Source organism: Harpegnathos saltator, unplaced genomic scaffold, assembly GCF_003227715.2.
Source record: "Harpegnathos saltator strain DR-91 unplaced genomic scaffold, Hsal_v8.6 scaffold54, whole genome shotgun sequence".
Taxonomy (NCBI): Eukaryota; Metazoa; Arthropoda; class Insecta; order Hymenoptera; family Formicidae; genus Harpegnathos; species Harpegnathos saltator.
The window spans coordinates 1,234,792-1,306,880 of NW_020230360.1; the positions used below are offsets into that span (position 1 = coordinate 1,234,792).

General features: G+C 32.7%; 9 protein-coding genes across 11 annotated transcripts in view; all 9 read left to right on the plus strand.

The window, feature by feature from the left end:
- Positions 1-4,370: 4,370 nt before the first annotated feature.
- On the plus strand, positions 4,371-11,605 carry LOC109504543 (aminopeptidase Ey-like). The gene is made up of 12 exons (XM_025303404.1): positions 4,371-4,447; positions 4,605-5,151; positions 6,639-7,079; positions 7,866-8,049; positions 8,579-8,741; positions 8,880-8,961; positions 9,257-9,606; positions 9,765-10,039; positions 10,338-10,531; positions 10,651-10,956; positions 11,043-11,121; positions 11,286-11,605. The coding sequence occupies exons 2-12, from the start codon at positions 4,613-4,615 to the stop codon at positions 11,406-11,408; spliced, it is 2,736 nt and encodes a 911-aa protein (XP_025159189.1). The 5' UTR covers positions 4,371-4,447; positions 4,605-4,612; the 3' UTR covers positions 11,409-11,605.
- Positions 11,606-14,804: 3,199 nt separating this feature from the next.
- LOC112589570 (aminopeptidase Ey-like) lies at positions 14,805-21,506 on the plus strand. Of its 2 annotated transcripts, none has more exons than XM_025303410.1 (12): positions 14,805-14,849; positions 15,007-15,553; positions 16,463-16,906; positions 17,693-17,876; positions 18,406-18,568; positions 18,707-18,788; positions 19,089-19,438; positions 19,597-19,871; positions 20,167-20,360; positions 20,480-20,785; positions 20,879-20,957; positions 21,122-21,506. In XM_025303410.1, the coding sequence occupies exons 2-12, from the start codon at positions 15,015-15,017 to the stop codon at positions 21,242-21,244; spliced, it is 2,739 nt and encodes a 912-aa protein (XP_025159195.1). In that variant the 5' UTR covers positions 14,805-14,849; positions 15,007-15,014; the 3' UTR covers positions 21,245-21,506. The 2 variants fall into 2 exon arrangements, with proteins under 2 accessions (XP_025159195.1, XP_025159196.1); XM_025303411.1 differs by having other exon boundaries at positions 14,824-14,849; positions 15,414-15,553; positions 21,122-21,499.
- A 2,405-nt stretch (positions 21,507-23,911) lies between these two features.
- Positions 23,912-26,117, plus strand: LOC112589538 (aminopeptidase M1-like). The gene is made up of 4 exons (XM_025303315.1): positions 23,912-23,961; positions 24,161-24,661; positions 25,957-26,023; positions 26,097-26,117. Exons 2-4 carry the CDS (start codon positions 24,171-24,173, stop codon positions 26,115-26,117), a joined length of 579 nt encoding a protein of 192 aa, XP_025159100.1. The 5' UTR covers positions 23,912-23,961; positions 24,161-24,170.
- LOC112589559 (glutamyl aminopeptidase-like) lies at positions 26,050-31,083 on the plus strand. Its single transcript, XM_025303389.1, has 7 exons — positions 26,050-26,403; positions 27,494-27,677; positions 29,238-29,400; positions 29,532-29,613; positions 29,930-30,142; positions 30,455-30,645; positions 30,787-31,083. The coding sequence occupies exons 1-5, from the start codon at positions 26,237-26,239 to the stop codon at positions 30,051-30,053; spliced, it is 720 nt and encodes a 239-aa protein (XP_025159174.1). The 5' UTR covers positions 26,050-26,236; the 3' UTR covers positions 30,054-30,142; positions 30,455-30,645; positions 30,787-31,083.
- Positions 31,084-34,482: 3,399 nt separating this feature from the next.
- LOC112589539 (glutamyl aminopeptidase-like) lies at positions 34,483-40,577 on the plus strand. Its single transcript, XM_025303316.1, has 6 exons — positions 34,483-34,551; positions 34,707-35,262; positions 36,546-36,992; positions 38,460-38,643; positions 40,198-40,360; positions 40,492-40,577. Exons 2-6 carry the CDS (start codon positions 34,715-34,717, stop codon positions 40,575-40,577), a joined length of 1,428 nt encoding a protein of 475 aa, XP_025159101.1. The 5' UTR covers positions 34,483-34,551; positions 34,707-34,714.
- Positions 40,578-41,500: 923 nt separating this feature from the next.
- LOC112589560 (glutamyl aminopeptidase-like) lies at positions 41,501-42,031 on the plus strand. Its single transcript, XM_025303390.1, has 2 exons — positions 41,501-41,572; positions 41,888-42,031. The coding sequence occupies exons 1-2, from the start codon at positions 41,508-41,510 to the stop codon at positions 42,009-42,011; spliced, it is 189 nt and encodes a 62-aa protein (XP_025159175.1). The 5' UTR covers positions 41,501-41,507; the 3' UTR covers positions 42,012-42,031.
- A 21-nt stretch (positions 42,032-42,052) lies between these two features.
- LOC112589561 (uncharacterized) lies at positions 42,053-43,826 on the plus strand. The gene is made up of 5 exons (XM_025303391.1): positions 42,053-42,099; positions 42,411-42,601; positions 42,743-43,042; positions 43,130-43,211; positions 43,410-43,826. Exons 1-5 carry the CDS (start codon positions 42,085-42,087, stop codon positions 43,527-43,529), a joined length of 708 nt encoding a protein of 235 aa, XP_025159176.1. The 5' UTR covers positions 42,053-42,084; the 3' UTR covers positions 43,530-43,826.
- An 11,459-nt stretch (positions 43,827-55,285) lies between these two features.
- On the plus strand, positions 55,286-64,636 carry LOC105187087 (glutamyl aminopeptidase). 2 transcript variants are annotated; one of them, XM_025303375.1, is made up of 12 exons: positions 55,286-55,347; positions 55,503-56,058; positions 57,346-57,792; positions 59,260-59,443; positions 60,998-61,160; positions 61,292-61,373; positions 61,686-62,029; positions 62,773-63,053; positions 63,366-63,556; positions 63,698-63,997; positions 64,085-64,166; positions 64,365-64,636. In XM_025303375.1, the coding sequence occupies exons 2-12, from the start codon at positions 55,511-55,513 to the stop codon at positions 64,482-64,484; spliced, it is 2,742 nt and encodes a 913-aa protein (XP_025159160.1). In that variant the 5' UTR covers positions 55,286-55,347; positions 55,503-55,510; the 3' UTR covers positions 64,485-64,636. The 2 variants fall into 2 exon arrangements, with proteins under 2 accessions (XP_025159160.1, XP_025159161.1); XM_025303376.1 differs by having other exon boundaries at positions 61,737-62,029.
- A 6,872-nt stretch (positions 64,637-71,508) lies between these two features.
- LOC112589552 (thyrotropin-releasing hormone-degrading ectoenzyme-like) overlaps positions 71,509-72,089 on the plus strand; it is a 4,542-nt gene continuing 3,961 nt past the window's right edge. The window contains exon 1 of the mRNA XM_025303377.1: positions 71,509-71,556. The gene's annotated coding sequence lies outside the window, so the exon portion shown is untranslated. The remainder of the gene's footprint in view (positions 71,557-72,089) is intronic.

Below are 72,089 nucleotides of genomic sequence, written 5' to 3' on the forward strand. Positions count from 1 at the left end.
AAATAAAATATCCATAGTCATGAGGTTCTCCTGTGTATCTGATGGAACATGCAAGGTGCTGTATTAAAAACTGTTAAAACAATCTCAGACTATCATCGCGGAATTATATAATCGACAATTGAGACAGTTGAATGAGCAATTGATTGGGAAATAGCCAGTTTCGACAAACAGTTGCGACAATGCAAAACAAAGTGATTTTTCTTCACGACAATGCCGGGCCCTATGTTGCATTGACGATCCGGGAAACTTTAATGGAATTGCAATGGGAAGTGAGTCCTACCACATTCGGCATATTCTCCAGATCTTGCCTCATCGAATTTTCACTCATTTCGTTCCATGCAACACAGTCTTTCCGGTATACGATTTCGCAATGTTGAGGTGCAACAATTTATCAATAACTCCATTCATTTAAAGATTTCTCTTATCGTGGTATCCATCTTTTGTCTAAAAGATGGCAAAAAGTAATAGATAATGCAGGAAAATATTTTGATTAAAAATACTATGTGATTTATAATAATATTAATAAAAAACATTGCCTTAAAAACGATGATAACTTTTGCATACCTCTAACATCTATTTAAATTATTTATTTTTTATTTATTTGAGCAAATAGGTGAATACTAATAGATCTATGTGTATTTTTTCGCGGTAGTAATTCCTTTTTGAAAACATTGTACATTTCGTGGTATTGTTTCGGTTATATTATGATATTATGATTTCTCAGGAATTTATTCTACGTTTTGAATTTCGACACTTTGATTTCTCAAAATAATCCATCTCGTGCATCTATCACAAATTTTCCAAATTATTTTGACTATTTTGTCATAAAAATACAACCATGTTTGTAATTTATAATAATACTCAAGGTACATATATATGTACACATTTTTAAATATAAGATATTTATCCGGAGTTAAATACAGCAACACTCATGCGTAGGTAGAGTTCATAAAGTTAAACAGTCCTTTATCGTTTTACAAACACAATTTTCCAGATTTTAATTAAAGAAGCTTGCCGTGTGATGCGGTGAGATGAGCTTTGCAGAACATCTCTGAAGAGACATATCTTGGGCTTTTTGACAATAACTTTTGCAGGTACCGATGGATATTGAGTGTCATTGAAAGGAGCGGTACGTTATCAACGATGAATAATGAGATCGCACGCATCCAATTGCAGGTTTATGTCCACTTATGTTGCCGAAGATCAGGAAATAGACTCAATACGCGCGCGTACGTCTATGGATCGCCCAACCGAATTAAACTCACATCGTATAAATTCGCATTAATTCATCAATTTTTTTAATCAATATCTAAAACATTGTCGGTTATTTGCAAAATATATATTTGCAAAATATATGATGGAAGGCTTTTCTATATAGTTTGATATATTCAAGTTCAAAGACGCTGTCTATCTCTTTCTATCATTTGTGCATCTCTATTGATGCATAAATAAAACATTAACAAGAAACGTAAAAAACAGTAATTCAGTATCTGTTGTACATTTGCTACAAAGTACATACATTTGTTCTGCTTTATTTCAAATTAATATTTATCATAAATGGTACAATATATTTGTAGAAAAGTTACTTGTCTCTATATGAGAGAGATAAATTTTAAATTTATAAAGAATCCAAGGAGAACAGAAAGTCATGATGACGTTTAAATTATGTCAAGATGATGAGGAAAACTCATTTTTTTATCATGTTTTGATAATTTTCCTGTCATTTTGATGTCATCGAGTAATTTTCTACACTACTTGGGTTTCCTTGGCATCCCAGCTAAAAATCTGTTACCGCACAAACGAACTATTTTAATGTTTTATCCAAAGCTCTTTGTATCAAGCGTGTATAGTTGCACTATCTCAGATAGTGCAAATCATCATATTTGAAATGTTTATGTTATATGAAATGTGGTCCCTCATTCTTCTAGTTCTACTGAATATATTTAAGAATATTTTAAACTTATTTTCAGAGGCTTCAGATAACCAATAAAACAACTCGTACAGCATCTGAAAACACTTTTAAGAACCATAGTGTACAGGGGGTAATATCATGAATTACCAACTCTCACTCGGACGATAATATAAAAGCTGCCGAAAAAGTCACTCGTTAATCTTATCGATATTTGCAGTGTTCCCAGTTACGATGAGAGCAACTAATTTTGTACCATAATCGTTTATAATAGCAGCCAAACTTTGCTAAATTAAAAAAAAAAAAATTTAAAAACGTAAAACTGAGAAATAAATATTACGGATTTAAGCAGAGTAAATAAGAGTAATAGTTAAAAGGAGATACGTATTTTTTTGTCCCGCATAATTTCTTAATTCCTTTCTTGCATTGGACGTTCATTAGGAATTGGAGATTAGGAAAAATGGTGCAGAAATATTTAGAAACTTTATATGTTGCCTTCCATCGTTTCTGGAATAGATTGCTTCTGCAAAAATATGAATCGATCGGAAACGCAGCATAAATTATTGATCGCAACTTAATCGATGATATCTATTAAGCGACATATTTTCGATAGATAGTCTTGTATTTTGTTGTATCTTTTATGAAAAGTAGAACTTGTTTTTAGAAATTTTAACAGTTTATAAGTAAACCAGAAGATTCATAGGCCATTTTTTTCGATAAAAAGAGTTCAGAATACGAGCATTTTACATTCTAATAAAGGATTTTCAATGAGACTTGGCTCTTATCATAAATGATTTCAGTGCAAAATTAATTGCTTTTATCGTAACTGGGAGAACTACTAATATCATTATCGACAAGAGTGCGAGTGACTTTATCGACAAACTCTGTATTATCGTCCGAGTGAGGGTAAGCAACCCATCGTACGTGACCTGTATGTGATGTTACATTCTGTACACTCAATTATCTACATGTTACACTATTCGTTAGATTGATTATCATCAGAAAGCCGCGTATGTTTTTATAGCTATTTGTTTTTCATGACTGTTGACCTATCCACCAAACGCAAATGTGTTTAAAGCAGAAGACATTTTGATATTTTGCTTGATATATACAGAGGAAGGCTTGAGAGTAGCCATCCCGACGTATTAGCCGATACCGATTTTCATTGTTTGATACACGTCCATTTTTGAGCTAAAACTATGTTCGCTACATCCATTTTCAAGCACTATCGATAAAGTCTCCGGTTAACATATGTGCGCGCTACGCCCATAATCTGACGGTTTATACCCGTACAGCATCTGTAACTGCGTGTTGAAAAACACGGTATTCCATACGAATTTATGTTATGTTTAATGACATGTATATGATTTATTTTCTACTATTATTATGAATCTATTTATATGTATATATGCATATCGAATATCATTATCCTTAGCAATATAAGGTAAATTTTTTATGATAATAATAGATTCGCACATACACAGAGTGTCCATTGTAAATAGTCGATCCAAATATCTGGAAAATTGAGCCCGATAAACCAAAATGTTTCAGACAAAAGTTGTATGGTTTCGAAGAGGACATAAGACAACTACATCGGTTTGTTTACAGATGGCGCCACTTTCGAGATATTCACTGATCATTACTTTTTTTAAATAGAAACCCCAATTTTTACTGTATCATCTTATTTACAAATTAATTTCAACAACTTTTGTCTCAAACATTTTTTTTATTTGCCTAATATGTTTTGAGATATTTAAGGAGAACTTAGTAACTTTTTCAATATTTAACTTATGATATCTCGCTATTTATAAAAAAAATAATACTAGACTTTTTTATTCTACTTGGTCTCAAGAATACATTGTTATAATAATGCCCTTTTGGTAACTTTCGTTAACTTATCGACTTTTGGAAATTTCAAAATCATTAAATTAGTATCGGTAATGATATAGAATTTCAAAATTTGCTGAGAGCACAATAAATTTAGATTTCACGTATTACATACACATAAATATATATATTTATTAAATTCTATTTATTTTCTCATAAAATATCAATTTTAATATTATTATATCAAATTAATATATCAAATTTTGTCATAACAAGTTTTATTCATTTTTCAATATAATAACTGACATATTTATAATAAATAAGTAAAAAGTTTGTACTTTGAAAACTTTCAAAATAATTCTTTTTGTCAACCTTCGCGATATGTTTCATCGTAATTTATAAATTTGTTACATTCAATGAAATTTGCGAAATAGTATATAAAATATGATATTTTCCATATCAATTATTCGATATACCAACAACAACTTATATGTTATTATCTTGCAAAGTAATACCTTCTTTGTATGTAGTCAATTTAAGTGTTGTCAAAGTGTTTTTCAATACGCGACTTATTATTGTTTAGTTTGTATTTATATTTCTTTTGTTTAGCTAACGGACCCCTATATCAGAAATTGTACTTGTGCTGTGTACAGTAGTCGGCAACGAGCACTAGGAATGGAAATATCAAGTACAGAACATATATCTATTTAGGTAAGAAACATGGAACTTCTTATATTATATTATTCTTGTATTATTCTTCTTACATTAATATCAACATTAAGTAAGAATATTATATAACAATGATCTCATATTAAAACTTATTATTAACTAATAGTTGTCTCTACCAACAAATAAATGCTCCACATAGGTACAAATATGTCTTTGAGAAATATTTACATGGAATCTCTAATATTTTTATTAACCTACATTTCGCTGTGCGCCGCTTTTCTGGAGCCCGAAAATTTTGATACGGATAATGAACAATGTTTAAACATGAACATGCCAGATTGCTTGGATGATTCTTCTTATAATGATTTACTGGTTCATAAATCACGGCCAACTAGATATAACATATATTTGCAAATATTATTTCCGTATTGGAATAGAGTCTACGGTATAGAGAGTATTATAATCATTGTTGAAAATCCAATTAGAGAGATAAGTCTGCACACTTATGGATTGTGTATCAACAGTCAGATAAGTCTAAAAGCTATAAATATTTCCTCATTTAAAAACTATGTGTTTACTGGTTACCGTTATTGCAAACAATCGCAGATTTTGGATTTGCAGTTTGATAAAATAATAGTTCCTGGAATTTATAACTTGACAATCTACTTCCACGTTGATTCTTTCCCTTGGAAAGGTATAATTAAATACGAATACGAGAAAAGTGGAACAAATTTTGTGGAAGGAAGGTAAGAATTCGTGAACCATTAAATATACTGCTAACCATTGCAGGTAAATATTTTCTTCTATTGCTTCAAATGTCTGCTAGTTATATTGGTTTATGTTGTTATCATGAGAAGAAATCAAAGGTAAAAACGATTAATTCGACAGTTTTTTATTAAATATATTCAATAAATATATAATATATTTAATAAATATATTTATCGACAGAATATTTGCCAATAATCCCTATGTCGATATGTAAGCCAATTAAAAATGATCAATTAAAAATGAACTACGAAAACAAGCATTTACATAATTTGCATTTGTGTAGCAATCTTTTAGCATCTTAAGTATTAATATATGTATAAATAAATTTTTGTATAATTTTACGCGAACCTACGCAGACAATATTAATATTGAGTTATGTAGAGAATATCTCATAAATCGATAACCGGAATTCATAACATGGAAACATAGAGCGGATTAAGACAAATGTAGAAGTCCTACTCCGATATTCGTGATAATTATTGAGTTATTAATCATAAAAATCTAATAAGTGAGTGTATGCCGAGATGATATTACAGGAGTCTCTCGAGCTTAGTGCGGTTCAGTCGATCGAGCTGGCATACAATGAGACGTAGGAGCGGCGAGATATGACATGAACAGCTGCACGTTGTCCTTCGTCTCATCACATATCGATCACAGTTGCTGGATCGACTTGCCCGCGCAATACCACGATATGTATTGTATTCTCCTCCAATCATACATCTCTGTGCGCGCTTATTCGTCAGATTTTTATAATTAATAATTCAATAATTATTGAGAATATCGCAAAATGGTGTGGGACTATATGTTTGTCTTAATTCGTTCTATATCTCCACGAATTCCTAGTAGCAAGTTATGGAATATCCTATATAATTCAGGCATGTGCATTATGCTTGATAACTGAGGTAGCTCTAGCCAATAGGGGCATAGAGCTGATTGAGATAAAGAAAAGAGTCAAGTAATATTTTGCAAAAATCGTAAAAATGGACGAGTTATGCGTGGAAAAAATTGGATGATTAGTGTACGTTGCGGCTGTAGTAGGTGGCATGTTCGCTCGCTCGAGCTTGTAGCGAACCACTTTGCCTAGCAATAGCTGTTGTCGCGCAACTAAGGGAAAAAAAAGTTGCACGACGGCAACTGTTGTTAGACGAACGCCGGCAACTGTTATTAAGCTCCGCTACAATTTCGAGTCTCAGCGAGAAATGATTCGCCGATCGATGTCGAAACGACATTGAATCAATGTCAAAAGATTGAAATCGATAACTATTTGACACCGTTTCGACATAGATCGACGAGTCATTTCTTACTGAGAGCGGCCGAGCGCGCTACCCACTACCATCGCGACGTACGCTAATTCATCCAACTTTTTCCATAATGTTCATATATAAAATTCTTTTCGCGGCATTCTCGCGGCACATTATAGAACGATTAGAAATTTTATGTTTATGATAATATGCTCTTACGATAGGTTAATCATCTTCCAAAGTAACATGGCTCGGAGAATATTTCCATGTTGGGACGAGCCCGGATTAAAGGCAATTTTCAATATATCTGTTAAATATTTCAACAAATTTAGAGCCTTCTCGAATATGCCCACAACATTAGGAGGACACTGTGATTCACGTGCATGCTGGACATATTTTAATGATACGCCTTTGATGTCTCCTTCCAACGTGTTTATTGCTCTGCTTGAAGACGTCAGACTTAAAATTATTAAAGTGGAGACTGATTTTTTTTGGCACACGTCGCAAATAGAGATTCTAAAAGATGCAATAGGAGCAATCGTACTTGTCAATTCGTACTTGATGTCCTTTACGAATTTATCCATTCTATTGCCGAGGAGGGATCATATATTCTTCCCAGATAATAGAATAAACTCAATGGGATGTTTTGGTCTTATGATATATAGGTACATAATACATACAATTCAAGTACTGTAGCATATACAACCCAGTAAATATAACGTACCATGTAATATATCTATTAGTTGTAATAATAATGTAACTGTTATATAACGTTTTATATAACAGTTATATCATTGAGTCAGAAATTACAACTAAAAGTTACATGTAATATTTTGTTTGCTGGGAAGTTTTTAAAGATCCTAGATCAATCCAGTGATACCGATAATGACGCCAACGATATCATAGCAAAAAATTTACTTTGAAAAACTCACACGGCATTAGTAACAATGTACACAAATTATTTTTCAGACTGTGCATCTGTTAATTCTCTCTCTTGCGGCGCGATTTAAAGTCAAAAGAGAAGAAATGACGGAGCAAAGTATCGCGCGAGTAATACTAACATTACATAAATATTATATTGTTTTGCTCAATAATGTAACTGCGCTTTAACATCCCAGTCGGAATTATAACGTTGATTCGACGTTGATTTTCCACCAACAAATGCGGAATTATAATGTTGATTCAACGATCCTTGTTGATTCATGGATCTTCCCAACGTTAATTCAACCATCATCGACATCGAATCAATGCTCTGACTGGGATATATTGTACATGACTCTTATAATATATTGTATCACGTTATTATCATCATTCTGTGCTTAATGCGTTTCGCTGTTAGAACTTTTAACGTCAACTTTACGTTTATATGTTTATATGATTTATAAAGGAGTTAAATTATATGCGCACTGTAATATCTACATTATCTGATCATATTAATTCACAATTTACAGCGAAATGGGTGTTCTATATCATGAAAATTTCGATTTCCCTGGTCGCATGGTTTATACCCGCAAGGTAATTTCACACCAAATGGCACGTCACCCGTTTACAGCAGTGGTTACTCAGTCTCGGTGGGCTGACCTGTGGATAGGCGAATCACTATCGAAGCTTTACAGTCATTATATCATAGACAAGGTTAATATATACCTGTCAACATTACTAGAGAGCGACATACTTTTAAATTTAAAGTAAAATTTGATTTTGTATGCATGACGGATAAGTCTTATCGTTACATATCACATATAAAAGTAATTAATGGGAAATATTTAATTTATATTTCAGTTGTATAAGATTTCCCCAAAACCTCCTAACTGTTATAGAGCTTCAAAGTATCCAATATAGTGTAACAGTCCTGTAACATTTTAATAACATGTTACATTTTTGTCACATAACTGCAATTCTACATGAAAAGAAAATTACATTTAATATGTATTGCAACTTATATTTATTAATATATTAAACTTATATTTATTAATATATATAACTTATATTTTTATAACTTGCTTACAATTTACTTGTTAAATCATATAACGTGTTAAATTTCGTTATATTACAATAACATAGTCAGTATATATTTATGTTTATTAGAGCAAGGAGTACATTTGCGTAATATTAATTCGTGCACTAGCCTACATTTAAGTTGTATCAGAATAATTTATTTTAGATTTACAGCGGTTCGCAATTAATGGACCTCTATGCAATCGAAATTCTTCAGTCAACATTTCAGTATGAAACTATCTGTCAGATGAGAGCTCTTTCCAAATATAATGTACGAGTCGCGGATGAGATTGATGTTGTTCTCTGTTCTCGTTGGTATTATAATAAAGGTTAGTGTTTAACTGGAGATTTAAAAAAAATATTCATTTATCGTTGGAAGAAAATGCCACATAAATTATGAGACTTTGTCCTTACTTCATTTAAACCAAATAAACTTGTTACGCGTCATCGTACTGTTTTGTTTATAGGTTTCGCTCTCTTACGTATGATAGAATATATGATGACACGGGATAAATTTCAACTAGCTGTCAAAAAATATTTGGACGAATTGTAAGTAACACTTTGTAGCATCATTATATAATACTTCGCTGTTAGGTGTTGCTTTTAAAGATAACTATATGTACGATAAAACTGACATTATCAAAATTTATATCTGTACGTATTCATTAATTAATCGGGCTTAAAAGGGACATATTATTTATTACACAGAAATTTTTTATATTTGTGCATTTACGGTAAAAGATTCAATTGAACATATAGTTAAGCAAAAATGAGTTTAGTATCTGTATTGTAAAATTCATAAATTGCGTACACGCTCGCAAACGTTGCACTTTTCTCTTTATAGTAAGTTTCGCTCAGCTACACCTTACGATTTCTGGATCATTCTACAACGTATTCTTAATAACACAGACAATCAAGAGTTTAGAATTAAGGAAATCATGGATACGTGGTTAGATCAAAGATACTATCCTGTCATGCACGTCTTTTACGATCCTAAAAATAATACAGTGAGATTAAATATCACTGGTAGTGACGACATGAGAAAACCCATATGGATAATACCAATAACTTATATTTTATATCACTCCGCGGGTTACCACTTGACCAGTGATACTTGGATAACTAGTTCCGAGATTGCAATGACTAAAATAGCGCCGAATATTGACTTTGTTTTATTTAATGTAGAACAAAATGGTGAGTGTATATATATCAGATAAGTCCGCGACGCTATCCGTGACTTCAGAGCGTAAAACAACTTTGACATAATATATTTTTTTATTTTATTTACAATAGTTTCCGGTGAATACAAATGTAAATTAGTAACAATATAATGATCATTTAATTTACAACAGGATACTTTCGCGTGAATTATGATGAAGAAAGTTGGAATCGAATCGAAATTTTCTTGCATTCTAACAATTATAATAAAATAAATGTCCTCAATCGCGCGCAATTGATTGATGATGCATATTACTTTATGATGCAAGGCTGCGTATCTCCGTTCAGATTCTGGAAAATTGTAAGCTACCTAAAGCGCGATGTAAATTACGTAGCCTGGTATCCGATGTTTAATATTCTATCCTTCATGTGGCCTATTTGGAATTGTCCGGAAGTGGAACATATCAAGGTAGACCAAATTTCGTCAAATAAGTTAATTAAGGAACGCGTAGTCTACAACGATTATGAAAAAAGCTTTATAATATTGAAGATGAATTATTTTGACAAAAATATAGAAAGGAAACTGTTTTTGATCATAAAAATATGCATGTGTTATCATATATATGTGTTTTATGTATATATTTGTAGTTGTACATTTATATAAATAATACTTTCCGATGAACAACACGAGATACAGTACTAGAATTAAATTATAATGTCCTCAATTCAATATTCATGTGTTATCAATATTCTTTGATGTCATCTAGGAAAATCTACGTCAAATGTTGGACGGCTTATTTGAAAATTTGGGATATGAAGAAGAAAAAGTTGATGAAGACAATATGTACAAGACATTGAGATTATTAGCAACAAGATGGGCTTGCAAGTTAGGACATAAAAATTGTCAAGCAGTTGCTACGAGAAAATTATCTGGGCATCTCTTCGATCCTGATAATAACAAGTAAACCTTTATATTCTATAAAAATCCTTTTAAACATATTTCTTTATTACTTATTACGCCATATGTTTGATTGATTACATGATTCAACTTCGCTAATGGTTGTTATTTTTTGCACACAGAATTTCACCATGGTGGAAGGATTGGGTATATTGCGCCGGCATGATTTCGGCCAACAAACTTATATCGCAGACGCTGTTTAAAAAATACAAAAATATCACGGATATAGATATTTTGAAGTACTTGTTTTGCTCAGAAGATGCACAAATTATCGTAAAGTATATGAATGAAATGTTGCTTCTCGATTTGGCAAATATATTATTATATAACGATATGAATGAACTTTATCGCATTGTCATAAAGAAACACATACGGAAAGATGATGTTCTGGAACATATCATAAAAAATTATTTGAAGTTAGTGACATGGTAATTGTTTCTCCTATAAGCATTTGCAGTGACTGATCGCGAGAGAGCTGAACGCTTCTGTTCATTTAATTATTTTTACTTTTCAGGTGGCTAGACTCTTTTTTAAACATAAAACTATTGGGTGAAATGATAATGAATGTATATTTAAATGAACATTTCAATATAGTATGTATCTTCTGTTTACTTTGAGTTCAATATTTTTAATTAATTCAAATTTCATTTTCAAACACGTAATACACGTATAACAATTTATTTCTTGTTAAAGTTAGAAATGGATAAAAATGAATATTTAAACTCTGTTATGAACTTATCAAAATGACCTATTTCAGATTACAAAATTTGCAGAAGATAATGCTTATTTACTAAAAATAAACACGAGTGACATATATATAATAAAATCAGCGCAAATACAAAGAATTTTAAAAATACGAAAAATAATTTATCCGGTTTGAATGAGATACAGGAAGACATATAATTTCTGGACGAGCGAGTTTACAACATGTAACAGAGTTCAAATGAACATAGTGGCCAACCTGAAGGTTATTGCAAATAGGGCAGTGAATTGAGATGTCTGTTTTTAAAATTGTGAAGTTTGTTTTTTATAATTGCATTTTTATTGTATTTTATTATCACGTTATTCTCACATATTCATGTTTTTATTGTTCTTACATTTTTTGTTTTTATTATTATTACATTTTCATATTATTTATTTACACGTACATTGCATATTTGTATACACACATTGTATATTACATGATATATTACTATATAATTATCCATATTTGATATAAGAAATCACTTTCCTAAACCTTGACAATAAAGATAAGATTGTATGTGCGTAACGTCCATTTTTGTTATTGATACTGAGAAGGTGGAGAAACTACTTGTCTCTTTTTTGAACCTTTTCCAAACTCAGACAGCACAAGATGTCCTCAAGATGATCCTGAATATGTCCAGGATATCATGGGATATTTTCAAAGTAAGAAAATATTCTGAAAATATCCCAGGATAACCTGGAAGTATCCAAAATAATACTGCGATATTTAATTCCTGAAGTTTCCTGGATATTTAATTATTGTGAATATTTTAAGTGAAAACTTTATGTATATATTTGACCTCATTAATTGTAATGCAACATTAGAAGCAATTTCAGAATGCTAAATATTGTAATACAATATAAATCTTTCATAAGTGTCCACTATATACAGGGTGGTTGATTATAAGTTGCCAACCAGAAATGTGAAGGTAGATTGGGTTAAGATAAACATAAAAGTCCTATACCGTTTTGCGAGACTCGCAATAATTATCGAGTTATTAATGACAGAAATCTGAGGAATGGGAGCGCGCCGACATAGATGATTGGAGAAGTGTTGCAGCTACTTAGGCCACAGCGCGGCCTACTCGACCCAACAACTGTTGGCGGCGTGCGGCGGGACGTAGGTCCGGCGAGATAAAATAACGAATAGCAGCGCATTTTCTTTCCCCTCGCTGCGCACCGGCATTAGTTTCTGGATCAACTGGGCCGCTCTGCGGCCTAAGCAACTGCAACGCTTCTACAGTTATCTATGTCGGCGCGCTCCCATTCCTCAGATTTCTGTCATTAATAACTCAATAACACAGGTCTACAATGTTTTGTTGTTAGGCAGCTGAGGATCGTTTCCCAAGTAATTTTCTACGTAGAATCCGAATCCGAGGTCAGAATTGGCCCATCACGTCAGGATTTTGAGATATTTGAGGTTATATACTCGAAAAATGGCTTTCTGGGCTGCTTTTGAGGTTATGTATAGGACGCACAAAATTTTTTAGCTCTTTTCTTCTAATTGCATCATTTAGTACTACTCTTTCCCTTCAACATGAGCTGTGAGCTGTCGAATGGTCATCTACGATTTTTCCTTGCAAAGTTACGGCCATTTTAAGATAACATAATGAATTCCAAACCATGCGCAGTTAGAGCCCAACAACCTCATGAGCATTAAACCTGTAAACTTTAAACTATAAACCGGAAAACCTGGACTGAAAACTATATATATGGGTTTTTGGGGTTGCTGATTATGAATCTGATCTCAGACATATACAGTTATATATACAGGGTGTTTGATAGCTGATCATGCAGACGAAAGTTGGAGATAGATTGGGTGTAGCTGAAAAGAAAAGTCATGTATCATAATGTCAAATTGGCAATAGTTATCGAGTTATTAATTAAAACATGTGAGCCAACGAGCGCGTAGGGAGCGGAGGGCGACCGCAATAAGCACATAGACATTTGATACAGGCGGAATAAGCGAGTGTCGATAGGCGAGCGCGCGCGGCGAGGGGCAACGTAAACAACAAGAAGCGAACGCGCGCGACGAGGGGCGAGTGAGCGTGAACGACGAGGAGCGAGCGAGCGTAAGCGACAAGAGGCGAGCGAGCGCGACGAAGAGCGAGCGAGCGCGAACAACGAGGAGCGAGCAAGCTATAAGGAAAAAGCTATAAAGAAAAAGCTCGCTCGCTCCTCGTCGCGCGCGATCGCCTCTTGTCGCTTACGTTGCCCCTCGCCGCGCGCGCTTGCCTATCGATACTCGCTGACTCCGCCTGTATCAAATGTCTACGTGCTTACTGCGGTCGCTCTCCGCTCTCTACGCGCTCGTTGGCTCACATGTTTTAATTAATAACTGGATAATTATTGCCAATTTGACATTATGGTACATGACTTTTCTTCTCGGCTACACCCAATCGATCTCTAACTTTCGTCTGCATGATCAGCTATCAAACACCCTGTATATGCATATCGAATATCATTATCTTTAGCAATATAAGGTAAATTTTCTATGATAATAATAGATTCGCATATACACAGGATGTCCATTGTAAATAGTCGATCCAAATATCTGGAAAATTGAGCCCGATAAACCAAAATGTTTCAGACAAAAGTTGTATGGTTTCGAAGAGGACATAAGACAACTACATCGGTTTGTTTACAGATGGCGCCACTTTCGAGATATTCACTGATCACTACTTTTTTTAAATAGAAACCCCAATTTTTATTGTATCATCTTATTTACAAATTAATTTCAACAACTTTTGTCTCAAACATTTTTTTTATTTGCCTAATATGTTTTGAGATATTTAAGGAGAACTTAGCAACTTTTTCAATATTTAACTTACGATATCTCGCTATTTATAAAGAAAATAATATTAGACTTTTTTATTCTACTTGCTATCAAGAATACATTGTTATAATAATGCCCTTTTGGTAACTTTCGTTAACTTATCGACTTTTGGAAATTTCAAAATCATTAAATTAGTATCGGTAATGATATAGAATTTCAAAATTTGCTGAGAGCACAATAAATTTAGATTTCACGTATTACATACACATAAATATATATATTTATTAAATTCTATTTATTTTCTCATAAAATATCAATTTTAATATTATTATATCAAATTAATATATCAAATTTTGTCATAACAAGTTTTATTCATTTTTCAATATAATAACTGACATATTTATAATAAATAAATAAAATGTTTGTACTTTGAAAACTTTCAAAATAATTCTTTTTGTCAACCTTCGCGATATGTTTCATCGTAATTTATAAATTTGTTACATTCAATGAAATTTGCGAAATAGTATATAAAATATGATATTTTCCATATCAATTATTCGATATATCAACAACAACTTATATGTTATTATCTTGCAAAGCAATACCTTCTTTGTATGTAGTCAATCTAAGTGTTGTCAAAGTGTTTTTCAATATGCAACTTATTATTGTTTAGTTTGTATTTATACTTCTTTTGTTTAGCTAACGGACCCCTATATCAGAAACTGTACTTGTGTTGTGTACGGTAGTCGGCAACGAGCACTAGGAATGGAAATATCAAATATAGAATATATATCTATTTAGGTAAGAAACATGGAACTTCTTATATTATATTATTCTTGTATTATTCTTCTTACATTAATATCAACATTAAGTAAGAATATTATATAACAATGATCTCATATTAAAACTTATTATTAACTAATAGTTGTCTCTACCAACAAATAAATGCTCCATATAGGTATAAATATGTTTTTGAGAAATATTTACATGGAATCTCTAATATTTTTATTAACCTACATTTCGCTCTGCGCTGCTATTCTGCCGCCCGAAAATTTTGATACGGATAATGATCAATGTTTAAATATGGACATAACAAATTGCTTGGATGATTCTTCTTATAATGATTTACTATTTCATAACTCGCGGCCAACTAGATATAACATAAATTTACAAATATTATATCCATATTGGAATAGAGTCTACGGTATAGAGAGTATTATAATCATTGTTGAAAATCCAATTAGAGAGATAAGTTTCCACACTTATGGATTGTGTATTAACAGTCAGATAAGTCTAAAAGCTATAAATATTTCCTTATTTAAAAACTATGCGCTTATTGGCTACCGTTATTGCAAACAATCGCAGATTTTGGATTTGCGGTTTGATAAAATAATAGTTCCTGGAATTTATAACTTGACAATCTACTTCCACGTTGATTCTTTTCCTTGGAAAGGTGTAATTAAATACGAACACGAGAAAAGTGGAACAAATTTTGTGGAAGGAAGGTAAGAATTCGTGAATCATTAAATATACTGCTAACCATTGCAGGTAAATATTTTCTTCTATTGCTTCAAATGTCTGCTGGTTATATTGGTTTATGTTGTTATCATGAGAAGAAATCAAAGATAAAAACGATTAATTCGACAGTTTTTTATTAAATATATTCAATAAATATATAATATATTTAATAAATATATTTATCGACAGAATATTTGCCAATAATCCCTATGTCGATATGTAAGCCAATTAAAAATGAACTACGAAAACAAACATTTACATAATTTGCATTTGTGTAGCAATCTTTTAGCATCTTAAGTATTAATATATGTATAAATAAATTTTTGTATAATTTTACGCGAACCTACGCAGACAATATTAATATTGAGTTATGTAGAGAATATCTCATAAATCGATAACCGGAATTCATAACATGGAAACATAGAGCGGATTAAGACAAATGTAGAAGTCCTACTCCGATATTCGTGATAATTATTGAGTTATTAATCATAAAAATCTAATAAGTGAGTGTATGCCGAGATGATATTACAGGAGTCTCTCGGCTTAGTGCGGTGCACGACGGCAACTGTTGTTAGACGAACGCCGGCAACTGTTATTAGGCCCCGCTACAATCTCGCGTCTCAGCGAGAAATGATTCGCCGATCGATGTCGAAACGACATTGAATCAATGTCAAAAGATTGAAATCGATAACTATTTGACACCGTTTCGACATAGGTCGACGAGTCATTTCTTACTGAGAGCGGCCGAGCGCGTTACCCACTACCATCGCGACGCACACTAATTCATCCAACTTTTTCCATAATGTTCATATATAAAATTCTTTTCGCGGCATTCTCGCGGCACATTATAGAACGATTAGAAATTTTATGTTTATGATGATATGCTCTTACGATAGGTTAATCATCTTCCAAAGTAACATGGCTCGGAGAATATTTCCATGTTGGGACGAGCCCGGATTAAAGGCAATTTTCAATATATCTGTTAAATATTTCAACAAATTTAGAGCCTTCTCGAATATGCCCACATCATTCGGAGGACACTGTGATTCACGTGCATGCTGGAGATATTTTAATGATACGCCTTTGATGTCTCCTTCCAACGTGTTTATTGCTCTGCTTGAAGACAACGTCAGACTTAAAATTATTAAAGTGGAGACTGATTTCTTTTGGTACACGTCGCAAAAGAAGATTCTAAAAGATGCAATAGGAGCAATCGTACTTGTCAATTCGTATTTGATGTCCTTTACGAATTTATCCATTCTATTGCCGAGGAGGGATCATATATTCTTCCCAGATAATAGAATAAACTCAATGGGATGTTTTGGTCTTATGATATATAGGTACATAATACATACAATTCAAGTACTGTAGCATATACAACCCAGTAAATATAACGTACCATGTAATATATCTATTAGTTGTAATAATAATGTAACTGTTATATAACGTTTTATATAACAGTTATATCATTGAGTCAGAAATTACAACTAAAAGTTACATGTAATATTTTGTTTGCTGGGAAGTTTTTAAAGATCCTAGATCAATCCAGTGATACCGATAATGACGCCAACGATATCATAGCATAAAATTTACTTTGAATAACTCACACGGCATTGGTAACATTGCACACAAATTATCTTTTAGACTGTGCATCTGTTAATTCTCTCTCTTGCGGCGCGATTTAAAGTCAAAAGAGAAGAAATGACGGAGTAAAGTATCGCACGAGTAATACTAACATTACATAAATATTATATTGTTTTGCTCAATAATGTAACTGCGCTTTAACATCCCAGTCGGAATTATAACGTTGATTCGACGTTGATTTTCCACCGACAAATACGGAATTATAATGTTGATTCAACGATCCTTATTGATTCATGGATCTTCCCAACATTAATTCAACCATCATCAACATCGAATCAATGTTCTGACTGGGATATATTGTACATGACTCTTATAATATATTGTATCATGTTATTATCATCATTCTGTGCTTAATGCGTTTCGCTGTTAGAAATTTTAACGTCAACTTTACGTTTAAATGTTCATATGACTTATAAAGGAGTCCAATTATATGCGCACTGTAATATTTACATTACCTGGTCATATTAATTCACAATTTACAGCGAAAAGGATGTTCTATATCATGAAAATTTCGATTTCCCTGGTCGCAAGGTTTATATCCGCAAGGTAATTTCACACCAAATGGCACGTCACCCGTTTACAGCAGTGGTTACTCAGTCTCGGTGGGCTGACCTGTGGATAGGCGAATCACTATCGGAGCTTTACAGTCATTATATCATAGATAAGGTTAATATATACCTGTCAACATTACTAGAGAGCGACATACTTTTAAATTTAAAGTAAAATTTGATTTTGTATGCATGATGGATAAGTCTTATCGTTACATATCACATATAAAAGTAATTAATGGGAAATATTTAATTTATATTTCAGTTGTATAAGATTTCCCCAAAACTTCCTAACTGTTATAGAGCTTCAAAGTATCCAATATAGTGTAACAGTCCTGTAACATTTTAATAACATGTTACATTTTTGTCACATAACTGCAATTCTACATGAAAAGAAAATTACATTTAATATGTATTGCAACTTATATTTATTAATATATTAAACTTATATTTATTAATATATATAACTTATATTTTTATAACTTGCTTGCAATTTATTTGTTAAATCATATAACGTGTTAAATTTCGTTATATTACAATAACATAGTCAGTATATATTTATGTTTATTAGAGCAAGGAGTACATTTGCGTAATATTAATTCGTGCACTAGCCTACATTTTAGTTGTATCAGAATAATTTATTTTAGATTTACAGCGGTTCGCAATTAATGGACCTCTATGCAATCGAAATTCTTCAGTCAACATTTCAGTATGAAACTAACTGTCAGATGAGAGCTCTTTCCAAATATAATGTACGAGTCGCGGATGAGATTGATGTTGTTCTCTGTTCTCGTTGGTATTATAATAAAGGTTAGTGTTTAACTGGAGATTTAAAAAAAATATTCATTTATCGTTGGAAGAAAATGCCACATAAATTATGAGACTTTGTCCTTACTTCATTTAAACCAAATAAACTTGTTACGCGTCATCGTACTGTTTTGTTTATAGGTTTCGCTCTCTTACGTATGATAGAATATATGATGACACGGGATAAATTTCAACTAGCTGTCAAAAAATATTTGGACGAATTGTAAGTAACACTTTGTAGCATCATTATATAATACTTCGCTGTTAGGTGTTGCTTTTAAAGATAACTATATGTACGACAAAACTGACATTATCAAAATTTATATCTGTACATATTCATTAATTAATCGGGCTTAAAAGGGACATATTATTTATTACACAGAAATTTTTTATATGATATTTGTGCATTTACGGTAAAAGGTTCAATTGAACATATAGTTAAGTAAAAATGAGTTTAGTGTCTGTATTGTAAAATTCATAAATTGCGTACACGCTCTCAAACGTGGCATTTTTCTCTTTATAGTAAGTTTCGTTCAGCCACACCTTACGATTTGTGGATCATTCTACAACATATTCTTAATAACACAGACAATCAAGAGTTTAGAATTAAGGAAATTATGGATACGTGGTTAGATCAAAGATACTATCCTGTCATGCACGTCTTTTACGATCCTAAAAATAATACAGTGAGATTAAATATCACTGGTAGTGCCGACATGACAAAATCCACATGGATAATACCAATAACTTATATTTTATATCACTCCGCGGGTTACCACTTGACTAGTGATATTTGGATAACTAGTTCCGAAATTGCAATGACTAAAATAGCGCCGAATATTGACTTTGTTTTATTTAATGTAGAACAAAATGGTGAGTGTATATATACCAGATAAGTCCGCGACGCTATCCGTGACTTTAGAGCGTAAAACAACTTTGACATAATATATTTTTTTATTTTATTTACAATAGTTTCCGGTGAATACAAATGTAAATTAGTAACAATATAATGATTATTTAATTTACAACAGGATACTTTCGCGTGAATTATGATGAAGAAAGTTGGAATCGAATCGAAATTTTCTTGCACTCTAATAATTATAATGAAATAAATGTCCTCAATCGCGCGCAATTGATTGATGATGCATATTACTTTATGACACAAGGCTGCGTATCTTCATCCAGGTTCTGGAAAATTGTAAGCTACCTAAAGCGCGATGTAAATTACGTAGCCTGGTATCCGATGTTTAATATTATATCCTTCATGTGGCCTATTTGGAATTATCGGGAAGTGGAACATATCAAGGTAGACCAAATTTCGTCAAATAAGTTAATTAAGGAACGCGTAGTCTACGATTATAAAAAAAGCTTTATAATATTGAAGATGAATTATTTTGACAAAAATATAGAAAGGAAACTGTTTTTGATCATAAAAATATGCATGTGTTATCATATATATGTGTTTTATGTATATATTTGTAGTTGTACATTTATATAAATAATACTTTCCGATGAACAACACGAGATACAGTACTAGAATTAAATTATAATGTCCTCAATTCAATATTCATGTGTTATCAATATTCTTTGATGTCATCTAGGAAAATCTACGTCAAATGTTGGACGGCTTATTTGAAAATTTGGGATATGAAGAAGAAAAAGTTGATGAAGACAATATGTACAAGACATTGAGATTATTAGCAACAAGATGGGCTTGCAAGTTAGGACATAAAAATTGTCAAGCAGTTGCTACGAGAAAATTATCTGGGCATCTCTTCGATCCTGATAATAACAAGTAAACCTTTATATTCTATAAAAATCCTTTTAAACATATTTCTTTATTACTTATTACGCCATATGTTTGATTGATTACATGATTCAACTTCGCTAATGGTTGTTATTTTTTGCACACAGAATTTCACCATGGTGGAAGGATTGGGTATATTGCGCCGGCATGATTTCGGCCAACAAACTTATATCGCAGACGCTGTTTAAAAAATACAAAAATATCACGGATATAGATATTTTGAAGTACTTGTTTTGCTCAGAAGATGCACAAATTATCGTAAAGTATATGAATGAAATGTTGCTTCTCGAATTTGCAAATATATTATTATATAACGATATGAATGAACTTTATCGCATTGTCATAAAGAAACACATACGGAAAGATGATGTTCTGGAACATATCATAAAAAATTATTTGAAGTTAGTGACATGGTAATTGTTTCTCCTATAAGCATTTGCAGTGACTGATCGCGAGAGAGCATAACGCTTCTGTTACTGATTCATTTAATTATTTTTACTTTTTAGGTGGCTAGACACTTCTTTAAACATAAAACTATTGGGTGAAATGATAATGAATGTATATTTAGATGAACATTTCAATATAGTATGTATCTTCTGTTTACTTTGAGTTCAATATTTTTAATTAATTCAAATTTCATTTTCAAACACGTAATACACGTATAACAATTTATTTCTTGTTAAAGTTAGAAATGGATAAAAATGAATATTTAAACTCTGTTATGAACTTATCAAAATGACCTATTTCAGATTACAAAATTTGCAGAAGATAATGCTTATTTACTAAAAATAAACACGAGTGACATATATATAATAAAATCAGCGCAAATACAAAGAATTTTAAAAATACGAAAAATAATTTATCCGGTTTGAATGAGATACAGGAAGACATATAATTTCTGGACGAGCGAGTTTACAACATGTAACAAAGTTCAAATGAACATAGTGGCCAACCTGAAGGTTATTGCAAATAGGGCAGTGAATTGAGATGTCTGTTTTTAAAATTGTGAAGTTTGTTTTTTATAATTGCATTTTTATTGTATTTTATTATCACGTTATTCTCACATATTCATGTTTTTATTGTTCTTACATTTTTTGTTTTTATTATTATTACATTTTCATATTTTTTATTTACACGTACATTGCATATTTGTATACACACATTGTATATTACATGATAATAACATATATTACTATATAATTATCCATATTTGATATAAGAAATCACTTTCCTAAAACTTGACAATGAAGATAAGGTTGTATGTGCGTAACGTCCGTTTTTGTTATTGATATTGAGAAGGTGGAGAAACTGTCTCTTTGTTGAACTTTTTCCAAACACAGACATTACAAGATGTCCTGAAGATGATCCTGAATATGTCCAGGATATCATGGGATATTTTCAAAATAAAAAAATGTTCTGAAAATATACCAGGATAATCTGGAAGTATCCAAAATAATACTGCGATATTTAATTCCTGAAGTTTCCTGGATATTTAATTATTGTGAATATTTTAAGTGAAAACTTTATGTATATATTTGACTTCATTAATTTTAATGCAACATTAGAAGTAATTCCAAATGCTAAATATTGTAATACAATATATAATAAATCTTTCATAAGTGTCCACTATATATATCCGTTAATCTCAAATAGCTTAAGAATCTAGGCAGCGCAATCTTTTTTAAGTTGTCTCAAAGATAAATAAATAAAGTATAGCCTACTGAATTAGACAATAAAAGTATACTTTATTGAATTTGCTTATCTCGATAAATTCTATTCATTTTCCTATAAAATACTAATTTTAATATTAATATATCAAATTTTATCGTATCAAGTTTTTTTTATTTCTCAATATAATAAGTAACATATTTATAGTAAATAAGTAATAAGTTTATTCTATTTTGTAAGTTTCCAAAGCAATTCTTCTTGTTAATCTCCGCGATATGTTTCATTATAATTTATAAATTTGTTACATTCCATAAAATTTGCGAAGTGGTATATGAAACATGATATTTTCCATATATAAATTGTTCGATACCAACAGAACTTATATCAGAAAAAGTTTATTACATTACAAACGTTTATAACAATTATTATACTATTATAGTTAATTACTAATATCGGCTATAAATATGATATTATCTTTTTTTTCAAAACCTCATTGTGATTTAAATATAATAATAATTTCTTTAAGTCTAATTCAGCTTGTCATTTCGGATATAATACTCAAATTAACTCTGGTTTTATTTTTCAGTTAATTTGCTTTGGAGGACAGTTCTTTCCGTGGTAGAAATACAAAATATTATGGCGTAAGTCGAGCGCAAAGCAATTAATTGCTTTATTGTTAGGGGGCATGCGTCTTGTCAGCAGCCGTCAGGAACACAATCGATTTTTGAGATCATATTGATCTCAAAAATGTAAATGAGTCACATAGCATTTTAAATATAAATAACGTCCTTTCAAAACTATATTATGGCGGTAAAAAGTCTTTAAATTCAAAATATTATTTAAGAACAAGTAAATGTAAAAGCACTGATTTAATTAAGTACATATTAGATATGCAAATGAGATCGATGAGTGTATTAGATATACAAAAGAGATCGATCTTTACATTCAATCAGTTATAATTCTGTTATAAATTAAAATTTTTTCCTACTATTTTGGGATTTTGAAGTATCAGTTTTACCCTTTCAAACGTCCCATAACTTTTCTCTACTTGCGAAATAAACTCAAAGAACAGTAATTTGCACCAAGTCTTCTCAGAAGAAGTATATTAAGCACTGTATTTTTGTGCTCTGGTTAAAGAAAATTGCTATTGAAGCCACCAAAATGATTTGTTTCGATTTAGGTGAAGATGCTGTGATCCATACAATTTATAAAATGGTTTCAAAGTGGGTTTCGAAGTGACCATTTTGATGTTATTGATGCAGAACGTAGTGGAATGCCGAAAACTGTGAGACATTCTGATACGATAATGTCCTAGTTGTTACAATTCAAACAAAATGACTTTCTCCACAAAATTATAATTAGGGATGAAAAAACCTTTTATTGATATTATTAAGTGAAATCACAATCTTTTTATCGAAATAGAATTTGCCAGCTGCCCGAAAGATGAAAGAAGTTTGTTGAAAATAATATGGATTATTTCAAAAGTTAACATGTTTGTCGCTTTTTTCTTATAAATAGACATTAAAATTATGCTGAACAAATATCGTAAAAAGTTTATTCTTTTTAAAGTTTTTAAAACAATTTTTCTTGTCAATCTTTGCGATGTTTTGTCAAAGTTTATAAAATTGTTAAATTCAGTAAAATTTCCGAAGTAATATATGAAATATGATATTTTCCATATTGTTTAGTATCAGTTCAGGTTATCATTAATAACTAAATATGCTATTACCTGGCAAAATTCTTTGTATGTAATCAATCTAGCGTCAAGGTGTTTTTCAAAACGTAACTTATTGTTGCGTGATTTGTGTTTATATTTTAATAAACGGACCTCTATATCAGAAGCTGTATTTATGCTACATACGGTAGTAGGCAACGAACACTAGAAGTGGAAATATCAAATACAGAACATATATCTACTTAGGTAAGAGATATTGAATTCCTTATATCCGTTGTATTAATTTTTTTACATTGATATCATTATGTAACAATATTATGGAACAATAATTTTATTAAAACATATCATTAATTAATATTTCGTTCTGCTAACAAATAGTTCCTCATATAGGTACATATATGTCTTTGAGATATATTTACATGGAATTCCTAATATTATTGTTAAGTTACATTTCGATGTGCGCCGCTGTTCTGCCAGACTACATTGCTACCGATCATGATCAATCTTTAGATATGGACCTGCAACATTGCTCGGATGTTTCCTCTTATAATGATTTACTGGTTTCTAACTCTCGGCCAATTCGATATAACATAAATATCCTAATATATGCGCTAATAAATCCGATTTGGAACGTAGTTGTTTGTTTAAGTGATATTACTATCATTATTGAAAATTCTATAAGAATCATAAGTTTGCACGCCTATGAAATGGATATCAACAGTCGGATAAAGGTTGTAAATACCAACTCACTTGAAAGCTACAGATTAACTGGCTACCGTTATTGCAAACACTCGCAGATTTTGGATTTGCTGTTTGATAAAGTAATAGTTCCTGGGACTTATAACTTGACAATTGGCTCTACTATTCGTCGTCCTTGGAACCGTTCTTGGAACGGTGTAGTTAAATACGAATACAAGAAAAGTGGAACAAATCTTGAGAAAACAAGGTAAGAATTTACGAGAATCATACTGCTAACCATTGTATGTAAACATTCTTTTCTGCTGGTACAACTGTTATGCTGGTTATACTGGTTTATATAGTTCACTGGTTTATATCATTCGTAAAAATCAAAAGTAAAACCGATTAATTCAACGTTTTCTTGTAAAATATTTATCGACAAAGTATTTATTCATAATCCCTATGTCGGTATATAAATCAATTAAAAATGATCATAACTGCGAAAACAAGCATTTACATAATTTACATTTGTATACCAGCCTTTTTTCAATATTGACATATATATAAATTAAATTTCGTACAATTTTGTGAGATCATATGCAGACAATATTAATATAATGAGTTATGTAGAGAATATCTCATAAGTCGATACAACGAATTCGTAACATGGGAACATATGGCAGATTAAGACAAATATAAAATTCCCATACTGTTTTGCAATTTTCGTGATAATTATCGAGTTATGAATCATAAAAGTCTAATAAGTGATCGTGCGCCGAGATAATATTGGAAGAGTCGTTCGGACTTAACGCGATCTAATCGATTCAGCTGGCGTGCGGCGAGATCTAGGAATGGCATCTCGCCGTTAAGATAAGACAAACAGCGCGGAACATTGTCCTTCTCTTCATCACATACCGACAACAGTTGCTGAATCGATTGGACGCGCAATAATACGGGTATGCATATCTGTGTGCGTTCACTCGTCACATTTCTTTAATTATTAATTCAACACTTATTGCGAATATCGCAAAACGGTATGAGGCTATATGTTTGTCTTAATTCGTTCTATATCCCCACGAATTTCTTGTAGCGAGTTATGGAACATCTTGTATAATTCATATATGTGCATTATGTTTGATAACTCAAATAGCCAATAGAGACATACAGCTGATTGAAACAAAGAAAAGGATCAAATAGCATTTTGCAAAAATCTTTAAAATGGACGGAGTTATGCATGGAATAAATGGGATGAATTAGCGTGTGTCGCGGCGGTACTGGATGGCGCGCTCGGACGTTCGAATTTTTAGCGAACCACTTTGCTTAGCAATAGTTGCCGTCGCGTAACTAAGGGAAAAAAGTACGTCGACAGCTATTGTTAGACTAAATGGGCTGCACTACAAGCTCTAGCATTCGAGCGCGCTACTCTCTACCATCGCGACACATGCTAATTTATCCGATTTTTTCTATGTATAATTTATCCATATATGTAGAAAACTTTTTTCCACATCGTTTACGTTATAGAATGGTTAAATATTTTATATTTACAATATGTTCTAACGATAGGTTAATCATCACACAACCTAATATGGCTCGGAGAGTGTTTCCATGTTGGGATAAGCCCGGATTAAAGGCAATTTTCAACATATCTACACTATATCCTAAGAATTTTAAAGTTTTCTCGAATGTACCCGAAATATTTACAGAAAACTATGACTTACATTTAAACAAGACGTATTTTGGTGATACGCCTCCGATATTTCCTTCCAACGTGTTCATTGCTCTGCTTGAAGACAATGATAATCGTACAAAGAGTGAAATATCTAAGAGAGACACCATTTGGCACATGTCGCAAAAGAAGATGCTACAATATGCAACGAATATAATTGCAGCTGCCGATTATTACTTGACATTCTTTATGGGATTAATCGGTGTATTGCCTAGGAGGAATCACATAGTGTTCCCCAATAATACAATAAATTCAATGGGATGTTTTGGTCTTATAATATATAGGTATATATTACGTGTGTGAATTAATTCGGTCTGTTTTTTCTTCCAAAAAAGACTTTATTCTTCAATGCGTTGTTTAAATGGATCAGTTGTTGTTGGTAAAGTTCGGCAGTAATGGTTTGGCTCTGTTTTAATAGTTCATGATACACTACACCTTTCTGGTCCCACCATATACAGAGCACTACTTTCTTGCCGTGAATATTCCGCTTTGGTATCGATGTGGATGGTTTTCCTGGGTCGCTAATGGATTTCCTTCGTTTGAGATTATCGAAATATATCCACTTCTCGTCTCCAGTCACAATACGATGCAAGAAACCTTTTCTTTTTTGCCTGGCAGGCAAGATTTCAGACATGGCTTTTCGCCTCTCGATGACTCTTTCTTTCAGTTCGTACGGCACCCATCTTCCTTCTTTGTTAATTTTTTTCGTGGCTGCCAAACGCACAGAAATTGTTGATCGATCAATATTCAATAATTGCGCGAGCTCATATTGCGATTGACACTGATCTTCATCGATTAGCGCCTGCAATTCCTCGTTCTCGAACTTCTTCGGCTGACCTGAACGAGGTTTGTCATCGACACTGAAATCATCACTTTTGAAACGTCGAAACCATTCTCTGCATGATTCTCTGCATGGTGGGAACACTTTCACCATAAGCTTCTACGAGCATTCGATGAGCTTCAGCGACTGTTTTCTTCAAATGAAAATAAGAACTTCTCGGAGATGATGCTTTTTTTGGCTCGAATTTCGACATTTTCAAATCAGATAAACACGATGTTGTTGTTACAAACCCAAACGTTTATCAACTGAATATTATTGTCAGATATCAAAACTAAAAAATAAAGCCTTTAATAGACAGAGATTAGAAAATTACATAGTACAGCAATTGACCGCCAGATGGACCGAACTAATTCACATATCTAACAATAAAATATATGTCACATTATTATCATGCAGTGTTTAATGGGTTTCGTTATTAGAACTTTTAAATTAACTTCATACGTTTATGTAATTTATGAAGGAGCTAAATTGTAGAAAAGCATACTGCCATTTCTACATGTCATCACCTGATTATGTTAATTCACAATTTACAGCGAAAAAGATGTTCTATATGATAAAGATATCGATTTCCCTGGCCGCAAGGCTCATATCGGTGAGGTCATTTCACACCAAATGGCACGTCAGCTGTTTACAGCAGTGGTTACTCAGTCTCGATGGGCCGACCTGTGGATAGGCGAATCACTATCGAAGCTTTACAGTCATTATATCATGAACCAGGTTAATATATATAACTATCAACATTACTAGAAGGCGAGAAATTTTTGGATTTAAAGGCAAATGATCGGTGTGGAAGATATTTTTTAATTTTTCTAATCGTTTTACAATCATATGCAAACCTCATTGAATATGGAATACCGCTACTGCTAATGTGGAAAGAATTAATAGAATGACAAATATTTAATTTTGTAAGCATGACAGTTATAAGGGTTATCGTCACACATTTTATGTAATTTTTATATTTCAGCCATATAACATTTGCCTGAAACCTCATAACATAACTGTTATACATAACTGTTATACATAAGTTACGGTCTCGTTATATACAGTAACTGTCCTGTAGTATTTTAGTAACATGTTATATTTATTTTAGGCATACATGTGTATACAGGGTGTCCGGAATGTGATCATTAATATTTTGTGTACTGGTAGATTGGGTGTAGCCGAGAAGAAAAGTCATGTGCCATAATGTCAAATTGGCAATAATTATCGAGTTATTAATTGAAACATGTGAGCCAATGAGCGCGTAGAGAGCGCTGGGCTGCCGCCTCTTGTCGCTTGCGCTCGCTCGCTCGTCGTTCGCGTTCGCTCGCTTCTCGTCGCGCGCGCACGCCTCTTGTCGCTTACTGTTGCCTCCATAGATATAGATAATTCCCTGCCAATCCCACCAAACACACAGCAAAACCTTCCTGGCCGTCAATCCTGGCTTGGCCACCGTTTCCGCCGGCTCACCGCGATTCGACCACGACCGTTTTCGCTTGACGTTGTCGTAAGTGATCCACTTTTCATCACCAGTGATCAACCGCTTCAGAAATGGGTCGATTTTGTTGCGATTCAACAGCGATTCGCAGATGGAAATTCGGTCCATGAGGTTTTTTTTCGTTAACTCGTGTGGCACCCATACATCGAGCTTCTTTTTGTATCCAGCCTTATTCAAATGGTTCCAAACGGTTTTTTGTGCAATCTTTAGCTCTTGGGCAATCGAAACAGTGCTTACATGACGGTCGGACTCGACAATGTCCATGATTTTATCGATATTTTCGACAATTGGCTTTCCAGTGCGTGGTGCATCTTTGACATCGAAATTACCGGAACGGAATCGACGAAACCAAAATTGCGTGTAATTGGCTGTTACAGTATCAGGACCATAAACACTATTCACATTTTCAACCGCCTGGCTTGCGTTTCCGCCTTTATCGAAGAAAAACTGTAAAATATAGCGTATTTTCTCTTTGCTAGTGTACTTAGTTTTGCGCATCTTTGACGCGCGCTCAAACAAATCTGAGTCAACTAATCACAAAACTGTCAGAAAAGTTTTTTTAGTACGAAATCTCATCTTTCTAACGCCATCTAGTGGAACCCGATCGGACTTATACAACGCGAGATACAGATAACTAAAGCTATCTATTGGAAAAATAATGGATTTCTTTTTACTACACCTGATACTACCGTTATGTTTGCTGGAATATGGAGTACATTTGCGTTATGTTAATTTGTACACCAGCGTATATTTTAGTATCAGAAGTTTAGTATATTTTATATCAGAATGATTTATTTTAGATTTTCATCGGTTCACAATTAACAGATCTCTATGCAATCCAAATTCTTCAGTCAACATTTCAGTATGAAACTAACTGTCAGATGATAGCTCTTTCCGAATATAATGCACGAATTGCGGATGAGATCGATGTCTCCCTCTGTTCTCGTTGGTATTATAATAAAGGTTAGTGTTTAACTGGAGATTTTAAAAAAATATTCATTTATCTTTGGAAGAAAATGCCATACAAATTATGAAACTTAGTCCTTACTCTATGTAAATTAATAAAATTGTTTCGTTTTAATGTACTGTTTTAGGTTTTGCTCTTTTACGCATGATAGAGCGTATGACCACATGGAATAAATTTCAATTAGCTGTCACAGAATATTTTGACAAATTGTAAGTAACACATTGTAGCATCATTATATATAACATTTCACTATAATTGCTTCTAAAAATAACTATATGTACGACAGAATTTATACTATTTCAAATCTATATGGTTTGTGTTAATTAATTAATCGGGCTTAAGAGGGGCATATTATTTATTACGTAGAATTTCGGTATATTTATGCACTTACGTTAAATGGTTCAACTGAACACGTGATTAAGTAAAAATGTGTTTTGTATTGTAAGATTTATAAATTATTAATGACATAAAACATACACACGTGCGCGCACACATATACGTAACGTTGAACTTTTCTCTTTATAGTAAGTTTCGTTCTGCCACTCCTTCTAATCTTTGGATCACCTTACAACGTAGACTTGACAGTACGAATCAAATGGTTGGAATTAATGAAATTATGGATACGTGGTTAAGTCAGAGCACGATGTAAGTTACATAGCCTGGTATCCCCTGTTTAATATTCTATCGTTTATGTGGCCTATTTGGAATAATCCGGCTACGGGAATGAAACATATCAAGGTAGGCACGGTAAACCGAATTTCATCAGTTCATTAGTTAATTATGGGACACGTAGTCTGCAAATGTCATAAAAAAGTTTCATAATATTAAAAATGAATTATTCAGACCAATATATAGAAAATACTCTGTTCCTGATTATAAAAATGTACATATAAGTTGAGATATATGTCACGCATGTATCACGTAGTTATATATGTATATAAATATCTGTTCCCGATAAACAACGCGAAGTACTAAAATTAAATTATAATGCTCTTATTTCAAACTGTTGCCATTTCGATATTCATGTGATATCAATATTCTTTAACCTAGGAAGAAGTGCGTCAAATACTGGATGGCTTACTTCAAAATTTGGAATACGAAGAAAAAAATTATGAGAACAATATGTATAAAACACTGAGATTATTAGGAACAAGATGGGCTTGCAAATTAGGGCATAGAAAGTGTCAAATGACTGCTACGACAAAATTGTCTGGCTATTTACTCGATCCTGATAAAAACAAGTAAATCTTTATATTCTATACAAATTTTAAACATATCTCTTTTTAAACATATCTGTTTATTACTTGTTCCGCCATATGTTTGATCGGTCACATGATACAAACTTAAACTTCGCTAATGGTTGATATTTTTCGCAAACATAGATTTTCACCATGGTGGAAGGATTGGGTATATTGTGCCGGTATGAGTTTGGCCAACGAAGCTATATCGCAGATGTTGTTTGAAAAATACAAAAATACCACGGATATAGATATTTTGAAATACTTGTTTTGCTCGGATAATGCACAAATTATTATAAAGTATATGGAGGAAGTGTTTCTCGAACTTGGAAATGTACTATCGCATAACAATTTAAATGAACTTTATCGAATTGTTATAAAGAAACACATAAGGAAAAATGACGTGCTGAAATACTTCATACAGCATTATTCGAGAATAATCTGGTGATTGTTTCTCTTATAAGTACTTGCAATGACTGATCGCGAAAAAGTATAACGCTTCTGTTNGAAGAATGATGTTCTGGAATTTATATAAAAAATTATTTGAATTTAATGACTGGTGATTGTCTCTCTTATAAAAACTTGCAGCGCGTAATCGCGAGAGAGCGCGATAACACTTCTATTGATGATTGATTTAATTATTTTTACTTTTAAGGTGGCTAGACCCATCTTTAAACACAAAATTGTTGAGTGATATGATAATGGAATTTATATTTAGATGAACATTTCAATATAGTATGTATCTTCTATTTGATTTGCGTTTAACATTTTTAATTGATTCATTTTTAATTAATTTCATTTTCAAACGCAATACATATAATAATTTATTTTTGCTAAAGTTAAAATTTTTGCTAAAGTTGAAAATAGATGAAAATGAATATTTAAACTCTGTTATGAACTCATCAAAATGATCTATTTCAGATTACAAAATTTGCAGAAGTTAATGCTCACTTATTGAAAATAAACATGAATGATATGTATGTAATAAAATCAGCTCAAAGGCAAAAAATTTTTTAAATACGAAAAATAATTTATAGTTTGAATGAGAAAGAGGGAGACATATAATTTCTGGACGAGCGAGTTTACGAAATGTGATAGATATCAAATAAACAAAGCGGCCAAACTGAAGGCTGTTGCAAATTGGGCAATGAATTGAGATGTCTGTGTTTAAAACTGTGATGTTTGTTTTTTGTAATTGCATTTTTATTGTATTCTATTATCACGTTATTCTCACATATTCATGTTTTTATTGTTTTTTTTATATCGTTTTTTTAATTTTATGTCCATTTTATGTTTTTTATTATTACATTTTCATATTATTTTTACACATTGCATATTTCTATACACACATTGTATTATATGATAATAATATATATTACTATATAATTATCCATATTTGATATAAGAAATCACTTTCTTAAACCTTGACATTAAAGATGAGGTTGTATGAGGTTGTATGAGGTGCGTAACGCCCATTTTTGTTATTAATACTGAGAAGGTGGAGAAGCTACTTGTCTCTTTTTCAAACTTTTTCCAAACTCAGACAGTACAAGATGACCTCAAGATGATCCTGAATATGTCCAGGACATCATGAGATATTTTCAAGATAAAAAAATATTCTGAAAATATCTTGGGATAACTTGAAAGTATCCAAAATAATACTGTGATATTTAATTCCTGGAGTTTCCTGGATATTAGTTATTGTAAATATTTTAAGTGAAAACTTTATGTATATATTTGACCTCATTAATTGTAATGCAACATTAGAAGTAATTTCAGAATGCTAAATATTGTAATACAGTATAAATCTTTCATAAATGTCCACTACATATATCCGTTAATCTCAAATAGCTTAAGAATCCAGGCAGCACAATCTTCTGTAAGATGTCCCAAGGATAAATAAATAAAACATAGCCTGAGTTAGCCAATAAAAGTATACGTTACTGAATTTGCTGATCTCGATAAATTCTATTCATTTTCCTATAAAATACTAATTTTAATATTAATATATCAAATTTTATCATATCAAGTTCTTTTTATTTTTCAATTTAATAAGTAACATATTTATAGTAAATAAGTAATAAGTTTATTCTATTTTGTAAGTTTTCAAAGTAATTCATCTTGTTAATTTTCGCAATGAATTATGTTTCATGATAATTTATAAATTTGTTACATTCCATGAAATTTGCGAAGTGGTATATAAAACATGATATTTTCCAAATATAAATTCTTCGATACCAACAAGAACTTATATCAGAAAAATTTTATTACATTACAAACGTTTATAACAATTATTATACTATATAATATTATGTACGTAGTACACGGTTGTAAAACGTATTTATATATTATACTGCAATCCGTACCGTTTCTATATGTATATTATATAGTTAATTACTAATATCGGCTATAAATATGATATTATTTTTCTTTTCAAAAATCTCTCTTTGTGATTTAAATATAATAATAATTTGTTTAGGTTTAATTCAGCTTGTCATTTCGGATATAACTGTCAAATTAACTGTAGTTTTATTTTTCAGTTAATTTGCCATGAGGACAGTTCTTTCCGTGATATAAATACAAAATATTATGGTAGGTCGACCGCAAAGCACCTAATTATTTTATTGTTAGCGGGCATCTTGTCAGCTGCCATCTTGAACACAATTGATTTTTTACATCATATTGATCTCAAAAATGCAGATAAGTGACATAGCATTTTATAAATATAAATAACGTCCTTCCAAAACTATATTATGGCGGTAAAAAATCTTTAAACTCAAAATATTATTTAAGACCAAGTAAATGTAAAAGCACTGATTTATTTTACATACCTAGTTTATATTAGATATACAAATGAGTACGATGAGTGCATTAGACATACAAAAGAGATCGATCTCTATATTCAATCAGTTATAATTCTGTTATAAATTAAAATTTTTTCCTACTATTTTGGGATTTTGAAGTTTCAGTTTTAAGATTTTAAAGTATCAGTTTTACCCTTTCAGAGGTCCCATAATTTTCCTCTACTTGCGAAATAAACTCAAAAAACAGTAATTTGCACCAAGTCTTCTCAGAAGAAGTATATTAAGCACTGTATTTTTTGTGCTCTGGTTAAAGAAAATTGCTACTGAAACCGCCGAAATGATTTATTTCGATTTAGGTGAATTTGCTGTGATCCAAAAAATTTATAAAATGGTTTCAAAGTGGGTTTCGAACTGGCCATTTTGATGTTATTGATGCAGAACGTAGTGGAATGCCGAAAACTGTGAGACGCTCTGATACGATAATGTCCTAGTTGTTACAATTCAAACAAAACGACTTTCTTCACAAAATCGTAATCAGGGATGAAAAAGCATTTTGATATTATTGAGTGAAATCACAATCTTTTTACCGAAATAGAATTCGGCAGCTGCCTGAAAGATGAGAGAAGTTTGTTGAAAATAATATAGATTATTTCAAAAATAAACTATGTTTGTCGTTTTTGTCTTGTAAATAGACATTAAAATCATGCTGAACAAATATCATAAAAAGTTTATTCTCTTTAAAGTTTTTAAAACAATATTTCTCGTCAATCTTTGCGATGTTTTGTCAAAATTTACAAATTTGTTAAATTCAGTAAAATTTCCGAAGTAATAATATATGAAATGTGATATTTTCCATATTGTTTCATATCAGTTCAGGTTATCAATAATAACTAAATATGCTATTATCTGGCAAAATTCTTTGTATGTAATCAATCTAGCATCAAGGTGTTTTTCAAAACGTAACTTATTGTTGCGTGATTTTGTTTATATTTTTTGCGATTAGTAAACGGACCTCTATATCAGAAGCTGTATTTATGCTACGTACGGTAGTAAGCAACGAGCACCAGAAGTAGAAATATCAAATATAGAACATATATCCACATAGGTAAGAGATATTAAATTCCTTATATCCGTTGTATTAGTCTTCTTACATTAATATCAACATTAAGTAACAATATTATGGAACAATGACCTCATAAATGACCTCATAAAAACGTATCATTAACTAATATTCTGCAAAAAAATAAATTCCCCATTTAGGTACATATATGGCTTTGAGAAATATTTACATGGAATTCCTAATATTATTATTAAGTTACATTTCGATGTGCGCCGCTGTTCTGCCACACTACATTGCTACCGATCATGATCAATCTTTAGACATGGACCTGCAACATTGCTCGGATGTTTCCTCTTATAATGATTTACTGGTTTCTAACTCCCGGCCAATTCGATATAACATAAATATCCTAATATATGCGTTAATAAATCCGTCTTGGAACGTAGTTGTTTGTTTAAGTGATATTACGATCATTATTGAAAATTCTATAAGAGTCATAAGTTTGCACGCCTATGAAATGGATATCAACAGTCGGATAAAGGTTGTAAATACCAACTCACTTGAAAGCTACAGATTAACTGGCTACCGTTATTGCAAACACTCGCAGATTTTGGATTTGCAGTTTGATAAAGTAATAGTTCCTGGGACTTATAACTTGACAATTACCTCTATTATTCGTCGTTCTTGGAACCGTTCTTGGAACGGTGTAGTTAAATACGAATACAAGAAAAGTGGAACAAATCTTGAGAAAACAAGGTAAGAATTTACGAGAATCATACTGCTAACCATTGTATGTAAACATTCTTTTCTGCTGGTACAAATGTTATGCTGGTTATATTGGTTTATATAGTTATCATTCGTAAAAATCAAAAGTAAAACCGATTAATTCAACGTTTTCTTGTAAAATATTTATCGACAAAGTATTTGTTCATAATCCCTATGTCGGTATATAAATCAATTAAAAATGATCATAACTGCGAAAACAGGCATTTACATAATTTACATTTGTATACCAGCCTTTTTTCAATATTGACATATATATAAATTAAATTTCGTACAATTTTGTGAGATCATATGCAGACAATATTAATATAATGAGTTATGTAGAGAATATCTCATAAGTCGATACAATGAATTCGTAACATGGGAACATATGGCAGATTAAGACAAATATAAAATTCCCATACTGTTTTGCAATATTCGCGATAATTATCGAGTTATGAATCATAAAAGTCTAATAAGTGATCGTGCGCCGAGATAATATTGGAAGAGTCGTTCGGGCTTAACGCGATCTAATCGATTCAGCTGGCGTGCGGCGAGATCTAGGAATGGCATCTCGCCGTTAAGATAAGACAAACAGCGCGGAGCATTGTCCTTCTCTTCATCACATACCGACAACAGTTGCTGAATCGATTGGACGCGCAATAATACGGGTATGCATATCTGTGTGCGTTCACTCGTCACATTTCTATAATTATTAATTCAACACTTATTGCGAATATCGCAAACCGGTATGAAGCTATATGTTTGTCTTAATTCGTTCTATATCCCCACGAATTTCTTGTAGCGAGTTATGGAACATCTTGTATAATTCATATATGTGCATTATGTTTGATAACTCAAATAGCCAATAGAGACATACAGCTGATTGAAACAAAGAAAAGGATCAAATAGCATTTTGCAAAAATCTTTAAAATGGACGGAGTTATGCATGGAATAAATGGGATGAATTAGCGTGTGTCGCGGCGGTACTGGATGGCGCTCTCGGATGTTCGAATTTCTAGCGAACCACTTTGCTTAGCGATAGTTGCCGTCGCGTAACTAAGGGAAAAAAGTACGTCGACAGCTATTGTTAGACTAAATGGGTTGCACTACAAGCTCTAGCATTCGAGCGCGCTACTCTCTACCATCGCGACACATGCTAATATATCCGATTTTTCCTATGTATAATTTATCCATATATGTAGAAAACTCTTTTCCACATGTTGACGTTATAGAATGGTTAAATATTTTATATTTACAATATGTTCTAACGATAGGTTAATTATCACGCAACCTAACATGGCTCGGAGAGTGTTTCCATGTTGGGATGAGCCCGGATTAAAGGCAATTTTCAACATATCTGTACTATATCCTGAGAATTTTAAAGTTTTCTCGAATGAACCTGAAATATTCACTAAAAAGTTTCTCTCCAACGTTAACGAGACGTATTTTAATGATACGCCTCCGATATCTCCTTCCAACGTGTTCATTGCTCTGCTTGAAGACAACGATAATCGTACAAAGAGTGAAATATCTAAGAGTGACACCATTTGGCACATGTCGCAAAAGAAGATGCTACAATATGCAACGAATATAATTGTAGCTGCCGATTATTACTTGACATTCTTTACGGGATTAATCGGTGTATTGCCTAAGAGGAATCACATAGTGTTCCCCAATAATACAATAAATTCAATGGGAAGTTTTGGTCTTATAATATATAGGTATATATTACGTGTATGAATTAATTCGGTCCGTTTTTCTTCCAAAAAAGACTTTAGTATGAAAAAACATAAAAAAGCATATTGATCAAAGTATTTGCCATCGCTTGCTATTATTTTTTCCCATCTGTCTGGCAGTTGTTGCATTCCGTGACGGAAAAACGACTCGTCTTTCGAAGCGATCCATTCATTGAGCCATTTCTCTATTTCTTCATAATTGTTGAAATGCTGGTCCGAAAGCCCGTATACCATCGATCTGAACAAATGATAATCGGATGGAGCAATGTCTGGTGAATAGGGCGGGTCTGGTGATTACGGAAGTAAAACGTCCTAGCCCAGTGCTTCCAAGGTGGCCTTCAAAATCTTTCCAACATGGCCGAGCGTTATCGTGCTGGAAGATCAGTTTGTCGTGTCTCTTTGCATATTCCGACCGCTTATTCTTCAATGCGTTGTTTAAACGGATCGGTTGTTGTTGGTAAAGTTCGGCAGTGATGGTTTGGCTCTGTTTTAATAGTTCATGATACACTACACCCTTCTGGTTCCACCATATACAGAGCATTACTTTCTTGCCGTGAATATTCCGTTTTGGTATCGATGTGGATGGTTTTCCTGGGTCGCTAATGGATTTCCTTCGTTTGGCATTATCGAAATATATCCACTTCTCGTCTCCAGTCACAATACGATGCAAGAAACCTTTTCTTTTTTGTCTGGCAGGCAAGATTTCAGACATGGCTTTTCGCCTCTCGATGACTCTTTCTTTCAGTTCGTATGGCACCCATCTTCCTTCTTTGTTAATTTTTTTCATGGCTGCCAAACGCACAGAAATTGTTGACCGATCAATATTCAATAATTGCGCGAGCTCATATTGCGATTGACACTGATCTTCATCGATTAGCGCCTGCAATTCCTCGTTCTCGAACTTCTTCGGCTGACCTGAACGAGGTTTGTCATCGACATTGAAATTATCACTTTTGGAACGTCGAAACCATTCTCTGCATGATTTTCTGCATGGTGGGAACACTTTCACCATAAGCTTCTACGAGCATTCGATGAGCTTCAGCGACTGTTTTCTTCAAATGAAAATAAGAACTTCTCGGAGATGATGCTTTTTTTGCCTCGAATTTCGACATTTTCGAATCAGATAAACACGATGTTGTTGTTACAAACCCAAACGTTTATCAACTGAATATTATTGTCAGATATCAAAACTAAAAAATAAAGCCTTTAATAGACAGAGATTAGAAAATTACATAGTACAGCAATTGACCGCCAGATGGACCGAACTAATTCACATATCTAACAATAAAATAGATGTTACATTATTATCATGCAGTGTTTAATGGGTTTCGTTATTAGAACTTTTAAATTAACTTCATACGTTTATGTAATTTATGAAGGAGCTAAATTGTAGAAAAGCATACTGCCATTTCTACATGTCATCACCTGATTATGTTAATTCACAATTTACAGCGAAAAAGATGTTCTATATGATAAAGATATCGATTTCCCTGGCCGCAAGGCTCATATCGGTGAGGTCATTTCACACCAAATGGCACGTCAGCCGTTTACAGCAGTGGTTACTCAGTCTCGATGGGCCGACCTGTGGATAGGCGAATCACTATCGAAGTTTTACAGTCATTATATCATGAACCAGGTTAATATATATAACTATCAACATTACCAGAAGGCGAGAAATTTTTGGATTTAAAGGCAAATGATCGGTGTGGAAGACATTTTTTAATTTTTCTAATCGTTTTACAATCATCTGCAAACCTCATTGAATATGGAATACCGCTACTGCTAATGTGGAAAGAATTAATAGAATGACAAATATTTAATTTTGTAAGCATGACAGTTATAAGGGTTATCGTCACACATTTTATGTAATTTTTATATTTCAGCCATATAACATTTGCTTGAAACCTCATAACATAACTGTTATACATAACTGTTATACATAAGTTACGGTCTCGTTATATACAGTAACTGTCCTGTAGTATTTTAGTAACATGTTATATTTATTTTAGGCATACATGTGTATACAGGGTGTCCGGAATGTGATCATTAATATTTTGTGTACTGGTAGATTGGGTGTAGCCGAGAAGAAAAGTCATGTGCCATAATGTCAAATTGGCAATAATTATCGAGTTATTAATTGAAACATGTGAGCCAATGAGCGCGTAGAGAGCGCTGGGCGGCCGTCTCTTGTCGCTTGCGCTCGCTCGCTCGTCGTTCGCGTTCGCTCGCTTCTCGTCGCGCGCGCACGCCTCTTGTCGCTTACTGTTGCCTCCATAGATATAGATAATTCCCTGCCAATCCCACCAAACACACAGCAAAACCTTCCTGGCCGTCAATCCTGGCTTGGCCACCGTTTCCGCCGGCTCACCGCGATTCGACCACGACCGTTTTCGCTTGACGTTGTCGTAAGTGATCCACTTTTCATCACTAGTGATCAACCGCTTCAGAAATGGGTCGATTTTGTTGCGATACAACAGCGATTCGCGGATGGAAATTCGGTCCATGAGGTTTTTTTTCGTTAACTCGTGTGGCACCCATACATCGAGCTTCTTTTTGTATCCAGCCTTATTCAAATGGTTCCAAACGGTTTTTTGTGCAATCTTTAGCTCTTGGGCAATCGAAACAGTGCTTACATGACGGTCGGACTCGACAATGTCCATAATTTTATCGATATTTTCGACAATTGGCCTTCCAGTGCGTGGTGCATCTTTGACATCGAAATTACCGGAACGGAATCGACGAAACCAAAGTTGCGTGTAATTGGCTGTTACAGTATCAGGACCATAAACACTATTCACATTTTCAACCGCCTGGCTTGCGTTTCCGCCTTTATCGAAGAAAAACTGTAAAATATAGCGTATTTTCTCTTTGCTAGTGTCCATCTTTGACGCGCGCTCAAACAAAACTGAGTCAACTAATCACAAAACTGTCACAAAAGTTTTTTTAGTACGAAATCTCATCTTTCTAACGCCATCTAGTGGAACCCGATCGGACTTATACAACGCGAGATACAGATAACTAAAGCTATCTATTGGAAAAATAATGGATTTCTTTTTACTACACCTGATATAACCGTTATATTTATGTTTGCTGGAATATGGAGTACATTTGCGTTATGTTAATTTGTACAACAGCGTATATTTTAGTATCAGAAGTTTAGTATATTTTATATCAGAATGATTTATTTTAGATTTTCATCGGTTCACAATTAACAGATCTCTATGCAATTCAAATTCTTCAGTCAACATTTCAGTATGAAACTAATTGTCAGATGATAGCTCTTTCCGAATATAATGCACGAATTGCAGATGAGATCGATGTCTCCCTCTGTTCTCGTTGGTATTATAATAAAGGTTAGTGTTTAACTGGAGATTTTAAAAAAATATTCATTTATCTTTGGAAGAAAATACCATACAAATTATGAAACTTAGTCCTTACTCTATGTAAATTAATAAAATTGTTTCGTTTTAATGTACTGTTTTAGGTTTTGCTCTTTTACGCATGATAGAGCGTATGACCACATGGAATAAATTTCAATTAGCTGTCACAGAATATTTTGACAAATTGTAAGTAACACATTGTAGCATCATTATATATAACATTTCACTATAATTGCTTCTAAAAATAACTATATGTACGACAGAATTTATACTATTTCAAATCTATATGGTTTGTGTTAATTAATTAATCGGGCTTAAGAGGGGCATATTATTTATTACGTAGAATTTCGGTATATTTATGCACTTACGTTAAATGGTTCAACTGAACACGTGATTAAGTAAAAATGTGTTTTTTGTAATTTATAATTATTAATGAAAAACATACGTGGCACACATATAGTAACGTTAATTTTTTCTTTTAGTAAGTTTCGTTTACCCTTTTAGTTTTGCGTCATCTTTTGATGACAGTCGCATCTTGATCAAAACAAATCTGAGTCAACTAATCACAAAACTGTCAGAAAAGTTTTTTTAGTACGAAATCTCATCTTTAACGCATTAGTGGAACATCGATTATAAACGCGAATACAGATAACTAAGCTATCTATTGGAAAATAATGATTTCTTTTTACTACACTGATATACCGTTATGTTGCTGGAATATGGAGTACATTTGCGTTATGTTAATTTGTACACCAGCGTATATTTAGTATCAGAAGTTTAGTATATTTTATATCAGAATGATTTATTTTAGATTTTCATCGGTTCACAATTAACAGATCTCTATGCAATCCAAATTCTTCAGTCAACATTTCAGTATGAAACTAACTGTCAGATGATAGCTCTTTCCGAATATAATGCACGAATTGCGGATGAGATCGATGTCTCCCTCTGTTCTCGTTGGTATTATAATAAAGGTTAGTGTTTAACTGGAGATTTTAAAAAAATATTCATTTATCTTTGGAAGAAAATGCCATACAAATTATGAAACTTAGTCCTTACTCTATGTAAATTAATAAATTGTTTCGTTTTAATGTACTGTTTTAGTTTTGCTCTTTTACGCATGATAGAGCGTATGACCACATGGAATAAATTTCAATTAGCTGTCACAGAATATTTTGACAAATTGTAAGTAACACATTGTAGCATCATTATATATAACATTTCACTATAATTGCTTCTAAAAATAACTATATGTACGACAGAATTTATACTATTTCAAATCTATATGGTTTGTGTTAATTAATTAATCGGGCTTAAGAGGGGCATATTATTTATTACGTAGAATTTCGGTATATTTATGCACTTACGTTAAATGGTTCAACTGAACACGTGATTAAGTAAAAATGTGTTTGTATTGTAAGATTTATAAATTATTAATGACATAAAACATACACACGTGCGCGCACACATATACGTAACGTTGAACTTTTCTCTTTATAGTAAGTTTCGTTCTGCCACTCCTTCTAATCTTTGGATCACCTTACAACGTAGACTTGACAGTACGAATCAAATGGTTGGAATTAATGAAATTATGGATACGTGGTTAAGTCAGAGCACGATGTAAGTTACATAGCCTGGTATCCCTGTTTAATATTCTATCGTTTATGTGGCCTATTTGGAATAATCCGGCTACGGGAATGAAACATATCAAGGTAGGCACGGTAAACCGAATTTCATCAGTTCATTAGTTAATTATGGGACACGTAGTCTGCAAATGTCATAAAAAAGTTTCATAATATTAAAATGAATTATTCAGACCAATATATAGAAAATACTCTGTTCCTGATTATAAAAATGTACATATAAGTTGAGATATATGTCACGCATGTATCACGTAGTTATATATGTATATAAATATCTGTTCCCGATAAACAACGCGAAGTACTAAAATTAAATTATAATGCTCTTATTTCAAACTGTTGCCATTTCGATATTCATGTGATATCAATATTCTTTAACCTAGGAAGAAGTGCGTCAAATACTGGATGGCTTACTTCAAAATTTGGAATACGAAGAAAAAAATTATGAGAACAATATGTATAAAACACTGAGATTATTAGGAACAAGATGGGCTTGCAAATTAGGGCATAGAAAGTGTCAAATAACTGCTACGACAAAATTGTCTGGCTATTTATTAGATCCTGATAAAAACAAGTAAATCTTTATATTCTATACAAATTTTAAACATATCTCTTTTTAAACATATCTCTTTATTACTTGTTCCGCCATATGTTTGATCGGTCACATGATACAAACTTAAACTTCGCTAATGGTTGATATTTTTCGCAAACATAGATTTTCACCATGGTGGAAAGATTGGGTATATTGTGCCGGTATGAGTTTGGCCAACGAAGCTATATCGCAGATGTTCTTTGAAAAATACAAAAACACAGCGGATATAGATATTTTGAAATACTTGTTTTGCTCGGATAATGCACAAATTATTATAAAGTATATGGAGGAAGTGTTTCTCGAACTTGGAAATGTACTATCGCATAAGAATTTAAATGAACTTTATCGAATTGTTATAAAGAAACACATAAGGAAAAATGATGTGCTGAAATACTTCATACAGCATTATTCGAGAATAATCTGGTGATCGTTTCTCTTATAAGTACTTGCAATGACTGATCGCGAAAAAGTTAACGTTTCTGTTAATAATTTTTTATTTCTACTTTCTAGGTGGCAAGACACTTTTGTTCAAAACGCAAAAGTGTTAGGTAACATGATAATGAATGTATATTTAAATGAAGATATCCGTGTGGTATGTATTTTTTCTGTTTACTTTGCTTCGCGTTTAATATTTTTAATTAATTCAAATTTCATTCTTAAACACCCAATATATATGATAATTTATTTTTCGTTAAAGTTAGAAATTATGGATAAATATGAAATTGAGAAATTATAGATAAAAATGAATTCTTACGAACTCTTACGAAGTTGTCAAAATGTCCTGTTCCAGATTGTAGAATTTGCAAATAAATCCAATTCACACAAAATAAATCTGGACGACATATATCGAATAGTAAGCGTTCAACGGAAAAGAATTCAAACAATGCAAAAAATAATTTACTCGTCATGAATAAGAAAAGCAGGACATATAATTTCTAAATGAACGAGTTTACAAAATATGATGGAATTCAAATAATTAAAGTGGCCAAACTGAGCGTTATTGCAAATTGGGCAGTTGATTGAGATGTCTGTGTCTAAAATTATGATGTTTGTTTTATATAGATGTATTTTTATGATATTTTATCACATTATTCTTACATTTCCATGTTTCTATTGTTCATGTCTTTTATTTACATGTATTTGTACACATACATTGTACATTATATGATAATAATATACAGGATGTCTCAGAACTTTGGGACACGGGCTCCGTAGGGACATAGAGCTAAGTGAGAGGAACAAAAAGTCCTCTACCATAATGTGAAAATCGTAATAGATTTTTAGTAATAACCGCGTAAAGTTTGGTGTTTTCCACGCCTATCGCGGCCTATAGACCGCTCCGCGGCAAGCTGTATGCATGGGGGCTGAGCGGTAACGCGGCTCGCGCTGACCGTCGCGCGGCGTCGAAGTGTCAAGTTGCCATCGCGACAGTCAGCGCGAGACGCGGCATCGTTCAGCCCGTACGCACACAGCTTGCCGCGGAGCGTCTAGGGAGGCCACATTGGGCGTGGAAAACGTGTAACTTTGCGCTGTTATTACTAAAAAACTATTACGATTTTCACATTACAGGTACAGGACTTTTTTGTTCCTCACTTAGCTCTATGTCCCTACGGAGTCCATGTCGTGAAATTCTGAGACACCCTGTATAATAATGCACATATAGTTATATAAGTATCTATGTAATATACTATGTAATATGGCTAGAATTTAACCGTTACGTTTCATTTGTAAATGACTACGTAAACATGCACGCGATAAACACAAATATATGTATATAAATAAACACACACACATATACAGGGTGTTTGATAGCTGATCATGCAGAAAGTTGGAGATAGATTGGGTGTAGTCGAGAAGAAAAGTCATGTACCATAATGTCAAATTGGCAATAGTTATCGAGTTATTAATTAAAACATGTGAGCCAACGAGCGCGTAGAGAGCGGAGGGCGGCCGCAATAAGCACGTAGACATTTGATACAGGCGGAGTCAGCGAGTGTCGATAGGCAAGCGCGCGCGGCGAGGGGCAACGTAAGCGACGAAAGGTGATCGCGCGCGACGAGAAGCGAGCGAGCTTTTTCTTTATAGGTTTTTCCTTATAGCTCGCTCGCTCCTCGTCGTTCGCGCTCGCTCGCTCTTCGTCGCGCTCGCTCGCCTCTTGTCGCTTGTGCTCGCTCGCTCCTCGTCGCGCGCCTTCGCTTCTTGTTGTTTACGTTGCCCCTCGCCGCGCGCGCTCGCCTATCGACACTCGCTGACTCCGCCTGTATCAAATGTCTATGTGCTTACTGCGGTCGCCCTCCGCTTTCTACGCGCTCGTTGGCTCACATGTTTTAATTAATAATTCGATAACTATTGCCAATTTGACATTATGGTACATGACTTTTCTTCTCGGCTACACCCAATCTATCTCCAACTTTCGTCTGCATGATGAGCTATCAAACACCCTGTATATATATATATATATATATATATGCATGTATATGTATGTGTATATGTATTGTATATATATTATTACATTTCAAATATTTATAATAATTATTATATAATATAATATAATATACGTACACGATTGTGAACAGTATTTATGTATTATACTGTAATTCGTGCCGTTTCTGTGTATTATATATATTATACATTTATCTACATTATTTATATTGTCTGATTTATCTATATTTTATATTTATTTACTGATATTGTACCAAAAATATAATGTTATCTTTTCTTTTAAAACATCCTTGGTGTAAATATAATAATAATTCTTTTGATACTAACTCAGTTTGTTATTAAATATCTAATTATTTTATTGATGAAGGGTACTTGTTCTTTTTTCCTCCGCCATTCTCAGCGACAAACATAGAATAAATTATATATATTGGGTGCGTAAATTAATGCGGAGGCTTTTTTTTATAAAATTCAAACTTCATTTTCCCATCAAATATTACGACTCTATTCACCAAAATAATTGCTATATATTACTGTATTAATGAAAATAATTGCCATATATAATTGTCCATAGTTCTAACTTTGATTTACTTTCGGAGCAATTGGTGGATTCCATCGCTAAATACTAGGTGCGTAACTAAGTTTCCGGGTTTTTTGATCAATGAAAAATGGAAAATTTCAAGAGAAATACAAAAAATGGTTTATTCAAAGTATCGTCCTTCGCTAGTTACACATTTTTGCCATCTCTCTGGCAATACATGAATACCGCGACGATGAAACGACGCGTCTTTGGACCGAAACCATTCATCCAACCAATTTTGCACTTCTTCGAAATTGGCCAAGTGTTGTCCAGCCAAGCCATGCACCATCCACCGGAACAAGTAATAATCGGAAGGTGCCGGGTCTGGCAAATACGGGGGGTGCAGTAGCAGATCCCATTTCAGCGTTTTGATGGTGTCCTGGATGATGGAAGTGCGATGACACGGAGCGTGCCGTGCTGCAATATCACTCGTTCGTGTCTCGTGTCCTATTCTGGACATTTCTCGAGCAATGCATGATTCAAATTGATCAGTTGTTGTCGGTAGCGATGTCTATTGACAATTTCGCCCGGCTTCTTTTCAGCAGCTCATAGTATACGATTTCTTTCTGGTCCTACCAAACGCAGAGCATTGTCTTCTTTCCGAAGCGATTTAACCGTGCCGTCGATGTTGATGCTTCGCCAGGTGAAAGCCACGATTTTTTGCGTTTGGGATTCTCAAAATATATTCACTCCTCATCGCCAGTAACAATTCGATGCAGGAAACTCTTTCTTTCATGCCGCAAAAGCAAAATTTCGGAAGTGGCTCTTCGATTTTCCATCTGTCTCTCAGTCAACTCATGTGGCACTCATTTTCCTTCCTTTTGAATTTTTCCCATGGCATGTAAACGTTTGAAAATACCTTGGCGAGTCATGTTTAATGCCTCCGCAAGTTGATCTTGTGTTTGCCTATCATCTTCATCCAATAACGCTTGCAAATCGACGTCCTCAATTGTTTTTGGTCTTCCGGAGCGCTCCTTGTCCTCAGTATCAAAATCGCCACTTCTGAAGCGTTTAAACCAATCTTCACAGATAATTTTCGATGGTGTATGTTCACCGTAGACCTTCTCAAGCAAACGACGTGCTTCAGCTGCACTTTTTTTCAAGTTAAAGCAGAAAAGCAAAGCTTCCCGCAAATGCTGTTTATTTGGCACAAAACTCGACATCCTCGTTGTTAGAAAAAATATTTTTGCGTTGCGATGTTGGTATTACGACTGGTTATTGTTAACAGATGTCCAAGCTGTAAAAAAAATACAACTTCAGACATGTATGTCGACTACACTGAGGGAAAAAATGCTTTGAAACAAAAAAATTTTACTGGATTCAAGAACATTATTTATTCAGTGGGTCCTAATAGCGTGTTTACTTACATTTGAGTGTTGAAATCATTTAAGTAAAATATTTATTTAACCCGTAACTGCTGTTCTCCGGTCAATTTGACCATTGCACTATTTGAAATTTAAATAACGCGGTTAATTTTCTAGTTGCGTATTCATCCGTCAGTGTATTTTCTTACATTCTGAATGTTAGTCGACTGACATACGCTCAGTTGTGTGGTCGTGTTATTTGTCAATATATTCATCAATTCCGTTTCCTACCGGTCAATTTGACCGGTGAACAGTGTGCGCGTACTTAAAATGGCTTCACAGCAGTTACGAGTTAAGTAAGTGAAAAACATATTTATTTGTAGTGAAAGGAAAATGTACTTTACTGAAAGAAATATATTCTTCATAGCGGAAGCGATATTGTACTTGCAAACAAATATTCCTTAAAGAGAAGAAAACATGAACTTAAAAGAAAAAAATACGTACTATTATATTACTTGAAGAAATATAATATTTACTTTAATAGACAAAATTATCTTTTGAAATAACAAATTGATTTCTTAGTTCTAGTTTGCATTGGCATAACGTTAAATAATATGATGAGGATTATAAGTAAATATGTTTTAAGAAGAAGTAATATAACATTATTTGGGAAATTACATTTATTTCCATAAAGAACATTGGCCCCTTAAATATAAAATAACTTGCATAGTTAAAAAAATATTCCTTTGAAACAAGTAATTGCTATTTATTTATAGGTAAATGCAAGTTTAAATATATATACATTCCTATAGAAATTAAATAATTATTTGCTTGAAGAAAGAAAATTTTATTGCAACACAAAAGAGCGGATCTAACAGCAAGTACAAATATTTTTTCTATGTAATATTATATTTGTTAATTTCTAACAAATAACCATGTCTGTTCAATTTAAGAAAATACAATGCAATAACTAATCACTGTTAAAACAATATGTTTCTTAAAGGAAAATGTATACAAAGTGTTGCATAGCATCCGCATGTCAGTTCGCATATTAGTAGAACTCATCAGTCCGAACAAAATGGTCTTCGACTTTTTACACACAACCACATTAAATTTTGAGATTGTAATTATTGAAAGTGGCAATATTTATAGGATTTTTTAATTATTGACTCGACAATTTACATGTTGTTTGAAAAATGATAAATGATATTTTTTCAAAATAATCTTATCTTAATTTTCAAAAATATGATTTTCGTACCTACCAATAACTACATTGATATTAAACTTTAAATCTTAAGCTTTGAATCTGCTATTAGGACATAATATACTTGAATTATTCTCAAATTTTCAATATTCATTTACTATTTTGCAAACAACATGTAAATTGTCGAGTCAGTTATTAAAAAAATCCTGCAAATATTATTTTTAATAATTAAAATCTCAAAATTTAATATGATTGTGTGCAAAAAATATAAGACTATTTTGTTTGAACTGACGAGTTCTACCAGTATACAAATTGACTTGCGGATATTGTGCAACACTCTATATACTTATTATTATATACTTATTTCACTATGAAACCCATTCTTTTTATTACAATGATTATTATTTATTATATTGTATTCTTCTAAACTCAATACATAAGTGATTACTTTTTAAATATTGGTAAATATAATATTACACGGAAAAATATTAGTTTCATATATAATTACTGCTACAAGATATACGTTGTATATGTAAACATAAAATTGGGAAAAAAATACCTTTATATATATCGGTACATTAATATATTTATTGAAGTAGTTAAAAATATTTTTATATTTGTACATCAAAGAAACTTCCTCATACAACAATCTGCAACATTTTTTTTATTATTTTCTTAACATAAAAATCACATTTGGTTGCCTTAAAAAAATCACATTTGATTGCCTATAATAAGAATTAAACCATTGCAATATATTATTTTAAACGAAATACATTTTCATCGCGAAGGAAACGCATAACCATATATTAGTTATTAAAATGTTTTACATACATATACAGGGTGTCTCAGAACTTTGGGACACGGACTCCGTAGGGATATAGAGTTAAGTGAGAAGAACAAAAAAGTCCTCTACCATAATGTGAAAATCGTAATATATATATGAAACATGATACTTTCCATATCAATTATTCGATACACCATTAACAACTTATATGTTATTACTTTGCAAAATAATATTTTTCTCGTATGTAATCAATCTAGCGCCAAAGAGTTCAACACGCAATTTAGTATTGCTTGATTTGTGTTTATATTTCTTCTGCTTATATTTCTTCTGTTTGCAAATGAACCTTTATATCAGAAGCTGTATTTATGCTGCGCACGGTAATAGACAACGAGCATTAAGAGTGGAAACATCAAATACAGAATATATATCCGCTTAGGTAAGAGACATTGAATTTCTTATATCCGTTGTATTATTCTTCTTACATTAATATCAACATTAAATAACAATATTATGTAACAATGATCTCATATTAAAACTTATCATTAACTAATATCTGGTTCTGCTAACAAATAAATTCCTCATATAGGTACAAATATATCTTTGAGAAATATTTATATGGAATCTCTAATATTATTATTAATCTATATTTCGTTCTGCATCGCTATTCTGCTGCCCGGAACATTTGATACCGATAATGATCGATCTTTAAACATGGACATGCGAGATTGCTCGGATATTTCCTCTTATAATGATTTATTAGTTTATAATTCACGTCCAATTAGATATACCATACAGTTAAAAATATATCCGAATTTTAATAGAGTTTACGGTGAAACTAGTATTATGATCATTACTGAAAATCCAACTAAAGACATAAGTTTGTACGCTTCTGGATTGAGTATTGAAAGTCAGATAAGTCTAACGGCTGCGAATAGCTCAGTTAAAAACTACGTATTCACTGGATACCGTTATTGCAAACAATCGCAGATTTTGGATTTGCGGTTTGATAAAATTATAGCTGCCGGAGTTTATAACTTAACAATCTACTCCAACACTGCTTATTCTTCTCGGAGAGACATAGTTAAATACGAGTACAAGAAAGGTGGAACAAATCTTGAGACAAGGTAAAAATTTGCGGGAATCATTAAATATACTGTTAACCATTGTACATAAACATTCCTTTCTATTGATTCAAATGTTATGTTGGTTATGCTGATTTATGCAGTTGTCATAAGAGGAAATCAAAGGTAAAAACGATTAATTCGATATTTTTTTGATAAATATTTATCGACAGAATATTTATCGATAATCTCTACATCGTATGTAAGCCAATTAAAAATAATCATAACTGCAAAAACAAGCATTTACATAATTTACATTTGTATACCAATCTCTTTCTCAGTATTGACATATGTATAAATAAATTTTCGTACAATTTTGTGCGAACCTACTGCGCGCTCACTCGTCAGATTTTTATAATTAATAACTCAATAATTAATGCGTATATCGCAAAACAGTATAGGGCTATATGTTTTTTCGTTTTACTGCCGAATCGGTTGAAATAAAATAATATAGTTTTGGAGCAATGTGGAACAAGATTAGAACAATTTAGAACAACTTCCAAAAATATGATTTTCGAAAAATGTGGTGCCAACTTCATTCACTCCACTACCACTACTATCGCGATACACACTAATTTATTTGATATTTTCCATACATCATGCCCACATATTTATAAAATTCTTCTCACGGCATTCCTGCGGTACATTATAGAATAGTTAAAAATTTTATATTTACAATAATATTTCCTATTATCCTATAGGTTAATCATCACTCAAACATGGCTCGGAAAGTGTTTCCATATTGGGACGAGCTTGGATTAAGGGCAACTTTCAACATATCTGTAAAATATCTGGAGAAATTTAGAACCTTTTCGAATATGCGCACAATATCAACATGTCCTCAATTGCTCGCAATTGATTGATGATGCGTATTATTTTATGACACAAGGCTACGTATCACCGTCTACATTCTGGTTTGCAAGTTACCTAAAGCGCGATGTAAATTACATAGCCTGGTATCCAATGTTTAATATTCTATCGTTCATGTGGCCTATTTGGAATTATCTGGAAACGAAACATTTCAAGGTAAGGACGGTAGAGCGTATTTCATCAAATAAATTAATCAAGAGACGCGTAGTCTTTAAACCGATTATAAAAAAAAACTTTATACTATCAAAAATAAATTATTTCGACGAAAATGTAGAATGTAAACTGTTTCTGACCATAAAAATATGTATATGTGATGATATATATATATATATATCATGCATGTATTTGTAGTTATACATACATGTAAATATTACTTCCTGATAAACAACGCAAAGTACTAAAATTAAATTATAACGTCCTCAATTCAATATTTATGTGATATCAATATTTCTTGACGTGATTTAGGAAAACGTACGTCTAATATTGGACGGCTTACTTCAAAATTTGGAATACGAAGAAAAGGACAAGAATGAGGACAATATGTATAAGACATTGAGATTATTAGCAGCAAGATAGGGTTGTAAATTAGGGCTTAGAAAGTGTCAAGTAACTGCTACGACAAAATTGTCTGGCTATTTATTCGATCTGATAAAAACAAGTAAATCTTTATATCCTATACAAATTTAAACATATCTCTTTATTATTTGTTCCGCCATATGTTTGATCGGTTACCTGATACTAACTTAAACTTCGCTAATGATTGATACTTTTCGCACACCGTAGGTTTTCACCATGGTGGAAGGATTGGGTATATTGTGTCGGCATGATGTTAGCCAATGAATCTGTATCGCAAATGCTGTTTAAAAAATACAAAAATATCACAGATACAGATATTTTGAAATATTTGTTTTGCTCAGATGATGCACAAATTATCGTGAAGTATATGGATGAAATGTTGTTTTTCGAATTTGCAAACACATTATTGTACAACGATATAAATGAACTTTATCGTATTATCGTAAAGAAACACATAAGGAAGAATGATGTTCTGGAATTTATTATAAAAAATTATTTGAATTTAATGACGTGGTGATTGTCTCTCTTATAAAAACTTGCAGCGCGTAATCGCGAGAGAGCGCGATAACACTTCTATTGATGATTGGTTTAATTATTTTTACTTTTAAGGTGGCTAGACCCATCTTTAAACACAAAATTGTTGAGTGATATGATAATGAATTTATATTTAGATGAACATTTCAATATAGTATGTATCTTCTATTTGATTTGCGTTTAACATTTTTAATTGATTCATTTTTAATTAATTTCATTTTCAAACGCAATACATATAATAATTTATTTTTGCTAAAGTTAAAATTTTTGCTAAAGTTGAAAATAGATGAAAATGAATATTTAAACTCTGTTATGAACTCATCAAAATGATCTATTTCAGATTACAAAATTTGCAGAAGTTAATGCTCACTTATTGAAAATAAACATGAATGATATGTATGTAATAAAATCAGCTCAAAGGCAAAAAATTTTTTAAATACGAAAAATAATTTATAGTTTGAATGAGAAAGAGGAAGACATATAATTTCTGGACGAGCGAGTTTACGAAATGTGATAGATATCAAATAAACAAAGCGGCCAAACTGAAGGCTGTTGCAAATTGGGCAATGAATTGAGATGTCTGTGTTTAAAACTGTGATGTTTGTTTTTTGTAATTGCATTTTTATTGTATTCTATTATCAAGTTATTCTCACATATTCATGATTTTATTGTTCTTTTTATGTAGTTTTTTACTTTGATGTCCATTTTACGTTTTTTATTATTACATTTTCATATTATTTTTACACATTGCATATTTCTATACACAAATTGTATTATATGATAATAATATATATTACTATATAATTATCTATATTTGATATAAGAAATCACTTTCTTAAACCTTGACATTAAAGATGAGGTTGTATGTGCGTAACGCCCATTTTTGTTATTAATACTGAGAAGGTGGAGAAGCTACTTGTCTCTTTTTCGAACTTTTCCCAAACTCAGACAGTACAAGATGACCTCAAGATGATCCTGAATATGTCCAGGACATAATGAGATATTTTCAAGATAAAAAAATATTCTGAAAATATCTTGGGATAACTTGAAAGTATCCAAAATAATACTGTGATATTTAATTCCTGGAGTTTCCTGGATATTAGTTATTGTAAATATTTTAAGTGAAAACTTTATGTATATATTTGACCTCATTAATTGTAATGCAACATTAGAAGTAATTTCAGAATGCTAAATATTGTAATACAATATAAATCTTTCATAAATGTCCACTACATATATCCGTTAATCTCTAATAGCTTAAGAATCCAGGCAGCACAATCTTCTGTAAGATGTCCCAAGGATAAATAAATAAAATATAGCCTGAGATAGCCAATAAAAGTATACGTTACTGAATTTGCTGATCTCGATAAATTCTATTCATTTTCCTATAAAATACTAATTTTAATATTAATATATCAAATTTTATCATATCAAGTTCTTTTTATTTTTCAATTTAATAAGTAACATATTTATAGTAAATAAGTAATAAGTTTATTCTATTTTGTAAGTTTTCAAAGTAATTCATCTTGTTAATTTTCGCAATGAATTATGTTTCATCATAATTTATAAATTTGTTACATTCCATGAAATTTGCGAAGTGGTATATAAAACATGATATTTTCCAAATATAAATTCTTCGATACCAACAAGAACTTATATCAAAAAAATTTTATTACATTACAAACGTTTATAACAATTATTATACTATATAATATTGTGTACGTAGTACACGGTAGTAAAACGTATTTATATATTATACTGCAATCCGTACCGTTTCTATATGTATATTATATAGTTAATTACTAATATCGGCTATAAATATGATATTATTTTTCTTTTCAAAAATCTCTCTTTGTGATTTAAATATAATAATAATTTGTTTAGGTTTAATTCAGCTTGTCACTTCGGATATAATTGTCAAATTAACTGTAGTTTTATTTTTCAGTTAATTTGCCATGAGGACAGTTCTTTCCGTGATATAAATACAAAATATTATGGCGTAGGTCGACCGCAAAGCACTTAATTATTTTATTGTTAGCGGGCATCTTGTCAGCTGCCATCTTGAACACAATTGATTTTTTACATCATATTGATCTCAAAAATGCAGATAAGTGACATAGCATTTTATAAATATAAATAACGTCCTTCCAAAACTATATTATGGCGGTAAAAAATCTTTAAACTCAAAATATTATTTAAGACCAAGTAAATGTAAAAGCACTGATTTATTTTACATACCTAGTTTATATTAGATATACAAATGAGTACGATGAGTGCATTAGACATACAAAAGAGATCGATCTCTATATTCAATCAGTTATAATTCTGTTATAAATTAAAATTTTTTCCTACTATTTTGGGATTTTGAAGTTTCAGTTTTAAGATTTTAAAGTATCAGTTTTACCCTTTCAAACGCCCCATAATTTTCCTCTACTCGCGAAATAAACTCAAAAAACAGTAATTTGCACCAAGTCTTCTCAGAAGAAGTATATTAAGCACTGTATTTTTTGTGCTCTGGTTAAAGAAAATTGCTACTGAAACCGCCAAAATGATTTATTTCGATTTAGGTGAATTTGCTGTGATCCAAAAAATTTATAAAATGGTTTCAAAGTGGGTTTCGAAGTGGCCATTTTGATGTTATTGATGCAGAACGTAGTGGAATGCCGAAAACTGTGAGACGCTCTGATACGATAATGTCCTAGTTGTTACAATTCAAACAAAACGACTTTCTTCACAAAATCGTAATCAGGGATGAAAAAGCATTTTGATATTATTGAGTGAAATCACAATCTTTTTACCGAAATAGAATTCGGCAGCTGCCCGAAAGATGAGAGAAGTTTGTTGAAAATAATATAGATTATTTCAAAAATAAACTATGTTTGTCGTTTTTGTCTTGTAAATAGACATTAAAATCATGCTGAACAAATATCATAAAAAGTTTATTCTCTTTAAAGTTTTTAAAACAATATTTCTCGTCAATCTTTGCGATGTTTTGTCAAAATTTACAAATTTGTTAAATTCAGTAAAATTTCCGAGGTAATAATATATGAAATGTGATATTTTCCATATTGTTTCATATCAGTTCAGGTTATCAATAATAACTAAATATGCTATTATCTGGCAAAATTCTTTGTATGTAATCAATCTAGCATCAAGGTGTTTTTCAAAACGTAACTTATTGTTGCGTGATTTTGTTTATATTTTTTGCGATTAGTAAACGAACCTCTATATCAGAAGCTGTATTTATGCTACGTACGGTAGTGAGCAACGAGCACCAGAAGTAGAAATATCAAATACAGAACATATATCTACATAGGTAAGAGATATTAAATTCCTTATATCCGTTGTATTAGTCTTCTTACATTAATATCAACATTAAGTAACAATATTATGGAACAATGACCTCATAAATGACCTCATAAAAACGTATCATTAACTAATATTCTGCAAAAAAATAAATTCCCCATTTAGGTACATATATGGCTTTGAGAAATATTTACATGGAATTCCTAATATTATTATTAAGTTACATTTCGATGTGCGCCGCTGTTCTGCCACACTACATTGCTACCGATCATGATCAATCTTTAGACATGGACCTGCAACATTGCTCGGATGTTCCCTCTTATAATGATTTACTGGTTTCTAACTCTCGGCCAATTCGATATAACATAAAAATCCTAATATATGCGCTAATAAATCCGACTTGGAACGTAGTTGATTGTTTAAGTAATATTACGATCATTATTGAAAATTCTATAAGAGTCATAAGTTTGCACGCCTATGAAATGGATATCAACAGTCAGATAAAGGTTGTAAATACCAACTCACTTGAAAGCTACAGATTAACTGGCTACCGTTATTGCAAACACTCGCAGATTTTGGATTTGCAGTTTGATAAAGTAATAATTCCTGGGACTTATAACTTGACAATTGGCTTTACTATTCGCCGTCCTTGGGACCGTTCTTGGAACGGTGTAGTTAAATACGAATACAAGAAAAGTGGAACAAATCTTGAGAAAGCAAGGTAAGAATTTACGAGAATCATACTGCTAACCATTGTGTGTAAACATTCTTTTCTGCTGGTACAAGTGTTATGCTGGTTATATGGTTTATATAGTTCATGTTTATCATTCGTAAAAATCAAAAGTAAAACCGATTAATTCAACGTTTTCTTGTAAAATATTTATCGACAAAGTATTTGTTCATAATCCCTATGTCGGTATATAAATCAATTAAAAATGATCATAACTGCGAAAACAAGCATTTACATAATTTACATTTGTATACCAGCCTTTTTTCAATATTGACATATATATAAATTAAATTTCGTACAATTTTGTGAGATCATATGCAGACAATATTAATATAATGAGTTATGTAGAGAATATCTCATAAGTCGATACAATGAATTCGTAACATGGGAACATATGGCAGATTAAGACAAATATAAAATTCCCATACTGTTTTGCAATATTCGCGATAATTATCGAGTTATGAATCATAAAAGTCTAATAAGTGATCGTGCGCCGAGATAATATTGGAAGAGTCGTTCGGGCTTAACGCGATCTAATCGATTCAGCTGGCGTGCGGCGAGATCTAGGAATGGCATCTCGCCGTTAAGATAAGACAAACAGCGCGGAGCATTGTCCTTCTCTTCATCACATACCGACAACAGTTGCTGAATCGATTGGACGCGCAATAATACGGGTATGCATATCTGTGTGCGTTCACTCGTCACATTTCTATAATTATTAATTCAACACTTATTGCGAATATCGCAAACCGGTATGAAGCTATATGTTTGTCTTAATTCGTTCTATATCCCCACGAATTTTTGTAGCGAGTTATGGAACATCTTGTATAATTCATATATGTGCATTATGTTTGTAATTCAAATAGCCAATAGAGACATACAGCTGATTGAAACAAAGAAAAGGATCAAATAGCATTTTGCAAAAATCTTTAAAATGGACGGAGTTATGCATGGAATAAATGGGATGAATTAGCGTGTGTCGCGGCGGTACTGGATGGCGCTCTCGGATGTTCGAATTTCTAGCGAACCACTTTGCTTAGCGATAGTTGCCGTCGCGTAACTAAGGGAAAAAAGTACGTCGACAGCTATTGTTAGACTAAATGGGTTGCACTACAAGCTCTAGCATTCGAGCGCGCTACTCTCTACCATCGCGACACATGCTAATATATCCGATTTTTCCTATGTATAATTTATCCATATATGTAGAAAACTCTTTTCCACATGTTGACGTTATAGAATGGTTAAATATTTTATATTTACAATATGTTCTAACGATAGGTTAATCATCACGCAACCTAACATGGCTCGGAGAGTGTTTCCATGTTGGGATGAGCCCGGATTAAAGGCAATTTTCAACATATCTGTACTATATCCTGAGAATTTTAAAGTTTTCTCGAATGAACCTGAAATATTCACTAAAAAGTTTCTCTCCAACGTTAACGAGACGTATTTTAATGATACGCCTCCGATATCTCCTTCCAACGTGTTCATTGCTCTGCTTGAAGACAACGATAATCGTACAAAGAGTGAAATATCTAAGAGTGACACCATTTGGCACATGTCGCAAAAGAAGATGCTACAATATGCAACGAATATAATTGTAGCTGCCGATTATTACTTGACATTCTTTACGGGATTAATCGGTGTATTGCCTAAGAGGAATCACATAGTGTTCCCCAATAATACAATAAATTCAATGGGAAGTTTTGGTCTTATAATATATAGGTATATATTACGTGTATGAATTAATTCGGTCCGTTTTTCTTCCAAAAAAGACTTTAGTATGAAAAAACATAAAAAAGCATATTGATCAAAGTATTTGCCATCGCTTGCTATTATTTTTTCCCATCTGTCTGGCAGTTGTTGCATTCCGTGACGGAAAAACGACTCGTCTTTCGAAGCGATCCATTCATTGAGCCATTTCTCTATTTCTTCATAATTGTTGAAATGCTGGTCCGAAAGCCCGTATACCATCGATCTGAACAAATGATAATCGGATGGAGCAATGTCTGGTGAATAGGGCGGGTCTGGTGATTACGGAAGTAAAACGTCCTAGCCCAGTGCTTCCAAGGTGGCCTTCAAAATCTTTCCAACATGGCCGAGCGTTATCGTGCTGGAAGATCAGTTTGTCGTGTCTCTTTGCATATTCCGACCGCTTATTCTTCAATGCGTTGTTTAAACGGATCGGTTGTTGTTGGTAAAGTTCGGCAGTGATGGTTTGGCTCTGTTTTAATAGTTCATGATACACTACACCCTTCTGGTTCCACCATATACAGAGCATTACTTTCTTGCCGTGAATATTCCGTTTTGGTATCGATGTGGATGGTTTTCCTGGGTCGCTAATGGATTTCCTTCGTTTGGCATTATCGAAATATATCCACTTCTCGTCTCCAGTCACAATACGATGCAAGAAACCTTTTCTTTTTTGTCTGGCAGGCAAGATTTCAGACATGGCTTTTCGCCTCTCGATGACTCTTTCTTTCAGTTCGTATGGCACCCATCTTCCTTCTTTGTTAATTTTTTTCATGGCTGCCAAACGCACAGAAATTGTTGACCGATCAATATTCAATAATTGCGCGAGCTCATATTGCGATTGACACTGATCTTCATCGATTAGCGCCTGCAATTCCTCGTTCTCGAACTTCTTCGGCTGACCTGAACGAGGTTTGTCATCGACATTGAAATTATCACTTTTGGAACGTCGAAACCATTCTCTGCATGATTTTCTGCATGGTGGGAACACTTTCACCATAAGCTTCTACGAGCATTCGATGAGCTTCAGCGACTGTTTTCTTCAAATGAAAATAAGAACTTCTCGGAGATGATGCTTTTTTTGCCTCGAATTTCGACATTTTCGAATCAGATAAACACGATGTTGTTGTTACAAACCCAAACGTTTATCAACTGAATATTATTGTCAGATATCAAAACTAAAAAATAAAGCCTTTAATAGACAGAGATTAGAAAATTACATAGTACAGCAATTGACCGCCAGATGGACCGAACTAATTCACATATCTAACAATAAAATAGATGTTACATTATTATCATGCAGTGTTTAATGGGTTTCGTTATTAGAACTTTTAAATTAACTTCATACGTTTATGTAATTTATGAAGGAGCTAAATTGTAGAAAAGCATACTGCCATTTCTACATGTCATCACCTGATTATGTTAATTCACAATTTACAGCGAAAAAGATGTTCTATATGATAAAGATATCGATTTCCCTGGCCGCAAGGCTCATATCGGTGAGGTCATTTCACACCAAATGGCACGTCAGCCGTTTACAGCAGTGGTTACTCAGTCTCGATGGGCCGACCTGTGGATAGGCGAATCACTATCGAAGTTTTACAGTCATTATATCATGAACCAGGTTAATATATATAACTATCAACATTACCAGAAGGCGAGAAATTTTTGGATTTAAAGGCAAATGATCGGTGTGGAAGACATTTTTTAATTTTTCTAATCGTTTTACAATCATCTGCAAACCTCATTGAATATGGAATACCGCTACTGCTAATGTGGAAAGAATTAATAGAATGACAAATATTTAATTTTGTAAGCATGACAGTTATAAGGGTTATCGTCACACATTTTATGTAATTTTTATATTTCAGCCATATAACATTTGCTTGAAACCTCATAACATAACTGTTATACATAACTGTTATACATAAGTTACGGTCTCGTTATATACAGTAACTGTCCTGTAGTATTTTAGTAACATGTTATATTTATTTTAGGCATACATGTGTATACAGGGTGTCCGGAATGTGATCATTAATATTTTGTGTACTGGTAGATTGGGTGTAGCCGAGAAGAAAAGTCATGTGCCATAATGTCAAATTGGCAATAATTATCGAGTTATTAATTGAAACATGTGAGCCAATGAGCGCGTAGAGAGCGCTGGGCGGCCGTCTCTTGTCGCTTGCGCTCGCTCGCTCGTCGTTCGCGTTCGCTCGCTTCTCGTCGCGCGCGCACGCCTCTTGTCGCTTACTGTTGCCTCCATAGATATAGATAATTCCCTGCCAATCCCACCAAACACACAGCAAAACCTTCCTGGCCGTCAATCCTGGCTTGGCCACCGTTTCCGCCGGCTCACCGCGATTCGACCACGACCGTTTTCGCTTGACGTTGTCGTAAGTGATCCACTTTTCATCACTAGTGATCAACCGCTTCAGAAATGGGTCGATTTTGTTGCGATACAACAGCGATTCGCGGATGGAAATTCGGTCCATGAGGTTTTTTTTCGTTAACTCGTGTGGCACCCATACATCGAGCTTCTTTTTGTATCCAGCCTTATTCAAATGGTTCCAAACGGTTTTTTGTGCAATCTTTAGCTCTTGGGCAATCGAAACAGTGCTTACATGACGGTCGGACTCGACAATGTCCATAATTTTATCGATATTTTCGACAATTGGCCTTCCAGTGCGTGGTGCATCTTTGACATCGAAATTACCGGAACGGAATCGACGAAACCAAAGTTGCGTGTAATTGGCTGTTACAGTATCAGGACCATAAACACTATTCACATTTTCAACCGCCTGGCTTGCGTTTCCGCCTTTATCGAAGAAAAACTGTAAAATATAGCGTATTTTCTCTTTGCTAGTGTCCATCTTTGACGCGCGCTCAAACAAAACTGAGTCAACTAATCACAAAACTGTCACAAAAGTTTTTTTAGTACGAAATCTCATCTTTCTAACGCCATCTAGTGGAACCCGATCGGACTTATACAACGCGAGATACAGATAACTAAAGCTATCTATTGGAAAAATAATGGATTTCTTTTTACTACACCTGATATAACCGTTATATTTATGTTTGCTGGAATATGGAGTACATTTGCGTTATGTTAATTTGTACAACAGCGTATATTTTAGTATCAGAAGTTTAGTATATTTTATATCAGAATGATTTATTTTAGATTTTCATCGGTTCACAATTAACAGATCTCTATGCAATTCAAATTCTTCAGTCAACATTTCAGTATGAAACTAATTGTCAGATGATAGCTCTTTCCGAATATAATGCACGAATTGCAGATGAGATCGATGTCTCCCTCTGTTCTCGTTGGTATTATAATAAAGGTTAGTGTTTAACTGGAGATTTTAAAAAAATATTCATTTATCTTTGGAAGAAAATACCATACAAATTATGAAACTTAGTCCTTACTCTATGTAAATTAATAAAATTGTTTCGTTTTAATGTACTGTTTTAGGTTTTGCTCTTTTACGCATGATAGAGCGTATGACCACATGGAATAAATTTCAATTAGCTGTCACAGAATATTTTGACAAATTGTAAGTAACACATTGTAGCATCATTATATATAACATTTCACTATAATTGCTTCTAAAAATAACTATATGTACGACAGAATTTATACTATTTCAAATCTATATGGTTTGTGTTAATTAATTAATCGGGCTTAAGAGGGGCATATTATTTATTACGTAGAATTTCGGTATATTTATGCACTTACGTTAAATGGTTCAACTGAACACGTGATTAAGTAAAAATGTGTTTTGTATTGTAAAATTTATAAATTATTAATGACATAAAACATACGTGCGCGCACACATATACGTAACGTTGAACTTTTTTCTTTATAGTAAGTTTCGTTCTACCACTCCTTCTAATCTTTGGATCACCTTACAACGTAGACTTGATGACAGTACGAATCAAATGGTTGGAATTAATGAAATTATGGATACGTGGTTAAGTCAGAGATACTATCCTGTTATAAATGTTTTTCACAATCGTCAAAATAATACAGTGATATTAAATATCACTGGTAGTGTCGACATGAGAAAATACACGTGGATAATACCGACAAGTTATACTTCATATAATCCTTTGTCTTACACGATCAGTGATGTTGTGATAACTACTGGAATTACAACTATTAAGCTGGAGCATAATATTGATTTTGTTATATTTAATAGAGAACAAAATGGTAAGTGTATATATAGGGTGATTCGAAACAATCAGTACTTAATATGCCATATTCTTGAGCAAATTCTAAGACTATTTTTCCTCTTGCAAAATATTATTCGATGCTTAGTTACTGAGTTATTAAGATAAATATTTCGTCTAGTGTCGGGTATGGAAAGCAGGCAGGGAGTAACCGTTGGGGCGCGTGCCGCCTAGGCGCTGACGTTGGTCACTCGGTGCGATGTGCTAATCGACGTATGTAATAACATTCATCCGTATTATTTTCAAAACTTAAAAATTTGAACAATCGTGGCAACCATAATAGCAAACGGTGCGATGTGCTAATCGACGTATGTAATAACATTCATCCGTATTATTTTCAAAACTTAAAAATTTGAACAACCGTGGCAACCGTAATAGCAAATATAATATTATAAATTAATAGGATATTAATTGTTCCGTCCTTGCTTGCCTTCTGTACCCGGCGCGTAATAGACGAACTGTTTATCTTAATAATTCAGTAACTAAGCATTGAATAACATTTTGCAACAGAAATAATAGTCTTAGAATTTTCTCAAGAATATGACATATTAAAGAGAACTGCTTGTTTCAAATCACCTTGTATACATACCAAGTAAGTTCGTTATACTGTCAGTTTAAAGCGTAAAACAATTTCGACATAATACATTTTTTATTTTATTTACAATAATTTTCCGTGAATACAAATATAAATTAACAATATAATGATTATTTAATTTACAACAGGATACTTTCGCGTGAATTATGATGAAAATAGTTGGAATCGAATTGCAAATGCTTTGCACTCTGATAATTGTAATCAAATAAATATCCTCAATCGCGCGCAATTGATTGATGATGCATATTATTTTATGACACAAGACTACATATCACCGCTTACATTTTGGAGAATTGCAAGTTATTTAAAGCACGATGTAAGTTACATAGCCTGGTATCCCATGTTTAATATTCTATCGTTTATGTGGCCTATTTGGAATAATCCGGCTACGGGAGTGAAACATATCAAGGTAGGCACGGTAAACCGAATTTCATCAGTTCATTAGTTAATTATGGGACACGTAGTCTGCAAATGTCATAAAAAAGTTTCATAATATTGAAGATGAATTATTCAGACCAATATATAGAAAATACTCTGTTCCTGATTATAAAAATGTACATATAAGTTGAGATATATGTCACGCATGTATCACGTAGTTATATATGTATATAAATATCTGTTCCCGATAAACAACGCGACGTACTAAAATTAAATTATAATGCTGTTATTTCAAACTGTTGTCATTTCGATATTCATGTGATATCAATATTCTTTAACGTAGGAAGAAGTGCGTCAAATATTGGACGGCTTACTTCAAAATTTGGAATACGAAGAAAGAAATTATGAGAACGATATGTATAAAACACTGAGATTATTAGGAACAAGATGGGCTTGCAAATTAGGGCATAGAAAGTGTCAAATAACTGCTACGACAAAATTGTCTGGCTATTTATTAGATCCTGATAAAAACAAGTAAATCTTTATATTCTATACAAATTTTAAACATATCTCTTTTTAAACATATCTCTTTATTACTTGTTCCGCCATATGTTTGATCGGTCACATGATACAAACTTAAACTTCGCTAATGGTTGATATTTTTCGCAAACATAGATTTTCACCATGGTGGAAAGATTGGGTATATTGTGCCGGTATGAGTTTGGCCAACGAAGCTATATCGCAGATGTTCTTTGAAAAATACAAAAACACAGCGGATATAGATATTTTGAAATACTTGTTTTGCTCGGATAATGCACAAATTATTATAAAGTATATGGAGGAAGTGTTTCTCGAACTTGGAAATGTACTATCGCATAAGAATTTAAATGAACTTTATCGAATTGTTATAAAGAAACACATAAGGAAAAATGATGTGCTGAAATACTTCATACAGCATTATTCGAGAATAATCTGGTGATCGTTTCTCTTATAAGTACTTGCAATGACTGATCGCGAAAAAGTTAACGTTTCTGTTAATAATTTTTTATTTCTACTTTCTAGGTGGCAAGACACTTTTGTTCAAAACGCAAAAGTGTTAGGTAACATGATAATGAATGTATATTTAAATGAAGATATCCGTGTGGTATGTATTTTTTCTGTTTACTTTGCTTCGCGTTTAATATTTTTAATTAATTCAAATTTCATTCTTAAACACCCAATATATATGATAATTTATTTTTCGTTAAAGTTAGAAATTATGGATAAATATGAAATTGAGAAATTATAGATAAAAATGAATTCTTACGAACTCTTACGAAGTTGTCAAAATGTCCTGTTCCAGATTGTAGAATTTGCAAATAAATCCAATTCACACAAAATAAATCTGGACGACATATATCGAATAGTAAGCGTTCAACGGAAAAGAATTCAAACAATGCAAAAAATAATTTACTCGTCATGAATAAGAAAAGCAGGACATATAATTTCTAAATGAACGAGTTTACAAAATATGATGGAATTCAAATAATTAAAGTGGCCAAACTGAGCGTTATTGCAAATTGGGCAGTTGATTGAGATGTCTGTGTCTAAAATTATGATGTTTGTTTTATATAGATGTATTTTTATGATATTTTATATCACATTATTCTTACATTTCCATGTTTCTATTGTTCATGTCTTTTATTTACATGTATTTGTACACATACATTGTACATTATATGATAATAATATACAGGATGTCTCAGAACTTTGGGACACGGGCTCCGTAGGACATAGAGCTAAGTGAGAGGAACAAAAAGTCCTCTACCATAATGTGAAAATCGTAATAGATTTTTAGTAATAACCGCGTAAAGTTTGGCGTTTTCCACGCCCATCGCGGCCTATAGACCGCTCCGCGGCAAGCTGTATGCATGGGGGCTGAGCGGTAACGCGGCTCGCGCTGACCGTCGCGCGGTGTCAAAGTGTCAAGTTGCCATCGCGACAGTCAGCGCGAGACGTGTCATCGTTCAGCCCCTACGCACACAGCTTGCCGCGGAGCGTCTATAGGCCACGTTGGGCGTGGAAAACGTGTAACTTTGCGCTGTTATTACTAAAAAACTATTACGATTTTCACATTATGGTACAGGACTTTTTTGTTCCTCACTTAGCTCTATGTCCCTACGGAGTCCATGTCCTGAAGTTCTGAGACACCCTGTATAATAATGCACATATAGTTATATAAGTATCTATGTAATATACTATGTAATATGGCTAGAATTTAACCGTTACGTTTCATTTGTAAATGACTACGTAAACATGTACGCGATAAACACAAATATATGTATATAAATAAAACACACATATATATATATATATATATATATATATATGCATGTATATGTATGTGTATATGTATTGTATATATATTATTACATTTCAAATATTTATAATAATTATTATATAATATAATATAATATACGCACACGATTGTGAACAGTATTTATGTAGTATACTGCAATTCGTGCCGTTTCTGTATATTATACATATTATATATTTATCTACATTATTTATATTGTCTGATTTATCTATATTTTATATTTATTTACTGATATTGTACCAAAAATAGAATGTTATCTTTTCTTTTAAAACATCTTTGGTGTAAATATAATAATAATTCTTTTGATACTAACTCAGTTCGTTATTAAATATCTAATTATTTTATTGATGAAGGGTAATTGTTCTTTTTTCCTCCGCCATTCTCAGCGACAAACATAGAATAAATTATATATATTGGGTGTGTAAATTAATGCGGAGGCTTTTTTTTATAAAATTCACACTTCATTTTCCCATCAAATATTACGACTCTATTCACCAAAATATTTACTTTAATAGACAAAATTATCTTTTGAAATAACAAATTCATTTCTTAGTTCTAGTTTGCATTGGCATAACGTTAAATAATATGATGAGGATTTTAAGTAAATATGTTTTAAGAAGAAGTAATATAACATTATTTGGGAAATTACATTTATTTCCATAAAGAACATTGGCCCCTTAAATATAAAATAACTTGCATAATTAAAAAAAATATTCCTTTGAAACAAGTAATTGCTATTTATTTATAAGTAAATGCAAGTTTAAATATATATACATTCCTATAGAAATTAAATAATTATTTGCTTGAAGAAAGAAAATTTTATTGCAACACAAAAGAGCAGATCTAACAGCAAGTACAAATATTTTTTCTATGTAATATTATATTTGTTAATTCTAACAAATAACCATGTCTGTTCAATTTAAGAAAATACAATGCAATAACTAATCACTGTTAAAACAATATGTTTCTTAAAGGAAAATGTATACAAAGTGTTGCATAGCATCCGCATGTCAGTTCGCATATTAGTAGAACTCATCAGTCCGAACAAAATGGTCTTCGACTTTTTACACACAACCACATTAAATTTTGAGATTGTAATTATTGAAAGTGGCAATATTTATAGGATTTTTTAATTATTGACTCGACAATTTACATGTTTGAAAAATGATAAATGATATTTTTTCAAAATAATCTTATCTTAATTTTCAAGAATATGATTTTCGTACCTACCAATAACTACATTGATATTAAACTTTAAATCTTAAACTTTGAATCTGCTATTAGGACATAATATACTTGAATTATTCTCAACTTTTCAATATTCATTTACTATTTTGCAAACAACATGTAAATTGTCGAGTCAGTTATTAAAAAAATCTTGTAAATATTATTTCTAATAATTAAAATCTCAAAATTTAATATGATTGTGTGCAAAAAATATAAGACTATTTTGTTTGAACTGACGAGTTCTACCAGTATACAAATTGACTTGCGGATATTGTGCAACACTCTATATACTTATTATTATAAACTTATTTCATTATGAAACCTATTCTTTTTATTACAATGATTATTATTTATTATATTGTATTCTTCTGAACTCAATACATAAGTGATTATTTTTTAAATATTGGTAAATATAATATTACACGGAAAAAATATTAGTTTCATATATAATTACTGCTACAGGATATACGATGTATATGTAAACATAAAATTAGGAAAAAAGTACCTTTGTATATATCGATACATTAATATATTTATTGAAGTAGTTAAAAACATTTTCATATTTGTACATCAAAGAAACTTCCTCATAGAGCAATCTGCAATACTTTTTTTATTATTTTCTTAACATAAAAATCACATTGGTTGCCTTAAAAAAATCACATTTGATTGCCTATAATAAGAATTAAACATTGCAATATATTATTTTAAACGAAATACATTTTCATCGCAAGGGAAACGCATAACCATATTAGTTATTAAAATGTTTTACATACATATATAGGTGTCTCAGAACTTTGGGCCACGGACCGTAGGGATATAGAGCTAAGTGAGAGGAACAAAAAAGTCCTCTGCCATAATGTGAAAATCGTAATATTGATCTTGCATCTGGTATCGGTTCGATGGAATGTCGATTTTCGACAGTTTAAATAAATGTGGAAACAGGCCTTTGCCTGCAGTATCCTTTAACNGTTCATAATCCCTATGTCGGTATATAAATCAATTAAAAATGATCATAACTGCGAAAACAAGCATTTACATAATTTACATTTGTATACCAGCCTTTTTTCAATATTGACATATATATAAATTAAATTTCGTACAATTTTGTGAGATCATATGCAGACAATATTAATATAATGAGTTATGTAGAGAATATCTCATAAGTCGATACAATGAATTCGTAACATGGAACATATGGCAGATTAAGACAAATATAAAATTCCCATACTGTTTTGCAATATTCGCGATAATTATCGAGTGTTATGAATCATAAAAGTCAATACTAGTGATCGTGCGCCGATAATATTGGAAGAGTCGTTCGGCTTAACGCGATCTAATCGATTCAGCTGGCGTGCGGCGAGATCTAGGAATGGCATCTCGCCGTTAAGATAAGACAAACAGCGCGGAGCATTGTCCTTCTCTTCATCACATACCGACAACAGTTGCTGAATCGATTGGACGCGCAATAATACGGGTATGCATATCTGTGTGCGTTCACTCGTCACATTTCTATAATTATTAATTCAACACTTATTGCGAATATCGCAAAACGGTATGAAGCTATATGTTTGTCTTAATTCGTTCTATATCCCCACGAATTTTTTGTAGCGAGTTATGGAACATCTTGTATAATTCATATATGTGCATTATGTTTGTAATTCAAATAGCCAATAGAGACATACAGCTGATTGAAATAAAGAAAAGGATCAAATAGCATTTTGCAAAAATCTTTAAAATGGACGGAGTTATGCATGGAATAAATGGGATGAATTAGCGTATGTCGCGGCGATACTGGATGGCGCGCTCGGACGTTCGAATTTCTAGCGAACCACTTTGCTTAGCAATAGTTGCCGTCGCGTAACTAAGGGAAAAAAGTACGTCGACAGCTATTGTTAGACTAAATGGGCTGCACTACAAGCTCTAGCATTCGAGCGCGCTACTCTCTACCATCGCGACACATGCTAATATATCCAATTTTTTCTATGTATAATTTATCCATATATGTAGAAAACTCTTTTCCACATCGTTTATGTTATAGAATGGTTAAATATTTTATATTTACAATATGTTCTAACGATAGGTTAATCATCACGCAACCTAACATGGCTCGGAGAATGTTTCCATGTTGGGATGAGCCCGGATTAAAGGCAATTTTCAACATATCTGTACTATATCCTAAGAATTTTAAAGTTTTCTCGAATGTACCTGAAATATTCACTGAAAAGTTTCACTGCAACGTTAACGAGACGTATTTTAATGATACGCCTCCGATATCTCCTTCCAACGTGTTCATTGCTCTGCTTGAAGACAACGATAATCGTACAAAGAGTGAAATATCTAAGAGTGACACCATTTGGCACATGTCGCAAAAGAAGATGCTACAATATGCAACGAATATAATTGCAGCTGCCAATTATTACTTGACATTCTTTACGGGATTAATCGGTGTATTGCCTAAGAGGAATCACATAGTGTTCCCCAATAATACAATAAATTCAATGGGATGTTTTGGTCTTATAATATATAGGTATATATTACGTGTATGAATTAATTCGGTCCGTTTTTTTCTTCCAAAAAAGACTTTAGTATGAAAAAACATAAAAAAGCATACTAATCAAAGTATTTGCCATCGCTTGCTATTATTTTTTCCCATCTGTCTGACAGTTGTTGTATTCCGTGACGGAAAAACGACTCGTCTTTCGAAGCGATCCATTCATTGAGCCATTTCTCTATTTCTTCATAATTGTTGAAATGCTGGTCCGAAAGCCCGTGTACCATCGATCTGAACAAATGATAATCGGATGGAGCAATGTCTGGTGAATACGGCGGGTCTGGTGATTACGGAAGTAAAACGTCCTAGCCCAGTGCTTCCAAGGTGGCCTTCAAAATCTTTCCAACATGTGGCCGAGCGTTATCGTGCTGGAAGATCACTTTGTCGTGTCTCTTTGCACATTCCGACCGCTTATTCTTCAATGCGTTGTTTAAATGGATCAGTTGTTGTTAGTAAAGTTCGGTAGGAATGGTTTGGCTCCGTTTTAATAGTTCATGATACACTACACCTTTCTGGTCCCACCATATACAGAGCACTACTTTCTTGCCGTGAATATTCCGCTTTGGTATCGATGTGGATGATTTTCCTGGGTCACTAATAGATTTCCTTCGTTTGGCATTATCGAAATATATCCACTTCTCGTCTCCAGTCACAATACGATGCAAGAAACCTTTTCTTTTTTGCCTGGCAGGCAAGATTTCAGATATGGCTTTTCGCCTCTCGATGACTCTTTCTTTCAGTTCCTACGGCACCCATCTTCCTTCTTTGTTAATTTTTTTCATGGCTGCCAAACGCACAGAAATTGTTGATCGATCAATATTCAATAATTGCGCGAGCTCATATTGCGATTGACACTGATCTTCATCGATTAGCGCCTGCAATTCCTCGTTCTCGAACTTCTTCGGCTGACCTGAACGAGGTTTGTCATCGACACTGAAATCATCACTTTTGAAACGTCGAAACCATTCTCTGCATGATTCTCTGCATGGTGGGAACACTTTCACCATAAGCTTCTACGAGCATTCGATGAGCTTCAGCGACTGTTTTCTTCAAATGAAAATAAGAACTTCTCGGAGATGATGCTTTTTTTGGCTCGAATTTCGACATTTTCAAATCAGATAAACACGATGTTGTTGTTACAAACCCAAACGTTTATCAACTGAATATTATTGTCAGATATCAAAACTAAAAAATAAAGCCTTTAATAGACAGAGATTAGAAAATTACATAGTACAGCAATTGACCGCCAGATGGACCGAACTAATTCACATATCTAACAATAAAATAGATGTTACATTATTATCATGCAGTGTTTAATGGGTTTCGTTATTAGAACTTTTAAATTAACTTCATACGTTTATGTAATTTATGAAGGAGCTAAATTGTAGAAAAGCATACTGCCATTTCTACATGTCATCACCTGATTATGTTAATTCACAATTTACAGCGAAAAAGATGTTCTATATGATAAAGATATCGATTTCCCTGGCCGCAAGGCTCATATCGGTGAGGTCATTTCACACCAAATGGCACGTCAGCTGTTTACAGCAGTGGTTACTCAGTCTCGATGGGCCGACCTGTGGATAGGCGAATCACTATCGAAGCTTTACAGTCATTATATCATGAACCAGGTTAATATATATAACTATCAACATTACTGGAAGGCCAGAAATTTTTGGATTTAAAGGCAAATGATCGGTGTGGAAGATATTTTTTAATTTTTCTAATCGTTTTACAATCATATGCAAACCTCATTGAATATGGAATACCGCTACTGCTAATGTGGAAAGAATTAATAGAATGACAAATATTTAATTTTGTAAGCATGACAGTTATAAGGGTTATCGTCACACATTTTATGTAATTTTTATATTTCAGCCATATAACATTTGCCTGAAACCTCATAACATAACTGTTATACATAACTGTTATACATAAGTTACGGTCTCGTTATATACAGTAACTGTCCTGTAGTATTTTAGTAACATGTTATATTTATTTTAGGCATACATGTGTATACAGGGTGTCCGGAGTGTGATCATTAATATTTTGTGTACTGGTAGATTGGGTGTAGCCGAGAAGAAAAGTCATGTGCCATAATGTCAAATTGGCAATAATTATCGAGTTATTAATTGAAACATGTGAGCCAATGAGCGCGTAGAGAGCGCTGGGCGGCCGCCTCTTGTCGCTTGCGCTCGCTCGCTCGTCGTTCGCGTTCGCTCGCTTCTCGTCGCGCGCGCACGCCTCTTGTCGCTTACTGTTGCCTCCATAGATATAGATAATTCCCTGCCAATGCCACCAAACACACAGCAAAACCTTCCTGGCCGTCAATCCTGGCTTGGCCACCGTTTCCGCCGGCTCACCGCGATTCGACCACGACCGTTTTCGCTTGACGTTGTCGTAAGTGATCCACTTTTCATCACCAGTGATCAACCGCTTCAGAAATGGGTCGATTTTGTTGCGATTCAACAGCGATTCGCAGATGGAAATTCGGTCCATGAGGTTTTTTTTCGTTAACTCGTGTGGCACCCATACATCGAGCTTCTTTTTGTATCCAGCCTTATTCAAATGGTTCCAAACGGTTTTTTGTGCAATCTTTAGCTCTTGGGCAATCGAAACAGTGCTTACATGACGGTCGGACTCGACAATGTCCATGATTTTATCGATATTTTCGACAATTGGCCTTCAAGTGCGTGGTGCATCTTTGACATCGAAATTACCGGAACGGAATCGACGAAACCAAAATTGCATGTGATTGGCTGTTGCAGTATAAGAACCATAAACACTATTCACATTTTCAACCGCCTGGCTTGCGTTTCCGCCTTTATCGAAGAAAAACTGTAAAATATAGCGTATTTTCTCTTTGCTAGTGTCCATCTTTGACGCGCGCTCAAACAAAACTGAGTCAACTAATCACAAAACTGTCAGAAAAG

Coding starts and splice junctions, on each gene's coding strand:
- LOC112589570 (XM_025303410.1), top strand. CDS start 15,015: ATGTTTTTGAGAAATATTTACATGGAATCTCTAATATTTTTATTAACC. Junction 19,872..20,166: donor GGGAAGTGGAACATATCAAG/GTAGACCAAATT, acceptor GATGTCATCTAG/GAAAATCTACGTCAAATGTT. Junction 20,958..21,121: donor TAGATGAACATTTCAATATA/GTATGTATCTTC, acceptor GACCTATTTCAG/ATTACAAAATTTGCAGAAGA.
- LOC109504543 (XM_025303404.1), top strand. CDS start 4,613: ATGTCTTTGAGAAATATTTACATGGAATCTCTAATATTTTTATTAACC. Junction 7,080..7,865: donor TTTGGTCTTATGATATATAG/GTACATAATACA, acceptor CACAATTTACAG/CGAAATGGGTGTTCTATATC. Junction 9,607..9,764: donor ATTTAATGTAGAACAAAATG/GTGAGTGTATAT, acceptor AATTTACAACAG/GATACTTTCGCGTGAATTAT.
- LOC112589561 (XM_025303391.1), top strand. Junction 43,043..43,129: donor CATTATTCGAGAATAATCTG/GTGATCGTTTCT, acceptor TCTACTTTCTAG/GTGGCAAGACACTTTTGTTC. Junction 43,212..43,409: donor TAAATGAAGATATCCGTGTG/GTATGTATTTTT, acceptor GTCCTGTTCCAG/ATTGTAGAATTTGCAAATAA.
- LOC112589559 (XM_025303389.1), top strand. CDS start 26,237: ATGTCGCAAAAGAAGATGCTACAATATGCAACGAATATAATTGCAGCT. Junction 29,401..29,531: donor TCGTTGGTATTATAATAAAG/GTTAGTGTTTAA, acceptor GTACTGTTTTAG/GTTTTGCTCTTTTACGCATG. Junction 29,614..29,929: donor ACAGAATATTTTGACAAATT/GTAAGTAACACA, acceptor TTCTCTTTATAG/TAAGTTTCGTTCTGCCACTC.
- LOC112589560 (XM_025303390.1), top strand. CDS start 41,508: ATGATAGAGCGTATGACCACATGGAATAAATTTCAATTAGCTGTCACA. Junction 41,573..41,887: donor ACAGAATATTTTGACAAATT/GTAAGTAACACA, acceptor TTCTCTTTATAG/TAAGTTTCGTTCTGCCACTC.
- LOC112589538 (XM_025303315.1), top strand. CDS start 24,171: ATGTGCGCCGCTGTTCTGCCAGACTACATTGCTACCGATCATGATCAA. Junction 24,662..25,956: donor ACAAATCTTGAGAAAACAAG/GTAAGAATTTAC, acceptor TTCTAACGATAG/GTTAATCATCACACAACCTA. Junction 26,024..26,096: donor GGGATAAGCCCGGATTAAAG/GCAATTTTCAAC, acceptor AAATATTTACAG/AAAACTATGACTTACATTTA.
- LOC105187087 (XM_025303375.1), top strand. CDS start 55,511: ATGGCTTTGAGAAATATTTACATGGAATTCCTAATATTATTATTAAGT. Junction 63,054..63,365: donor CGGGAGTGAAACATATCAAG/GTAGGCACGGTA, acceptor TCTTTAACGTAG/GAAGAAGTGCGTCAAATATT. Junction 63,998..64,084: donor CATTATTCGAGAATAATCTG/GTGATCGTTTCT, acceptor TCTACTTTCTAG/GTGGCAAGACACTTTTGTTC.
- LOC112589539 (XM_025303316.1), top strand. CDS start 34,715: ATGGCTTTGAGAAATATTTACATGGAATTCCTAATATTATTATTAAGT. Junction 35,263..36,545: donor ACAAATCTTGAGAAAACAAG/GTAAGAATTTAC, acceptor TTCTAACGATAG/GTTAATTATCACGCAACCTA. Junction 40,361..40,491: donor TCGTTGGTATTATAATAAAG/GTTAGTGTTTAA, acceptor GTACTGTTTTAG/GTTTTGCTCTTTTACGCATG.